Genomic DNA, 72,089 nt, shown 5'->3' on the forward strand with positions numbered 1-72,089 from the left:
TATCGCCCTCCATTCTGAGCCACAGATCATGAGTTATTAATTGTAAACAAATTTTCTGTCAATTTCATGTGTTTCCATGCGAATGCACCTTTTTTAATTCAAAATCTCGATCTGCTGATAAAACCCTGACATACACCTTCCCTTTGACATTTTTCCTTTTTATTGCCCATCATTTTGATGTTTGATTTGCCAGTTATTAATTTTTTCATCCTTTCAAGAATTCTCATGTGTTTTTGGCCTTTTTCCATGTGAACTTGTCTTAAACATCTCGAAACTCAATTATGATTAGATAGCCTTGTCCGACTTACTCTCTTGCACAATTTTTATTTTTCCTTCATCCTATTCTGGCCCATGGATTTTATTTATTAAAATTTTCATGTGTTTTTGTGCTCAATTTTCTTATTTTTCCCATGTAAAAGCCCCCTAATGCCCTAGAACTTAGTTTCCCCTAGCATTTTTCCTTTTTGTTGCACTCCATTTTTTATGCATAAATTTTCTTGAACTCATTTCCGACTCCGTTTCATTGGTATTTTTTCCATTTTTCCCATGCAAATGGGTCTTATCCCTATCAAAATCGCATTTTGAGGTGATCGGCCAATCCATCACGTTGTTTTGGATATTTTTCCTTTTGATTCCCCTTTGTTTTGGCTGAGGGATTTACCAATTTTAATTTTCGTGTGTGTTTTTTGGCTTGATTTTTACATTTTTTCCATGTGAACACCCTTATTTATCCCCAGACCTCCCGTTCCATTTTTCTGACCTCTTCGTCTTGTCCGCCACAATCTTTTTCCTTTTTGTTGTTTGTTTATCTGATACTCGATTTAATTGTTATTACATTTTTTGTAATTTGCGTTTTTTCATGTTTCGTGTTTCCTCGCGAATGCCTATGTTTTGCGGATTTTCATGCATGACTACATTTGTGTCGATGTCCTTTTCTTGCATGTCCCCTCCGGTTGCTATGATGCCTCCGGAGTTGTAAAATTTTTCTTACCCCCTATAAGTATAAACAAAACTTGAAAAACATACCTCCCTATAAGTATAAGTATAAATAAATAAATAAATAAATATATATATATATATCCTTTCTTAACACAAAAAAAGAAACCAAAACCAAAACGACACCCACCTACTCATAATTCACACAATAAAATTTGCTATCCCCACCTTTTGTTTCCGGCCCCCACCATGTATCTTTTCGTCTTTCCGCGAGTGACCGTCCTTCCCACTGTCTCGTGCATGTGTGTCCCCCTCCTTAGGTCTATTAGTGTGTGGGGTTTTGGCCCTCGATACACATGTTTGTGATTGTGGTCGTTCATGCGCAAGGACATGCGTGCTGTTTTTTCCATGGGGTGATGCGCTAGCTGATATTCACACACAGTTGATACGCAACCCGTTCTCGGGTACATTTTTTTGAATTTTTTAATCTTTTAAAATTGAAAAACACTAAAAAAACACATTAAAACTTATAAAACCTGTAAACAACCATAAAAATACAATAAAAATTCCAAATAAATATGAAAATATTCAAAAACAAAATTGCTAAAATAACTTGATATTTTTTGAAAAATTTCAAGAAGATTTTTTAGTTGAAAATGCCAACACAAAATTAAAAAACAATTAAAAACCTTCAATTTCATGAAAATTTACACAAAAATTGTTTAAAATATCAAAAAATTTCCCAAAAAATATCTAGAAAATCATAATAGCTTTCCTTTACATTTTTGGATCATTCACATATGCTGAAATCATCAACATTAATTGGGAATCAATTAATTCAATAATAAACTCTTATTAAATATGTAATTGGAAAATTTTGAAAAATCTATTGGACCTTTATGTTTAGCTTTCAACCTACCTTTTGCTGAATGAACAAAAGAAAAAAAAATATTAATCACACATCCATATGAAAATCGATTTAAGAAGAAAAAAAAAACCAAAAGTAAAAATCCAAAATTGATAAACATAAAAACAAAAACAAAATAGAAGAGAATCAGAACCTTACATGTACTTATAAAAAAAATAAAATCAAACTTCAAGTATATACACACAAATCTATGAAGAACAAACAACATATTAAACACGAAAACAAAAACAAAACATAAACCCTAACACATAATTACCTAAATGCCAAACCCTCTTTTGTCCTCGTTCTTTTTATATTAGTATTTGGTTTTTCGTAACTTCTATGAGGCTGACTGTCCCTTGGTCGCCTTGTTGGTTGTGTACGTGGAATTTTCTATTTCTTTTGGATTGTTTGCAAGTGGGATTTTGTACGATAGACATTGCGACTGTCTAGATGCTGCCAGGTTTTTCTCTTTTCCTCCTTCACATGCACCGTCACACATGAGTAATTGTAATAAAAATCAACTGACAGTTGCACTCCCACAAAATTAACATAATGCACATCTTAAATTTTTAAATAAAACGAATCGATGGTTACATTATAAAATGAACCCCGCCATTGCATGAGCACATAGCACCATAACTCACTTAATTTGGTAACTTGAAATTCCTTCACAAGTGCACCCACATACGTGCTATACACACAATTAATTTGTAATTAATAATGAACCCCCCAAAGTCACACATGCATACGCTTGGCGTCAAAGATCATATAATTTCTTAAAACTGAATTGCATTTGTAAAGAGCCCTAGTCTAGTCAAGTCAATATAAGTTGGGGTTAGGCTACGCAAACGACTCACCATGCATTAACATATTAATTTAATAATAAACCATGTTTAATTGATCATTTAATAAAATGAGTCATGTAGTTTTCACTCACCCACTTCATTGCACCCTAGATATACACCTTATGGTTACGAGGATTAGGATTTTTCTTCGTCCGAGATAAAGATCTTGTTTGTCTATATTTATTGATGGTGGGAGTATATGGTGGTTTAGTCTTGATTTGTGTATTGTGTTTGGGATACGTAATGCGTGGAATTTTATTTCCTTTCGAATTCCTAATACAAGGTTTATGGGTGCCTGAATGTATGCATTGCATGAAGCTTTCGGTTGCATATGTGCGTAGGTCATGTTGAATTTTTTGTAGGATGTGAAATGCTTGGGGAGGTCTTGTCTAGTCTAGTCAATGTGTTGTTATTGCTATTTTTGTTTCCTCTCTTATCTATCTTAGTGGTGTTATGTGTGCGTTTTGTAGGAATCCTTTCTCATTTTTCTAGTTTTGTGTGTGTATGGATACTCTAGTGTGGTCTAAATGGCATCTTCTTCCATCCCCCCACTTGTTATCTAGCATGTGCAGTTACCGGTTCATGAAATATTCTCTTCTCTTGGATGCTGAGTGTATTCGCAAGGTTGGCCTTCATCTTTCTGTGGCCTTGAAGTTCCCTCCATTGGATGCAAAGGAGACTTACAAGAAGCAATCAATCTTGGTTTATGGCCGTATCAATGAGGCCTTGTTCCTGCCTTTTGTAGCTTTCTCTATGGCCTAGTGGTAATCAATTATTATCCACTATGGAGGTCCTTACCTTGTTGTAGAAGAAAACCTCTACTCCTTTGGTAGCACATAAAGTTATCACTAGTTTAGGAGTATCTGTGGCCTATATTACCTCTCCTTTATGGAAGCAATTACGTCAATTCCTCCACGATAGATTCATGTCAGTCAAGCCTACTTCAAATGTCGTCTAGAGGACTCTTCATGCCCTTTGCTAGGATCTTGGAAGGGGTTAAGATTAATTGGACAACCTTTCTGTTGACCAAGATGGATCAACATTTTCAGCAAGTCACGAAAGGTCAACGCAGTAATGTGCCCTATGGAGTTTTTTTTATAGAAAATCATTCAGTTGACACCTCCCCCCAGGTTGCATTCTAGTGCTTGATCCTGTTCCCCTTCCACAGTATTGCCCTTCACTTGTTCCTTCTCCTCCTATGGAAGTTAATTCCGATCTAGCATATGAACCCCCTACCAAATTCATTCGAAAGAAGTGCCGCACACAAGGTCCTTTTGATTCTCTACATGTTCCAACCCCTATGGTACTACAGATTCCGATCCCTAAGGTGTCTGGTAGCTCCCTTCCCTCGTTCTTGTCTTATACATATCTTTTTGTTGCACAAAGGGAAGGACAACTGGATCCATTAAAGATTCCTTCTTCACATTACAAATAGTCCTGTTTGGATCTACGCTGTCATAGCTAGTTTTGGGTGTTCAGAATGCTTTGGAGACTTCCATGACTTCATGTCTTTAGACCATTTATACGGGAGTGTATACTTCATTGCAAGACAAGGTGGATTCTTTGACTAGTCAGCTTAGTAAAGCTCTTGTGGATTTTTCTTCTAAAAAGACTACTTTAAGTGATATCCATACCAAATGACTGTAGCTACGGCTTTGATGGATTCATAGCAGGCCATGATTAAAGAGTTAGAAGCTAAGGTTGCTACTTTAGAGAAATTGAATGTGTCCTTAACCAAAGAGAAGGCTGCCACCCTTGAGGAAATGATTGAATCAGCTCGCAAGCTTGGTGTTTGTGAAGGACAATTGCAGCAATCTCAAGAGACTGTAGAGTCGCAAAAGAAGTTTATTGATGAACTTAATCAGACAGTTTCCACTCTTTCTATTCCTCCTCAAGCTCCCATGATGTCTTCTTTGTCGTCTAAGGAAGAACTAGATCATTTGCAACAAAAGGCTAAACTCTATGATGGATTTTTTGCAAAGGTAGAACACCTTTAATATCGCATGAATTCTGTAAAGGAGGATTTTTTCCACTATGCTAAATTAGTGTCACCTCCATCTTTTTGGATTCAGTATCAGCATTAGTGCTTTGTGTTGTATATCTCCTTGAGTAATGTGGATTTAGAACCTTTAGAGGATGGGTGGCAGAATATGTGGTCAGCTGATTTACTCAAAGTAGTATTTGATAGATTTGTTGATGACATGATCTCTCATGAAACTCAACTCTTATCTTTTATGTATCTTTGAGGAGATTTGCACATCCCTGGATGAGGAGGATATGAACTTTTATGTAGGAGATGCGATTTTTCAGATAGTCGTGTATGTCCATTCAACTGAAATGAATTTGATTGATGACCTGAAGAATTATCATTAGCAGACATTGTGGTGTAAAGGCTATGCTTGGAATCCTCCTTTGGAGGATGATGTTCTGGAGCCTTGTCATTGACATAGTGTATTTCACACGTCAGATATTCAGCCCTTGAGATCCCAACTGTTAAACCATATTGCTAACAATTCTTTATTCAATAAAGATTTCTTCTCAAATTTTGATTTCTGTTGTTCCATCTATCCTTATGATCCTCATGATATCCTATGGTATTCCTCAATCTCCTATCGATTACCATTGTATATTGCTATCTCCAATCTAGTCTAGATAGTATCCCTCTTTTATCTTTTACCCTTGTTGTTTCCCCTCATATTCCAGTTTTTACTACATGCCCCTTTATTAATGATCCTATATCCTCACCTACTCCTATTGAAACTACTTCTATTGTTCCACCTATTCCTTCTATTTTTCTAGCAGAATCTTTTCAAAAGTTTCTACTTTCTTTCCCTTCTTTCCCACCTTCATTATCTCTTCAGATATCTTCGTTCTATGAATTATCTTACACCCCTCTTCACTGTTATGCTATTATCCCTTTACCATCTCCTTCAAATTATATTAATCTTCGTCCCCAATGAGTTACGGATACTCCTAGGTATAACAATGATATCCTTTGTTGATGGCACTAGACATTGAATGATTCTTTGACAGGACCAATGTTTAATTGGCCTATCATTCCTGGTTTCTTGGGACACTTAAGCGCAATGTTCCACTTCTTATCTACAATTTGCTAAAGCATATGCTTCTTCCGAGGATACTTCGGTATGATTGGCATCCCATTTTTGTTGGTATCTTACTTTTATGCATCAATAGTCTCACCACCTGAATACTAGGAAGAGTATTCCGAACTTGATGATTAATCCAAATGAGGATGTGACTGTTGCTTAGATGGATGTTCTATATTATTTTGCACAAGCTTTTCCTACTTGGCTCATTATCCTATTGGAAAGGATGTGTTGGTTACAATTTCTTCAAAATGTGCCTTTACATTTTGTGGATGAGAACAAGAGTCGAGAACGTCTCAAGCTGAGTATGAAGTTCAAGAAAAAATATCTTCATCATACATAGCTTGTGGACACTCTCTTGGATGTATTGATCATTTTTAATGAAAATATTTTTCCTTTCTCTTCAATTTTTGGGAGCATGTGCCATTTAGAGACTACATTGTCTTGTGTCCATGTGAGTTGTGTATATGTTCTATGGTGTATATGTGGTGTTTTATCCCTCTTGCGTGGAGTTGAAGATAAATATGAAGTTGATTGAGAAGACGACTAATGGTGGTTTGAGATTTTATCTACGGGATGGATGTTTATGGTAGAAGAAAAAAAACCTCTTATATCCTTCAAAAGTTTTTATGCTTTTATATTTCAAAGTTGAGATAACGGATAAAGTTGTTTTCCTTATGTCACAATTCTTTATTAGATACAAGTTATGAGTTGGGGTCGTATTTGGATGGTGTTATTGAAGATACTGAAGAAGATTGAGTTGAGCCATTATTTTGAACTTATATTCTCTTTTTCCTAGGTCACCGACGAGGATGCTCCTTGATTAAGTGTGGGGATATGTTGAGGGTTGAGATGATATGCTTTTTTTGGTTAAATTTTGTTGTTTTTATGGACTAAATGATTAATTTTTTATGGATTTTGAATGATGTTCAGTTGTTTTGGGAGTGTTTGAGAGTGTTTTGGATGAGGTTGATTATGTTTTTGGAAGCTCATGATGTTTTATAGTGAAAATATGATATTCTCACATGTTCTGTTGATGTCTTGTTAGTATTTGATTATGCCTGTTTGAGTATGTTGACCTTCTGTTTTGTTCTATTTTCTTTCTATATGAGGGGTTGGAGTAATGATTGATGAAGTTTGAGAGTGTTTGGAAGCTTATTGATTGATTCTTGATGGTTTTGAATGATTTAAGTGAGCTCAAGGCTTTATGTATGGTTATGTAAACCCTCTGCTGAGCTTTTGTAAAGCTTATGTTTCTGTTTTGTTCTGTTCCGTATGCCTTTGTAAGTGTGATATGGGATAAATGTGTATCTTGGGAAAGTTTTTCAACTTTAGAAATAGATGAATATAAGCTCAAATAGTCTCGAAGAAGTAGCTGCCAAAGATTGGAAGTAAAGACTAAAGTGATGGTAACAGTAGTGAGCTCTCACAAGGAACACTGTAGTGGTCTTGGTGACCTTTCATACTAGACATACATCCTGGGAGGGGCATCCAAGACCTAAGAGGGGTTATGAATGATTATTAATGAGTATCTCATTGTACTATAGAGAGAGAGCATGTATGAGAGAGAGAGAGAGAGAGAGAGAGTGAGAGCGGAGTTTTCAGCCCGGGATGTGCCTAAAATTTACTAAAAAATCCAAAATTTAGGGAAAAAATATTCGACATCGAAGGCGGCGGCTGCAACTAGGACGATTTTAAGCACCAAGTGAAAGACAGCTTTTAAAAGGTGCCCGAGCGACACTTGTAGATTTTTGATAATTTTTCCGACTACTGTGCGGGATGCCGGGAGCTGCCAGTCAGTGCGGGATGCCGAAACAGACGCGCAGGATTTTTCAGAGGCTGAAACAGAGCCCAGACGCGAAAGAGGCAAAAAATTGGCCAAGATTTGAAAGGGTGGACAAAATTTAAGACAAAGGGGGGGTGCCCTTTGGGACCTTGACCCCCCTCCCTCATTTTTCATGAGATATGGCGGCATCTTCAAGTTGTGATTAGGGCGCCAATTTTTTTGCCATCCCCCCCTAACTCGAATTCGGGGCTGTGAGCAAGCCATACAACCGACATTGCCCGGCAACTTCTCCTTCTTCCTTGATTCTATCGCCGGTCTTTGCGCGAGATATGGATGTCTGGATGAAGAGATCTGAATCTAGTCTTTCTCTCTCCTCCCTCTCTCTCTTCTCTATGGGCTGTTCATGTGCACTCTCTTGAAGAAGGAACGGGGAGGGAGATTGAAGGAAACGGTGATGGAGATTGATGGAGATGCTGAAGATTGATGTGCAGCATTGGATTGAGAGCAATGGAGGCTCGGTCTGCTGGTTATGCAGTCATTTAATACGTCTCGGGTTACGTAAAAATACGGTATGACCATTTTTATAAAGAAAAATGAAGTTTTTTGATAGTTTATGATAGTAATGATGTTCTTATTGGATGAAAATTTATTTGAGTGCTAGTTGTGCCATGATTAATTGCTGTTTATAATTTTTTTTTATTTTGCAATGATTTACATGCTCTATTTGATTCTCGTAAACCCGAAATGCGGTTTTTAAGCGATAAAATGGTAGTTTTTCCGTTTCGGGTGGGTGAGATGTGTTGCCATGGGGAAAAAATGGAAGATAAATTGTTGTTAGCATGCTGAAGTGATTGGAACAAGAAAAATCAGAAAATAGCATATTTTATTGACAAATAATCAAGAAAATGGAAAAAATAAGGGAAAAAATAGAAAAACGCCTCACAAAAATAGAGAAAAATATAATGATTGTTTGTGGATGTATGGTAGTGGCAAAGCATGAGGTTTAGCTTCAGTTTGCCCTATCTCCTTGTCAAAGTTGGTGATTTATCGCTTTTTATACATCAAAACATGACAAAATGAACCTCTACACCTATGCAATGAAAGCAATACCTAAACGTAGGGGGTTGGGATGTTTGAATGGTGCAATTTGCGTACTGATTGTTGCTGATTTTTTGATGCATATCATGACATAGATTTTGGTGTATTTTAATTAAGAGGATAGTAGCACGAGTGTTGCCTCGGTGCTATCCTTACATCACTGCAACGAGTTAGTAAATGCATTGTAAAGCCTAGTTGTGCACCACATGTTTCTGATTGAAAATTATGTTTGAGCACTCTAGGATCATTCACTTTTGCATGTGCATGCTAACCATGGTATTAGAATAAAAGAACTGGATGCATAGCACTTGTTTTCGATGACGATGACCCACGCTTGAGTGTGGAAAGGCAACCTAAGCTGTAGGATAGTGGTTCATTTCTTTGGGGGATTATTTGGAAAGGACACATGGCATCTCCTAGAATACTTTTAAAATAAAAGAGTGGAGTTTGTTCGTTTGTTCTATATGTTGAGCAGCGCATCAAGGGGATAGTCCCTGCGATGTAGGGGAGCTGCAGTGGGGCCGCGGTGATTCCACCGAGAGGTTTCCTCCCATGTATGTGATTATCATGGCATTCATTGCCAATGTGTAAGGGTTCTTCCTTTGTGGAGTTTATAGAAAGGAAAACGTTGGACTACAAAACTATAAACGCATAGATTAGGCTTTAGGGCAATTCGTCCTTTAGCAATAGATAGACGCTCCTGGCCCACGAGGCCATAAGGGTGTGTTTGTCTGTTATGAGCATGAGGTCCGGCTAGTGCCATAGTCAATGCCAGCCCATTTGAGGTCCCATGAGAGAGAGAGAGAGAGAGAGAGAGAGAGAGAGAGAGAGAGAGAGAGAGAGAGAGAGAGAGAGAGAGAGAGAGAGAGAGAGAACCAAAATTATGAAAAACAATGTATTTATGAGTGAGAGATTGTGAGAGAAAGGTATGAAAACTTTTGAAGAAGAATACAATGTGATGATTTCCATTCAAAATGGTGTATTCTCTTGTATCTTTGTGGTTTCTTGATGAATTCTATGAAGAATATGAAGAGCATAATCAAATTGCTTCAAGTTAAAGTCATGGGAGAAATGTTTCTATGAAGCTGCGTGAAGATTTCTTGTTCTTCATGGTGTTCTTTTTCTTATTGTGGATAAATCAAATATGAAAAAGATGTTTGTTGATGATACAAGATAGATTTTCTTGCAGTAGATTTTCCATTTTCTTGGTGTTTCTTTTGGGGCTCCATGATTTTTGCATGTCACTCTATTCTAGAAATTTTCTATACCGTTTTAAGATATTTACAAGAAATAGTATCCAAAATATCAAAAATAGACTAAACTTGTTCAAAAATCCTGTATTTTGGAACTATCCATAATACGGGCACTAACACTAATGACTAATATGACATTGACTCTCTAGATTAATAAGAAAGCTGGATGATGATGCACTCCACATAATAGTGGCATGACATTCACCCCCTCTAAATTTGCACATCCTCTGGTATGTGCCAAAGTCCTACTTGTTACCATATTCTGAGTCCTCCTCATCCTCTGCAACCATATTCTTTGCTTCTTCATCTTTCATATCTTCCTAGCCACAACCCTTGTATCATGGCCACTATGTTCTTCTAGTTCTGGCAACTCATAGGTAGTAGATTCTCACCTCTTAAATAATTTGATTCTTTTCCCCACTATCGAAAGTTTTATGGCTGTCCCATCTAGCTCATTTAATGCATAAGTAGCATTATCAAACACATGTCTTACCACATAGGGTCTAAACCATCATTTGGAGACTTTACACATGGCCATATGCTGGTTGTCTAAATTGAACCAACACCCAATCCCCATCTTGTATGGTTCTTGGCCTCAATCTATGTCTTTTTTCAAACTGTTTCTTGTTTTGTATCCTTGCTATCCTTAACTTTGCAATTGCTACTTCTATGTTTTTTGACTTTCTTTCCAATTGTTTAATACGTAAGGCCAACAACTCCTCTCGATTCAACTCCTATTCCCAAGTAGCACACTCCATGTGATTGTCATGTCTTCTATCGGTATGATAGGTTTTTGATCGGGTACATCAATTCAACATGCATATATTGGTAACAGTACTATGAGTTATTTTTGTCAGCCCACAAAGCATAAGGGAGAAGTCATGGCCACTCTTTTACCCTCTCTTCACATGCTTTTGCCAATGCCTTCGCAATAGGTGGGTGACCTCTTTCACTTTCTTCATTTTCTTTAGGGTTATAAGCTAAAGTTAAAGCAAGTTTGATCCCCAATTTTACAAAGAAATCATGGGCTTCATTTGCATCCAATTCACTCCTATTTGCAGTAACTTTTTTCACATAGCCATACCGATAAAAGATCTCTTTTAAGAGAAAAGTACACACTACATTTGTTGTCTTTGTACATAAAGCTCTCCCTTCCACTTGATTAGCTAATTCTTCATGTGCAAGTACAAGATATCTCATTTGCCAAAGACCTATCGACATCGTGACTAAATCCACCACCCACTTAAAATGAAGAGACAAGGTATATATGGGCTATAATCCATCCTGATGTCTCACTTATGAATACATTTGACATGTCATACATGTTTTCATAAAGTGAGAAACATCCTTATACATGTCTTGCCACCAATATCTTTCTTTGATGTTTGCAAAAGTACCCCAAACACCTCTATGGTGGCTAGCCTATTAGCTTTCATGAAATTCTTGCATAATGTTTACTTGTGAAGCTCTATCGCACCTAGAACTCGCAATGGCATACCTTGTTTCTTCTTAGCATGTTTCCACAAGTACCCATCTTTTAAGAAAAACCCATAGGTTTTCCTCTTGATCTTCTTAAACTCCTCATCCAACCACTCGTCTCTCTTTGTTGATGTGCTGAGGTATTGACCAATTCTCAGTCACTCTCCTGCATATTTCTCTTTTAGTAACACTTCTACACAAGTTATAAAACATCTAAAGTGTTTTCTCTTTGCTGTCCAAGCTTATGTTAATGTTGTAGAAACTCCTTGCATTACTAAATTCACTCTTACACAACACTTGCACTTTATAAACCAATTAATGTATTTATTACATTTAATGTTGTCCTTGCATTTGTGAGAGCTATATTTGTAGTTACAGGGGCTGCCAATTTAGTTTCACTAATTAAAATATCATTTTTAGCTGCAAGAAAGTCATCATCTTCCTCCTCATTCATGATCCTATCATTCTCATAGCGTACCTGAGATAACATGTCTACCATTGGGTTATCTCTTCCTGCAATATGCTGAAATTTAGGGTTTAAAGATTTGATGTATGAAATCCATCGGAGCATAGCAATGCCTGGGGTAGCACAACTAGTAATTATACCCAATATTGGCAAAAAATTAGCCTCAATGACTACACGAGCACACATAAAATACTCATCACATTTAAGGGCTGCTACAATTTTCCATAATTCTCTTTTTACATGTGGATACCTTCTTTGTCGTTTGGTCAATACTTTAGCACTAAACTGAATTGCATATCTTTACCCTAACTCTTCATCTTGCCCAATTGCCCATCCAATCTTGATTGGGCTCATATCAACAATACTCTTTCCATGTGAATAATTAGTCTTTCTCAATGTAGGAGTAGATTTCAAGAGCCACTTCAATTTCTTCATTGCTTTCTGATGCTTCCTTTCCTAGTGAAACCTCTAACCTTTCCTCAAGAACCGATATAGAGCATTAGCTACATGTGTAAAGTGAGGGATCCATATCAAATAGAGCACATATGCACCCAAGAATCTACGCACCTCAGAAACATTTGTGCATACATCTTGCAATCTATCGTTCTCATCTATTTTCACTACTAATGATGGTCTTTGCCTATAAGGCCCACATATATGCCTTACAATCAAAACCTCTTCAACTCCAAAGACAGACTTTTTTTCAAAAAGAGTTAAATTCACCTCTTCTAGATGTGTCAAAATCCTTTCACAATCCACAATATGGTTTGCAACAAACTGTTTGCACCCATGAGCATCCATCTCTTCATTCTTCTCATCCACTGCACACCCTTTGATTGGAACATCATCCAAGAAGGGCATTATCAATTGTGGTATAAAATCCTTGAGTACTCTATTCATAGAATTTTTCATGTGTGCCATTGTGTTTGTTGCACCCTGCGGCAGAGTACATTGTTAGATATGCTCAATGCCCCACCCTCATAAGGTCCCACCAATGATCCATGGTGCTCAAAGTTGTAAGGCCCCCATTATGAGGAGAAGCCAAATGTGAGATGTTGAGAGTGGAAAAATATTAACATTTTGACCGATTTTTATTGTTTTTGAGATATGAATGATTGATTTTTGATGGATTTAGAGTGATGTATGGTTGTTAATGGAAGTGTTTGAGAGTGTTTTGGATGATATTGATTATGTTTTGGAAGTTCATGATGATTCTTAGTGGAAATATGAAGCTCTGTGAAGTTCTGATAGGTTTTGTTGAGGTTCTAATTGGTTCTAATACATTTTGTATAGCTTGTGTTTTGTTCTGATTTTCTTCTGTATGAAGCCTGGATTAATGATTGATGGAGGTTGAAATATTTTGAAAGCTTATTGAATAGTTTTTGATAGTTTGAAATGGTTTTAGTATGAGTTATGAGGATTTTATGTTCTCTGATCACCTTCTGTAACCCTATGTAAACCTTCTGTAGAGCCTCTGTATCTGCTCTGTCTTTGTTTTGTATCTGCTCTGTCTCTGTTTTGTATCTACTCTGTCTCTGTTTTGTTCTGTTTTGTAGATCTTCTGTAAGTGTTCTATAGAATCTGTGTGACTTTGAAAAAGTTTTCTAACTTTTGGAAAGGATGAATCTAAGTTCAAAAGAGCTAAAACAAATGGAAGAAGCAGCTGCTGAAGACTGAAGAGAAGATTGGAGTGACAATGACAGTAGTGAGCTATGAAGAGACATTGTAGTGGCTCTGGTACCTCTTCGACACAGCCATACCTCTTGGGAGGTGTATCCACAACCTAAGAAGGATTATTGAGAGTCATTTTTGAGTATTGTAGTGAGGAGATTATGTACTATTGAGAGAGAGAGAGAGAGAGAGAGAGAGAGAGAGAGAGAGAGAGAGAGAGAGAGAGAGAGAGAGAGAGAGAGAGAGAGAGAGAGAGAGAGAGAGAGAGAGAGTCAATTCTATCAAAATAGTGTAACTATATAAGAGAGTGTGAGAGAGAAAACTATGAAGACATTGAAGATGAATACTATGTGATTGATTTCCATTCAAAAATGGTGTATTCTTTTATGTTCCTTGTTTTATTGATGGATTTTATGAAAATGTGGAAGATTATGGTTGATTCTATCAAATCTGTGGGAGATATTTACTATGATGCTACGTGAAGAATTGCTGTTTTATTTGTTTTGGTCATCAAAAGAATGAAATAAAAGCTTGTTGATGTTACAAGATATATTTTCTTCTAGTAGAATCCCCTTTTCCTTGTTGGTGTTCTTCTTGGGGCTCCATGTTTTTGGTGCGCAGCCGGGGAAGTTTGCTATCAACAAGTATCAAAAGAGGCTGAAAATGAAGGAAATGGCATTGCCAAGAAGAGAAGAATTCAATGGATGCTTGTAAAGTTCCTTCTTCCAATGAAGAGTTGGAGATTCTCATTATCAAAGACACTTTCCACAAGAAGTTCATCTCACAATGGCGGAAACATATTACCATCATGATGCATGCTCTATGTAGTGGACAATTTCCTCTTCCTGTTGAGGCAGCATAAACTTGCATCTTGGTGGCAAGTTGTTTGGGAATAAACTGAAGGACAGAAGCAGAGAAAATGACTATCCATGGAAGATTTGGTATTCATTGAGGAGTTTCCAGACATCATCAAGTGGGAGATCTTGAAGAAGCTTCAGGAGTCATGGTCTGTGGAGGTTTACGAAAACAAGAAGGATAAGAGTTGGGATTTGTTTGTGGATGCTCAATAGCAAGATACGTGGGATGCTTGGTGCATTGACAATCTTTTGTTTGTCCAATTAGCAACCCATTGGAAGTTGGTAGACAGAGTGTTTTTCACAACATACACTGTTGAAACCCTCAAAATCTGGCATTATTATAATGATGGCACAACAACGATCCTAAGAAGAATGAGTTTTGATACTTTCAGAGAACAAAATATCTCCCCCTCTATAGTGGTTTGAAAGTCGGATTCAGAGATGTTGAAAAGAAGGAAGTAGAAGAGATGTTGACTAGAGAATCTCCCCAAGACTGAAGACCTCTCTGATTCTATTCTATTGAGTACTAAACAATTGGTTGGAGCCAAGCCCCTGATGAATGACACAATCAAGAGGCAAGCGTTAGAATGAGTCCAGAGGTACATGAGAAGAGAGAATGCAAGAATCAAGGCTGAGAATGAGCTCGTAGCAGAAGCCTCCTTTGATGCCCTAATAGCACTCTTTACAAAAGTCCCCATGGCAACTCAAGGTCCCCTTCCTAGTCAGATTCGTCCCAGAAATATTAATGACATGCTAGCAAATGTAGTCCCATTTCCAATTTTTAAGGGAGAGTACAATGAAGACCATGATCTTCATGTAGCAGAATTTATGGTAGCATGTGTGGCTAACAATGCAAGAACCCCTGAGCATTGGTTAGCGATATTCCTTGCCACTTTCAAGGGCGCAGCATTTTAATGGGATGAGAGACAAGCAGCAGGAACTTTTGGCACATGGGACGTTGGCCTTCCTCACTAAATTCAAGCGTGAAGGTTTTGAAGAGTGGATGCGAGAGGAGTTCATGAACCTAAGTTAGTCCTCTGGAGAAAGAGTAGAAGCTTATGTCTCACGAATGGAATCCATCTTGAAGAGATGGAATAACCATCATTTGGACGAAGGTATCCAGAAAGAAGTGTTTCTCACAGGCATACAACCAAAAATTCACAAGTTCGTGGAATTGAGAAGACCAGTCAATCTGCAAGCTACAGTGGAAGGTGCAAGATTGTATGACGAAGTTGAAGCAAGGTTGTCAATGACTCCAGGAAGAGGAGTCTTACCTCCTCCCATGCTAGGAATGGTATACCCACCAAATGCAGTCCCAGGGATAGTTCCCTATCCCTATCCCTAGATGCGAATAGTGCCGTAGTATAATGCACCTAATCCACTGTGGTCACCACAAATGACAGTGCCTCAAATGATGGTTCAACCACAACAACAGTGGTCTCAAACAATTCCTCCAATGGTAACTCAACAATAGTGGAACCCTACCAACTGGAATCAACAACCCCAAGTCTCAGCAGGAGCTCTGAATCAGAACTAGAACAGAGGACCCTTTGGATCGACCCAACCAGTGTATGCAATAATTACAGAAGCTTCCCAAAACCCTACTACAAGTACTTCAGGAGGTGAAAATCTGAAGGACTACTTATCCAACTTAGTTTTACAAGTATCAAGAAAGAGCTTATGGATGTGATTACAGAGCAGCTACAGACGCTGAAGGTAAATACCACCAATATATCCACCCCTACAGGACCTGGAAGATATGTGATGCGCTCTAATACATGGTGCGGAAAGTGTCATTAAGCGGGACATTTAGCCACTGAATGTACCGGAAAACCAACCATTCCTAGAGCCTTATGTTCCTAATGTTTGCGGAAGAACCATACAGAGGATATTTGTTCTTTGAAAGAGATCCACGAACGAAGACAGAAGGATGAAAATGCAAGATTCAACTTGCTAGATTCCAAAATGATAACACAGGATATTTGACCAACTCCTAGGGAATTTGGTCCTAATTTCGGTCCAAGGAGGTTTCCCTCTCAAAGCTACAGAGGACGATAGTCTAGCGGTGGTCAGAGATTAGAGGTGGAATGTTATTAGTGTGGAGAAAAGGGTCATATCTCACCAAATTGTCCAAACCTTAGACAATTTGTGGATTATAGGCCCTTATGCAGCCGATGCAAAGGAGAAGGCCACACTACAAAGGACTGTCCAAGTCCAGCCTCGGTAAAGGCCAATGCCACTGATAGCCAACATAAGATACAAGAGCCTGCCTCCAATTTGGTAGAGTTGGAAGTTGCCGCTGTCACGCGTGCCAAGAAGAAGGAACCAGTTGTTCAGAACGAAAATAATTCTCCTGCTAAGATTGTGAAGTTCAACTTGCCAACAGAGGGACAGAGCAGTACAGGATAGAACAGTGCAGTACAGAGCACTGTAGTACCACAAAGAGTCACAGAGACCATCCCAAAAACAGGAAGAGGTCCTGGAGATAGACGATGCAGAAGCACTTTTAGAAACACAAGAAATGTCGACTTCTCCTATAGAGCCTCTACAGAAGCAGAGACAGAGCCTCTAGAGGAAGAGGATGAAAATGATAAGGAAGAAAATGAAGCAGGTTATGAAAGTGTAGTTTTAGAAGATCCTCAAATAGTGGATGATCTTGTCGAGGTCCCTACGGAGACCTCAGAAGCCGAAGATCTCAGGGTGTTGGATGAAATGACCATGGTTCCATTTGGGTTGGCCAATGGACCACAAAGTATGCAGAATTTGCATAAGCAATGGATCAAAGGCATAAAAATTAAGTTCACCAGTAGCTCCTGTCGCCCTGACCATTCATTCCAGAGAAAAGATGAGGATGATGCCCCTTGTCAACAGAAGCCAAAACCCTCAGAGCCACGGCCTCTAGAAAGTCCGTGCTATGTGACATTCCTAGACACATCCTCTGAATATGAATCCCTAAGTCCAAAAGAAATCACCACTCATACAAAATCAAATAAAGCTCTGATACCCTTCTAGCAACCTCAACAAACAAATGAGTCATCTGTTCAGAAGGAGGACACTAGTTCTAATGGAACGTCAGACGATGACACTACTCCCATGAAAGAGTCAGACCTCTATCCAGAAGCAATTCATGGGACATTCATCTGCGAAGTGGAAGGTGAAAGAGAAGTAACATTCCTGGATATTGATGGTACTGAATGTCACCTGAAAGTGGGTCTCAATCTTCCAGAAGAAGAACTAGTGGTCCTGCAAGATCTATTAAAGGAGAACTTAGACGTATTTGCTTGGTCATATAAAGATCTAAAGGGGATTGATCCCACAGTATGCCAACATCACATTGACCTAGAGCCTGATGCCAAACCTGTAAGGCAAAGACAAAGTCGTATGAATCCTAATTATTCTACGCTAGTGAAGGCTAAATTATTGAAACTTCTTGAAGCGGAGTTCATTTATCCCATGGCTAATAGTGAATGGGTTTCACCCATTGTGGTACTACCCAAGAAGAACAGAAAACTTCGAATATGTGTGGACTTTAGGAAGCTGAACTCGAAGATGAAGAAGGATCATTTTCCTATCCCTTTTACAGACCAACTGTTGGATACAGTGGCATGCCATGAACTTTATTCCCTCTTGGATGGATTCAGCGGATATAACCAAGTCCAAATTTCAGAAGAGGACCAATCCAAAACAACCTTCACCACAGAATGGAGGACCTATGCCTATAGAGTGATGCCATTTGGGCTCTATAATGTTCCTGCCAACTTCCAACGAGTAATGATGGCTGCCTTCTAGAATCATTTGCATGATTTCATTGAGGTGTATCTTGATGACTTCTGTGTCTATAGTTTGATCTGTGAGCATTGGGGACACTTAGAGTAATGTTTTGATAGATGTCGAGAGTATTCAATTTCTCTCAACCCCGGAAAATGTGTCTTTGGTGTCTCATTAGGAGTTCTTTTGGGCCATATTGTCTTTGCACAAGGGATTGCAACAAACCCAGTGAAGATTGAGAAGATTTTTGCCTTGACAGCACCAACAAACCTCAAGCAATTGAGAGGATTTCTTGGCCATGTGGGCTACTACAGAAGATTTATTGCACATTTTGCAACCAAGGAAGCCCCTCTTCACAAGCTCCTAAGGAAAGATGCAAATTTTCTTTGGACTGATGTGATTGTGAAGAAGCCTTTAATACCCTAAAACAGTGCCTTACCCAAGCACCTATCTTACAGCCTCCTGATTTGATGAAGGAGTTTCATGTGCACACAGATGCATTAATTGAAGGGGTAGGTGTTGTCCTATGTCAAAAGGGCCCCTCTAAATTAGATCAAACAATATATTATGCAAGCTGGAAGGTTGCTGATAGGGAACGGAACTATACAGTGACAGAGCTTGAGTGCTTGGCAATGGTGTTTGCACTGGAGAAGTTTCGACACTATTTATTGTCAACACATTTCACGTTCTACATGGATCATGAAGCCCTGTCCTTCTTGATAAACAAAGCAGATGTTAAAGGACGACTGATGAGATGGTTGCTCCTATTCCAAGAGTTCGACTTTGAAGTGGTCACTAAGCCTGGCCATTCCCATGTCCTAGCCGATCATCTCTCACGGATCCCTCAAACTGCAAAAGAGGCACATTATGATTCAGATCTTCCTAATGCTTTCTTGTTTCTAGTTGAAATAGTTACTCCATGGTATGCAGCCATAGCCAACCTCCTGGCAACTCAACAGTATCCTCCTGGCATCTCAATCCGTGAGAAGAAGAAGCTTCTGTTAGAATCAGCCTCCTACACCTTGCTAGGCGGTGCACTGTACAAGAGAGACAAAGATGAAGTGGTACGAAGATGTATTGCAAGGGATGAAATTGGCATAGTATTGAATGCATGCCATGACAAACCATGTGGTGGACACTTTGCAGGAGAAGCGACAGCCAGGAAGGCTCTGTTAGCAGGATATTGGTGGCCGACCCTCCACAAGGATGCAAATGACTACTGTAAGAGATGTGATGCTTGTTAGCGAATGGGAAAACCCACCAAAACAAGTGCCATGCCATTACAACCTATTCTTCCCCTAAAGCCATTCGAGAAGTGGGGGATTGATTTTGTGGATCCCATTGATCCACCCAAGCAAAACAGATACATCTTAGTATGTACGGATTATGTCACAAAGTGGTGTGAAGCTAAAGCCCTAAAGTGGGACGATGGTAACATCGTAGCCTTGCTCATGTATGAGAATATTATCACCCGTTGTGGCAGTCCCCTCGAGCTGGTAAGTGACAGAGATACTCATTTCCTTAACAAAATCATGGAGGAGCTGACGAAGCTGTATAAGATCCGCCATCGCAAGTCTACTCCTTACTACCCCTAAGCCAACGGCCAAGTTGAAGTCACCAATTGCATCCTTTGCTCAATCCTGATATGAATGATTGCTGCACATCGTCATGACTGGGATGATCGACTTACAGAGGCCCTTTGGGCATACAAAACCTCCCATAAGGCAGCTACAGGATAGAACCCTTTCCAACTGGTGTATGGTACAGAAGCCATCTTCCTTGTTGAACTGGAATTACCCTCTTTGCGAGGGGCAGTTAAAGAACACTTGGGAGATGATGAGTCACTGCAATGCCACCTCCTATACTTGGAATGCTTGGATGAGATACGATGGATGGCTCTACAGTGCATGGAAACCACTCAAGCACGATGCAAGGCCTATCATGATAGTTTCACCAAGCACAAGGAGTTCAAAGAAGATGATCTTGTTCTAGCCTATGATTTGAGATTTGGCAAGTTTCCTGGCAAGCTTCAACAACGGTGGATGGGCCCATATAAGGTACTTGCTGTCAATCCTAAAATGACTCTATAGACCATTGATGCCTCTGATGATACTTTCCTGATCAATGGCTATCATCTGAAGAAGTACTTCCCTCCCTGGGGATCTTGATAATCACAGTCGACCTACCCTCTCCCTTTTGGGCGTCACACCATCCTTCTCTTCATGCTTCTGATAGCCCTTATGATTTTCCTCATGAGGTGGTCTCGTTCTGCTAGCCTCTCACAGATACATCTCAACCCGACCTTGTTCTCTTCTCGTCTGATCCAACAACGGTCGCGAGGTTGGTCCTCCTGACACATAGTATTTCTACCATTCTCTTTATTAACGAAAAAAAAGAGAGAGAAAAAAAACCAAAAACAAAAACAAAACAAACAAAAATGTTATCGGAGAAAATGAAGAAATTCCATATCATAACAGGCCTCATTCCAAGAAAAGGTGGAAACACCCTTGGGCGGGAAGCTGACTGTGGAAAAGGTGGTAACACCCCGCAGTTCAGGATAGCTGACTCACCAGCAGAACCTTTCCAACAAGTAATTTGAAGCCACCTCCCTTGGTGCGCTGTCTCTATAATATCAATCTGTCTGTCCTTCTTAACAGACGACCTTTCTTACAAATCATTGAAGTACCAGACTTGTGGGCTGCCTCCGTGGGTACGCCTCATCTTCAATATCCTGATGACAATAACCATTGACATGATCTTCATCACCAACCCCTTGAGTGATGTGAGTTTTCATCCTAACAGGATGGGGATGCGAGTATGAGTTGCTCTGTGTATCTATCAGAGTGTGAGACAGAGGGTGGGGTGAGTGACCAGTTTTTCCCTTCAAATTAAGTGAGAGGTGAGATGTGTGAATGGAGTGTTGCATGCAGGGATGGGCCTTTCAATGCACAATGCACGATTTGTTCCTGTACATTGCACCATAAGGCTCCCTGGCCTTCCTTCTTGCACTGTATGCCGGCAAAGGGCGGGATGCACTGTTGCACCATCAAATGCACACAAGGCATACAACCTCTGCACAAGTGACCGTGAGGATTAAATTACAGGGTTTCAGGAATGGGTTACCCTCTGTATCTTTCAATAGAGTGTGAGATAGAGGGTGGGCTGAGTGTGACTGGTATTTCTTCAATCAATTATCGAGAGGTGAGGATTGAAGGATATTGTGACCATTGGAGTCAGGTACGTTTCTGTTTCCCTCTGCACCCATGGGATGGGTCTTTGCCATCAGCATATGACATGTCACTTTGTTCTGAACACTGTACTGCAAGGCTCCCTGGCCTTCCTGCTTGCATCTATGCCAGATGGGTTGGATACACTAATGCACCATCAATTGTGCACCTTGGCATACTCCCTCTGCACCATTCCCTTGTCGATTCCTAAACCGGATGTGAGCTCTGGGTTTCATCATTGTTCACTCGAGTGATGTTAGTAATGGGGCAAGTGACTGTTCTTTCATTCCATTTGAGTGATCATGAGTTGAGTGCAATATCCCTCGTCATCGACAAATTTCCTGCGATTCCTTCAATCAGCTATCTCCCTGGGTGTTGCTGTGTGGTCCCTGTCACGAAGGATGTGTGCTGTGAAGACACCTGGGTACCTCTTGCAGTCGACAACGACACAAGTCGCAACCTCGTTAGTCGACATTACTCCTCGGCAATAGGGGCCAAGTTTTTCTAACCCTACACCTTCTATTTCTTAGGGGTGACGGTCATGTTTTAAGTGTGGGAACGTTTGTGGTTGGTTTGATGTGTGGTACTAGGTCCTTGTTGCTCGGTTTACCCTTCCTCTTAAGGTCTTGAGTGTGGGGACACGTCCCTGCGCATTAGTTCTATATCTCATCATGGAAATACATCTATCCACCTCCAAATGTAGAAATTCATTTTATATGCTCTGATGGGGTCCCTTTCCCACTCATCCGTTCTATTTCACCCTGTCCTTGGGGATGTTCCTTGTCCATCTGCCCATTTTTCCTTTTTACCAACCCCTGTTTCGACCACTGGTTCTTGAGTTATTAATTTTTGAAGCAATTCCCGTAAATTGGACGGTTTTCCATGTGAACGTGCTTTTATTGCTTCGGAACACTGATTTGATGTGCTAACCTTGCCCTACCATTTCCCCTGATATTTTTCCTTTTTACACCCTATCCTTTCGATGCACAATTGATTCGCTATTAATTTTTGCATATTTTTGAGACCTTTTCATGCGTATTTTTCTTATTTTTCCCATGTGAACCCCTCCTAATTCCCCCCAAACAGATTTTTCATGCACTAGCCCTGTGAATCCCTTTCCCTCAAACGTTTTTCTTGTTTATTGCACTTCATTCTGGCAATTGGTTCTTTCTATATTAATTTCCATTTCTATTTTCAGGTCCGTTTTAGGGGTTTTTCCCCATGTGAACACATCCTGTTTCAATCGAAACTATGTTTTGCCGTGATAGCGTTGTTGGACACATTATTATGCACATTTTTCCTTCTTTCAGTACTGCGTTTCGGTAGGCGGATTTTTCCCTATTAATCCTCAAATGTATTTTTAGAGCCATTTTTCGTGTTTTTTCCATGTGAACACCTTGATTTTGCCCCGAAACCCGTGTTGCATTTTTCTATCATCTTTCCCTCATCTCCTGACACATTTTTCCTTTTTACGATTTTTTGGTCTGATGTCCGGTTTCTATTTTATTAATTTTTCTTTCCATTCACGTGTGTCACGTCCCACGCCTCACGCGTGACCGCGCGCATTTTCGGGTTTAAGCGCCTTGCGTCACCCCATGGCATATGCAACTCACGTGTCGCCATCCCTGCCATGTCTGATTCTTTCGATGCAAATTTTTTTAAAAAACTCCCGCCCCGTGTATGCACGCGGGACGGGGGTGCGCTCCCTTTTAATAAACAAACCCAATTTAAATATTAAAACAAAAAAAAACACAAAAAAAACAACAAGAAAAAAAAACCACCATCCCACACACACATTTAAACAAATTTAAAAAAAACCAAAAACAAAAACACCAACCCTAATAAAAAATTACTTATACAAAGAATAAAACCCTACAAAACCAAAAAACAAAAAAAACCCCAATAACCAATTAATTGAAAAAAAAGAAAAAAAAACACTATTCAAAATAATAATAATAATAATAATGACTTACTTATTCGTTGTCCCGCGGTGTCCTCCTCCTCGTCAACGGCTTCCCCTCGTTCTCCTTCACGCACACGCTCCCCTCATTCTCCTCCTCGTCAACTGCACTTCCCCTCGTCCTCCTTCACGCCAGTGCAGCGCCCCCGCCTTTTCCTCCGCCCGCCGCCTCTCTAACATGGATGGCTCCCACGTCCCTTTTGTGGTCACGAACTCGCTCACTCCCGTGCCTCGCCGCTGACGACACATTCATCCCCCTTCCCTGTCTCATCGCCACCACGACCTCCTCCTCTCCCTCACCTCGTCACCTCTCCCTTCTCTCCCGCGGCCTTGCCTCCCACGCCATCCCTTCTCCCCCATGGCCTCGCCTCCCATGCCACCCCTCTCCTCACTGGCCGCCTGGTCGCGCGCCTGTCCCCTCCTTGCTGGTCGTACACCTGCCCGTCCACCTCCTTGGGCACCCTCCTTGGGCCCACCCGCCCGACACCTTCTTGCCCCCCCCACCCTTCTTGGACACCCGCCCGTCCACCTCCTTGGGCACTACCCCCCCACCTTCATTCACTATCCCCCCCCCCCCCCCCCCCAACCTTCTTTTACCCCCCCAAATTTCACCCACCACTGCCACTTTTACCCCCCCCTCCACCACTTTACCCTACCCCCACATTTCACCCCCCCTCCCTCTATTTACCCCACCCCCTTTACCCCGTGTTCACGAGCTCGTGTATTTGCGTGTGTGTATGTTCGCATGGCGTCACGCGGGAGACCCTCTCATGTTGTGTGTTTGGTTCGTGCACGAGTTTGTGGGCATTTTCCAGCGGGTGTTTACATGCGAGGATGCGCGTTTGGTCTTCTCCATGCGGTGGAGCATGCCGTCCTCGAGCCCACATAGCTGTTCATACGTAGCTCGGGTATCTCTTTTGATTTTCCAAAAACTCGAGAAAAACAATTAAAAATACCTAAAAACACTTTAAAAATTTAAAAAATTCATAAAAATTTCTTGCTAAATTGGGTAATTTTTTGGTTGATCTTGCTGATTATACTATAAAGAGTTAATTGCATTTGCAAAAAAAAAAAAAAATCCTTGTCAAATTCACTAAAAATTGAGAAAAATTAATTAATAATTCCTAAAAAGCAGAATTAAATTCAAATAAATCACCAAAAATTCCATTAATGCATTTGACTGCTTTTGGAATATATTTAAAAAAATAAAAAATAAAATACAAAATCAAAACACACCTAAATTAAAATTAAAATAATAATAATAATAATAACAATTTCTCCCAAACACTAATTAACATTACCTAAACCAAATGTTTATTTTTTCCAATCATTGCTTTTTTGCTTTTTTGTTGGATTCCTTGCATTTGGGACTACTTAGTGTGCCCTCAGTCTCTTGCATACAAACCCCTACCAGGTATCTATTTTTCGTGCTTTATTGATTTTGGTCATCCCTTAAACACAATTAATTGTTAAAATGAAATTTATTCACCCACTTTTTCACGCACGCTCGCGCTTAACACACATTTTTCTAATAATTTAAAATCAACCCGATGTTCACTTTGTACGTGCTACGTGCGCTTTAGAGGCACTTTAATTTTAAATAAAAACAAACCAGCCGTCACATAAATATACGCACTGAAAAAGAAGAATGCTTCAGACACATTAAATTTTTAATCAATGAATATGCATTTAGAGACCTGAGTCTGGGGATCACAGTTCGGGTTTCGTTAAAAGCACCGTTCCACATTAATAAATTATACCTAATTTAAAAATGAACTGCCATTTTTTTATTAAGGTTTATAACCTAATAAATTTTCAACCATTGTTAATAATTTTTTAAAATGAACCCTTCACTAAAATCATTCTCTCCTGCACTTTTTTTCATTTTTAATAAATACGATTCGTGGGATGGACACGTATAGTCCTTTAAGTTGATATTGTTTATCAAAGTTCTGGTTATGTCCTGATTAGGTTTTTGAGGTATTATGGTTTGATTGTGTAATACGATTACAGGTGCGGTCTGTAGTTTTCTTTTTTGCCTGATACGGGGTCATGGGTGCCTATTTATTGCTGAAATTTTTCTAGAATGTGGGTTGTTTGGAGTGGTCAATTAGTTAGTTACGTCTCTGTGTGTGCTTATTTTGATCGATTTCTTTTTGATAGCTATTTGGTTGTTTTGCAGGCATTCTCCGTGATTGTCTGTATTTGTGGTGTGTGCGTATATTCCATCTAAATGGCACCTCAAGCTCCTCCTCCTGTTCAGTATGTCCCATTGATCAACAGGGATTATTCTTTCCTATTGACTTTTTAGCCTATCGCGAAAGCATGCATTGCAACTTTCGTGGTTGCTTCACTCCCTTTGATTCCAGACAATCCAGCCCTATGTGATGAGTTTCTTGCGTCATACAGTAAGAAATCAAGCTTGGTTCGTGGTACTTCCATGGTCTTGACACCTAGAGGATTAGGGAAGGCTTTGTCTCTTCCCTACAAAGGAGAGCCCTTTGTTATAGCCAGACAATTATTCTCAAATGACGAGATTATCAAGCTGTTATAGAAGCAGATCAAAGAGGTCCTTGATGTCAAGAAGGTGATTAACACTTCAGGAGTGTCTTTTTCAATGATCACTAATCCTCTTTGGAAGCTAGTCTGCAAATTTCTCCAAGGCAGGTTCATGCATGCCAAGACACCATCTCACTATTTGTCCAAGGAGCTCTTCACAGTGGAGCCCCAAGAGGAACACCAAGGAAAAGGGAATTCTCTTGCAAGAAAATCTATCTTGTAATATCAACAAGCTTTTTTATTAGGGTTTATACGATCACAATGAAGAAAAGAACACCAGGCACAACAAATCTTCATGCAGCATCATGTAGATCTCCCACGGATTTGATAGAATCAACTATATTCTTCAATATCTTCACAAAATCCATCAATAGAACAAAGAAAACAAAGGAATAAACCATCTTTGAATGGAAATACATCACATAGTATTCATCTTCAATATCTTCATAGTCTTCTCTCTCAATCTCTCATATACAATCACTCTGTTTTAGTAGAATTTGCTATCTCTGACTCTCTCTCTCTCTCTCTCCATCAATAGTACATCATATCCTCACTAAAATCTCTCATAATCACTCTCAATAATCCTTCTTAGGTCTTGGATACCCCTCCCAAGAGTTATGTCTGATATGAAGAGTCACTAGAGCCACTACAATGTCCTTTCATAGCTCACCACTGTCACTTCACTCCAATCTTTACTTGAGTCTTCAGCAGCTACTTCTTTCACTTCTTTTAGCTCTTTTGCACTTGTATTCACCTCTTTACAAGGCTAGAAAACTTTTCCAAGCTACACTCTCATCCATCAGAACACATACAGAATGTCTACAGAACAGTCACAGTACAGTACCAGAACAGCTACAGTACAGTTACGGTACAGAGACAGAAGCTCTACAGAAGATCTACAGAAGGTTACAGAAGGTCATCAAAACCTCATAACTCATACTCAAACCATTCCAAACTCTCAAAAAATATTCAATAAGCTTTCACAAGATCTCAATATTCATCAATCATCAATCCATGCTTCATACAGAAGACAATTAGAACAAAACAGAATCTATACAGAAGGTATGCAGAACCAATAAGAACCTATCAGAACATCATATCTCCACTAATAAACATCATGAGCTTCCAAAACATAATCAATATCATCCAAAACACTCTCAAACCACTTCCAAACCAATCAATCATCTCATAAAATCAACCATTCAGCTCTCAAAAACAACAAAAATCAACCAAAAAACAGGTCATTTCAACACTCAACACACAGCTTCTAGGATGGTGTTAAAAGGGGTTGCCATTGATTGGAGTACTTACCTTTTTAGGAAGATGGACCAACATTTTATCAAAGTGACCATAGGGAATGTTACCAATGTAGCCTATGGTTCATATTTATATGCTTTCTTGAGATATTTAGGCCTTAAGAAGGGTGTGCTACCCCCTCCTCCATCTGATTAAGTTCCTCCCCCTCCACCTTTAGAAGATTTAGAACCCATTGACATAGAGGATCTTGATTCTCCTCCTCCATTGGTCATTCAGGGGAAGCGCTTGAAGCGTGTAACAGAGAAAGTTCCACCAATCATTCCTTCAGTAACAGTTCTTGCTACCTCTAGAAGTGACCTCCTTGCCTACCTCACATGCAACAACTTATTCAGGGCACATCGAGAGGGTTCTTTGGAAATATCAGTACCTTTGTTGAACAGTCTAGTGTAAGGGGATGCCATTCCTTTCCTTTGTAATGACATCCAGAGTTCTATTGAACTCTCAGCTTGTGTTCAACAATTATATGCTTCTTTCTATGAAGAATTGATGCAATACAAAGACCAGTTGCATAAGGCAACCACTGAGTTAGCCTCTGCTAAAGACACTCTTGCTGATCTGTTTAAGCAGATGAAGAAACATATACAAATGATTGAGACCTTGAGAGAAGAAATATCTTCTTTGAAGATTCAGTTAGCAGAGGCTCAGTCGAGGTCACTAGAGTTTCGAAAGAGAAAGAGAAAATGTCCAAAGAAGCTCAAGAGTTTAAGACTCTTTTAGTTACGAAACTCTCAGCTTTGCAGACTACTCACAATACATTGGAATCCCAAGCTTCCCAGATTAAGCAGTTGTAAGACCAACTGGCATAGTCACGGTCCATTCCTCCAAACCCTAGTGTTCCTATGATTCCTTCTATATCTCAGTAGGACTTGGCAGTTCTCCAGAGATAGGCCACATTATGTTCATTGTTTCAAGATAAAGTGGAAAGATTGCAGTCCAGGATGGATTTGTTACGGTCTACATTCGAGCACTTTCAGGAGTATGTTACTCCTGACCATTCATTTTTTGTCCACTATCAGCTACAGAAGTTGGCCTTCTATATTAAGCTTTCAACAATGGATCTCCCTCTTCTAGAGGATGGTTGGAGTGGGGCCTGATCTTCTGATTTGCTGACATAAGTTGTTCGTATGGTCTTTGAAGATTCTGTGACGACGGATACCATGTTACTGTCTTATATGTATCTACGAGGTGATCTGTTAATTTCAGATGATGTAGATCTGGCTTGGTATGTGGGGGATGTGGTCTTACAAGTTGCCTTATATGTCAACTAATTGGAGTTGAGGATAGATTACATGTTCTAGTGCTATTCTTCTAAAGTGGCTACTTGCCCTAACACTTCATGGCATTGAATGATTGATTCTGTAGTCCGAAACTAACGTCAGAATACAGCATCTACTTATGTGCAGAGCACTAATCAACTGAGGGTGGATCTCCTATCTTATCTTTCCAAGAACCATCCATTTGATTTATCCTTTGTTGACGCCTACCATCGACGATCTGTTTTAGGTCCCTCTGTTCTTAGCTTATTGTACTACCAACAAATGGCCCATCGCTATGATGCTTATTTTTCCCTTTATCAATCCAACTTAATAGCTATCTTACCTCTCCTTTTCCAACCTCAGGGTTTTCCTCAAATTCCAATCTTTACCTATTGTTCTTTCATTGAAGATCGAGTCTTTTCCCCTTCTCCACCATGCCCTTCTCCATCTATCCATATACCTTCTACTTTTCCTGCTTATAAATTGACACCTTTCCTAACTAATTCACTTAAATTTTCAGCCACTCCTTCTTTAGCTTATTCCTCATTTTATGATTTTGCCTATCCATCTCTTCATCCTCTTTTACTTGTTCCACTTCCATCTCCTGCCACTTCTATTTCTCAACCCCCTCAATTGGTTAGTGGGTACGAAGGATTTGATCAGCAGATTCTGAGAAGAAGAGGATGGAGCTCAATCGATTCTCTCACGGGACCACATATTAAATGGCCATTAATTTTAGGGGATTGGAAAACTACTAGTCAAGCATATCAAAATTACCTCCATTTTTCTCACCAATATTCACAATCTCTAGATCCTTCAATGAGATTGACAGCCCATTTTGCTTGGTACTTAGCATATATGCATAGGCATTCCCATAATGATCAAAAGGCCATTCCAAATATTTGTATGAATGTTAATGTGAACATTGATTTCCAACAATTGGATGCCCTATATTTTCATGCCCTTTGTCTACCTAGCAGATACCTTGTTTTGCTAGAACGGATGTGTTGCCTTCAATTCTTTCAGAATCCTCTAAAATCTTTTGTAGATGAGTCTTTATCCCTAGATCGCTTTCGAAATCATCAAGCCTTCAAGAGGGATCATCTTCATTAATACCCCTGGATGTATCTTCTGTGCTTCTTAATGAGACATTTTTTGAAGGTGTCACTTAGATAGTTGTGTTTGTGTGTGTGTTGTAATAATTTGTATGTGATGAGTTTGTACTAGTTGAATAATTTGTTTGAGAGCTCTCTTTTCAACTATTGATGGTGATGGTGGATGGAAAGCCTACGATGGAAAGCTGAAGAACCTCTTATATCCTTTACAAATTTGTTATGACTTTTTATTATTTATCAGATATGCTAATGAATAACAAAGTTTTCCTTTAGTAGTATTCTTTTCTAGAGATATAGGTGATAAGTGTGGGGATATGTTGAGAGTGGAAAAATACTAAAATTTTAACTGATTTTTGTTGTTTTTTAGGTCTGAATGATTGATTTTTGAGGATTTAGAGTGATGTATGGTTGTTAATGGAAGTTTTTGAGAGTGTTTTGGATGATATTGATTATGTTTTGAAAGTTCATGATGATTCTTAGTGGAAATATGAAGCTCTGTGAAGTTCTTATAGGTTCTGTTGAGGTTCTAATTGGTTCTGATACCTTCTGTATAGCTTATGTTTTGTTATGATTTTCTTCCGTATGAAGCTTGGATTAATGATTGATGGAGGTTGAAATATTTTGGAAGCTTATTGAATAGTTTTTGATAGTTTGAAATCGTTTTAGTATGAGTTATGAGGATTTGATATTCTTTGATGACCTTCTGTAACCCTGCGTAAAGCTTCTGTAGAGTCTCTATATCTACTCTGTCTCTGTTCAGTATTTGCTCTGTCTCTGTTCTGTTCTGTTTTGTAGATCTTATGTAAGTGTTCTATACAATGTATGTGTGACTTTGGAAAAGTTTTTAAACTTTTGGAAAGGATGAATCTAAGTTCAAAAGAGCTAAAAAAAATGGAAGAAGCAGCTACTGAAGACTGAAGAGAAGACTGGAGTGACAGTGACAATAGTGAGCTATGAAGAGACACTGTAGTGGCTTTGGTGCCTCTTCGACACAGACATACCTCTTGGGAGGTGTATCCACAACCTAAGAAGGATTACTGAGACTCATTATTGAGTATTGTGGTGAGGAGATGATGTACTATTGAGAGAGAGAGAGAGAGAGAGAGAGAGAGAGAGAGAGAGAGAGAGAGAGAGAGAGAGAGAGAGAGAGAGAGAGAGAGAGAGAGAGATAGTCAATTCTATCAAAATAGTGTAATTGTATATGAGAGATTGAGAGAGAAAACTATGAAGACATTGAAGATGAATACTATATGATTGATTTTCATTCAAAAATGGTGTATTCTTTTACGTTCCTTGTTCTATTAATGGATTTTATGAAGATGTGGAAGATTATGGTTGATTCTATCAAATCTATGGGAGATATTTACTATGATGCTGCTTGAAGAATTGTTGTTTTATTTGTTTTGGTCATCAAAAGAATGAAATAAAAGCTTTTTGATGTTACAAGATAGATTTTATTGTAGTAGAATCCCCTTTTCCTTGGTGTTCCTCTTGGGGCTCCATGAGCCGGAACATTGGTTGAGTCCTGACTTGTATATCAGATGAGGTCTATGTAACCGAATGGCAAAAAGGTAACCATTGTGGGTCTAATCTTTGCGTTGGACTAAGTAAATAAGCTGGTAGCAACTCGAGGCACATTGCATCAAGTTGCAAGGTAAGGGAGTTAAAAGGGGCCCCTATTTTGGGGTCCGAGGGCAACGTCTCCAGCTTGACGGTAAAGAAAATATTCCTTGGAATATTCTCTGGCCAACTAGTGGAGGCTCATATGGTAGGTTGGTCATGCCGACCTAACTGCCTTCACATGCTATAAAAGCTAAACCCCTTCACAGCCATTGATCATCTATCTTTCACCCAATCAGAGTTGTTCCAGCTAGCCTTAAGCTCTTCACCTATCTTCTATCTAGATCGCCATCTAAGCTTCACTGTGGAAGCGCACGGGTGGATAGAGCCATCTTTGTATCAGTTGTTTGGATCTAAAGAAAATTTCTAATTCTCCTCTTATCTATTGTGTACTCTCTATCTCTATCTCTTTCTTAGATTCTGTTTGCTGCGCCATGTAATTTTTACATGGTATCAGAGCCCAGGGGGCTCTAGGGATTGAAGAGTACGCAAGAGGCAAAGCATTCAATAGCAAAGAGGAACAATGTTGTCTTTCGGAAGCGGTTCTGGCACATCATGAAGCAGTGCAAGAGGTGGTGCTGCTGTACCAGCTATTCAAACACTGAGGATTCATCCACCAACCTTCAGCGAAGGAAAGTTAGATGGTACAAACTATACCTTATGGAAGTTCAAAATTACAACTATCCTTGATTCTTATGAGCTTTTGGAGATTGTGCTGGGGGCTGATGTAGAACCACAGCCTATCCCTGACCCATCAAATCCTAGTGTGATGATTCCTCCGAATGCAGATCTTCTACGAGCTTGAAAACGAAGGAATGCAGATGCATTGTGTGCCTTAGTTACAAGCTGTTCTAACAGTGTTTTGACTTTGATTCAGCATACAACCAAAGCATCAGAGGCTTGGAATGTATTGAGGAGTCAGTATGAAACACAAAACCAAACAAGGATTCAAAACTTGGAGAATCAACTAGCAACGGAGAAGTTTGCTGAAGGAGAGACAGTTGAAGCATTCATCACTCGGATGAAGAATTCGTGCAACTAGATGACTAGTGTTGGGATACAAAAGACTAGCGAGGAGCTAGCTCGGAAGTGTCTTTGGATTTGTCCACAAAATTTTGATGGACTAGTAACTGCCCTTAATACTCAGGTGAGACCTTAAGATTTGAGTTTTGAGGAGTTTTGTGCATTATTGCTAGAGGAGGAGTTGAGGCTGAAAGCTCGAGAAGGAAGCAACCATGGAGATGCTGCATTCTCTGCCAATGCAAAAGGCAAAGGTGGTTTCTCCACCAAAAATGATGGTGACAAAAAGAAGAAGGGTTGTAAGAAGAAGTTTCAAGGAGAGTTCTTCTACTGCAAGAAAAAAGGACATGCAATCGCAGATTGTTGTGTCAAGAAGGCAGATGAAAAGAATGATACCCTTAAAAGTAAAGGGAAAGAGACAACGAATATGACTGAAGCATAGTTGGAGTTATTCATGGCGACCATTGAGGAGGTGTGCTCCTCAGCGCAAGAAGAATGTACCACTGACTCATGGGTGTTGGATAGTGGGGCCTCCTGTCACATGACCAACAAGAAATGTCTATATAGTTCTATGCAGCCTCTATAAGAATCCATCACTATGACGGTTGGAAATGATGCAAAATGCTCTGTTGCAGGCACATGTACTATTTTATTTGTTGCTGCAAATGGCGATGTCAAAAAGATTTCAAATGTGTTGTATGTTCTTGAAATTAGGAGAAATTTGTTATCAATTGTTGCCATAACTGATCTTGGTCATGAAGTGAGGCTTAAGAAGACAAGTGCAAAAATTATTGACAGTGATGGCAAAGTTGTTGGCAAAGGAGAAAGAAGGAATGAGCTATATGAGCTAAGTGCTCTTACAGCCACTGTTGGAGTGGGCACAAGTAAGCTTTGGCACAAAAGGTTTGGACACATCAGATTTGCAGTGTTCAAGGAGATGCACAAGCAAAGTATGGTTTCTCACCTACCTACAATTACTGAATTGAAGGAATCATGTGAGGCTTGTATGATGGGCAAGCAACAGAGAAAGGAATTTCTGAAAGAAAGCAAGAATAGAGCACATGCTTCTCTAGAGTTGGTGCATGCTGACTTGTGTGAAAAGTTACTTACACGGGCCTTGGGGGGATCTTCTTATTTTATCTTGATTGTCGACGGCTATAGTAGGAAGATGTGGGTGTACTTCCTTTGTGATAAGGCTCAATTTTTTGATAAGTTTAAAGAATGGCTAACACTTGTTAAGAACAAAATAGGGAAAGTGTGAAGAAATTTAGAACAAATGGTGGTGGTGAGTTCAACTCAAAGGAGTTTGAAGACTTTTGCAAGAGAAAAGGGACCAAGCATCAATTGATGATGCCTCACACACCTCAGCAGAACAGTGTTGTGGAACACAAGAATCGCACTATTGTGGAGATGGCAAGATGCATGCGAAAGGGCAAGGGATTGCCTAACCATTTTTGAGCTGAAGCTGTTAATACTGCAGTCTACATTTTAAATCGAAGCTACACAAAGGCTCTCAAGGGAAAAACACCTCATGAGGCTTACACTGGTAAGAAACCATCTGTCTCACACTTCAGAATATTTGGATGTGAAAGTTATGCACATATTCCAGATGAGAAGAGAAACAAGTTACAACCAAAAAGCATAAAATATATCTTCTTGGGTTATAGTGATGAGCAGAAGGCTTACAAATTATATGACCAAGAGGTAAAGAAGATCATTGCGAGCTGTGATGTGGTGTTTAAGGAGCAGCTACATAAAGTGGAGGAGGAGAAGGCGATTTCTTCCACTTTACCATCAAGCGAAGAAGTAGTCCACTATGAACCTGTCTTGAGAGCTGTCCCTATCCTTAAGGAGGAGGAAGCATCATCTTTAGATGATAAGGAAAAAGTTCACCAACCTGACATCACCCCACCACCGAAAAATCCATTGCTGCATTGGGTGAAGCAGCTCTATGACCACAATAATCCTATGCCCACACCTGTTAAGGAGAAGGCAGATGGACCAAGGAGGTCTCAGAGAATAGAGGAGAAAAGGAGGGCTTCTGCTCACATAGTTAATATGGCCTTGATGGCTGAGATTATGAGAGAAGTAAAGGAGCCAATTGACTTAGAAGAAGCACTTGTAGATCTAGCATGGAAGGCATCTATGCAAGCTGAGTATGACAGCATAATGAAGAATGACACTTGGGAGCTAGTGGATCGGCCAGCAAAGTGGAAGATTATCGGCACTAAGTGTCTCTGGAAGGTAAAGTACAAGGCTGATGGTACCTTAGAAAAGTACAAAGCTATACTAGTTGCACAAGGATTTTCATAGGTTGAAGGGTTTGATTTTCAAGAGTCATTTGCCCCAACTGCTAGAATGACCACTATTCGCACAATACTTGTAGTGGCCGCCCACAAGCAATGGTCAGTTTACCAAATGGATATTAAGTCAGTGTTCTTAAATGGTGACCTCAAGGAGGAGGTGTATGTGGTAGCCACCAGGGTTTGAGGCCCCCCATTCTAAGAACAAAGTGTGTAAGAAGCTGAAGAAGGCATTGTATGGGCTGAAACAAGCCCCCAGAGCATGGTACCAGTGGATAGATAAGTTCTTTTTAAGCTTAAACTTCAAAAGATGTGCCTCAGATGCTAACTTGTATGTTTACAGGGATGGTGAAAAGTTTGTAGTGATTGTCCTATATGTGGACAACCTTCCTATTATAGGTGACTATGAAGATATGATCAACCAAACTCGAAAGGCTTTGAGTTTTGAGTTTGGAATGATAGACCTGGGATTGCTACACTATTGTTTGGGAATTGAAGTCTGGCAAGAGCCAAGAAAGATCTTCATCTCTCAGAAGAAGTATGCATGGGAGATCTTGAAGGCATTTGGCATGATCGAGTGCAAGGAGATAGCTATATCTATGGAGGTGAATGCAAACTTATCCATTGAGGATACATCAACACTGGCAAACATTGGGAGGTATAGGAGGATGGTTGGTAGTTTGATCTACTTGTGTAATACCATACCAAATATTAGTTTTGCTATTGGTGTTTTGAGTAGGTTCTCAAACAAACCTCATGAGATTCATTGGAAGGCTGGGATGCGGGTGCTCAAGTACTTAAAGGAAACTCTTGACTATGGTATCACATACAGTTCCGAAACTTCTATTGTGGGGGAATTGTGACTCAGATTGGGCATGAGATAGTGATTCTAGGAAGTTAGTTTTTGGTTATTGTTTCTCTTTGGGTTCAAGAATTTTCTCTTGGATTAGTAAGAAGCAGCCAATAGTGGCATTGTCTTCTACCGAAGCAGAGTACAAGGCAGCTTGTTTTGCTGCATATGAAGCAATATGGTTGAGAAGGATCCTATGATGGCATATGGGAGTGCAGGATGAAGAACCAAATGTGTTGAGATGTGACAATCAAAGTTGCATTGCCATTGCCAAAAATCAAGTGTTTCATGCACGCACCAAACATATAGAGATCCAGTATCACTATGTGCATGATTTGATGGAGGATGGGATAGTGGAACTGGTCTACTGTCCAACAAAGGAGAATGGAGTGGATATCTTCACCAAAGCACTTACAAAGGATATGCTTCAAGTTCATCTTCAGAGACTCGGCATTGGGTTGAGGAGATAGTTCACCTATGGGTGGACATTGAGGGGGGGTGTTAGATATGCTCAATGCCCCACCCTCATAAGGTGCCACCAATGATCCATGGTGCTCAAAGTTGTAAGGCCCCCATTATGAGGAGAAGCCAAATGTGAGCTCGGACATTGGTTGTGTAATGAAGGAGACCTACGAGAGAGGAGAGAAGGAAGAGAATGCAGGAGGAGAGATAAAGGGGAAGAAGAGAGAGAAAGACTAGCAGAAGAGAGAGAAAGATAGGAAAAGAGAGGGAAAGAGAAGGGAAACCATGAAAGCTGGAAGGAAGGGTAAAAGAGACTTGATTATTCATAAAATGATGCCCTAATTGGGTCTCTCAACACCTTATATACCCCATCAGTATAACTGGGTATTCCCATGCTAACCCTTGTCCTACCCGTCTATCCCCACTCTTGTACATTCCATCCCGACCTCGAAGGTTTTGCCCTTAAAAAAAAAGAGGACTTATGGCTCACAGCAAAAGGGGGGTTGCAGAGTACTACTCTGTTCAATAGTACAAAGGATAATATAGATATGGGGAAGTATAATCTCATGTGGAATTGGGGCATACAAATGTGTATATGATGTATACGACATGTGCATGTTGATATCTTATGAGTTTGGCCACCAATTCTTGACAATTAGGGACTGACGAACAGTGGACATCACGCTGTCCAAAACAGGCATACTGGAGAAAACTAGTCATAACTTCTTATGGGCAGCTTTGATTGAGGTGTGGGACATGTCAAAACAAAGCTCATGAAGTGTACTTTTAGCCCATATAGGTGACACTTGACTGTCATTAATGCAAGGTAAAAAATGTTTTAAAATAGTGTGTTGTCTACAAGTTGTCCGTAGTGCAAACTAGGGCAAATTTAGCTACTCCTTAGTCAAAATTGCACCCTTGAAGTAAGGGGACGGATGCATTGGTGAAATGCTGATCGAGATAGGGCTTTTTTAAACCCATTCCTTCCTGGAGATCAAATGGATAACCTACATGAGAAGCATCAAGAGCATAAGGGTCATCCATACAAGCATGGGTCACCATACTACCACCAGGGTCAAAAGGATAATTGTGATCCAATGCATCCGTTGTATCATAGAAGTAATTCATGGTGTCATCTTCAATCACTGATGGTGGCACAAGATCCTTACTGACCCATATGGTAGCATGCATTGACTTGTCCATAAACTCATTGGGAACCACTGTGCCATGTAGAACTAGAGCAAATGAGGCAGCAATCACTGCATCAACCCCTAGGCATTTCAGGTCCATGAGTCCCACATGCGTGGCTACTACTGGGCATTCAAATTTAAGGGCCTTGGGCTGATGGGGCACCTACTCATGAAGCTACAATGTGATGCTCTCATCATGGCATCATTCGTGAGAAGCATCATGTTGCTCACAAGGATGGACATGCTGCTCATAGTAGTGATCAAGTGGCTGATGATATCGATCACTCCATTGCTGATAATGTTGTTGCTCCCCATGTACATGCTCATATACATTTGCATGATGTTACCCATATACATAAGGCTGTCTAGATGGTTGTCCATGTATGTGACTAGAATGTAGCTCATAAGAACATACATAGTCATCAGATGCATGCTATTGCTCAAAATATGCACAATCATCATATACATGCTGACCATAAGTAGGCACATGATGCTGCCTTTGCACATCCCAACCATGCCAGTGGTCAAGGTACCCATAATGTCCATGAGAATGCCCATGTGGCTGCTCATAATCATGCTAATCCATCCTTTTAATTGTAGCCATTTGAGCAACTTCAGTCGTAAGGGCTGCAAGTTTGTCATTGATTGCCATGGTTTGCATGTTGGTGACTGAGATGGTTGAGATCACTCGATCCAACTTAGACATGAACTGATTGTGTTGTTCAATCAAAAGGTTGTGGCTCATAGCTCGGAGAGCTTTTTGTCGTTGTAGAGCAGCATTCAATGCATTCATTTGGGGATGCCAAGAGTGAGAAAAGGAACTGGAACTATGAGCCAGGATTGATTGGTTTTTGCAGATACTATTGTCTCTTTGTTGGTGCATTTTCTCCATCAAGTCCTCCACTTCCAGCCTATGGGCAGCAATTAAGTCCTCTTCTTCCTCAAGTATAGCAATTATATGACCGTCATATCCATTTTGAGAAACCACTATGTCTAGAGTATCCATGGACCTGGAATTGGTTTGAACAATGTCCTCCTTGTTTGAAGCTTTGTCTTGCTACTACACTGTTTTTATCAATTTTGCTTTCATCAGTCAAAATCCATGCACGATTTTTTTTTGTCTTTTCATCCCTTATAGTTTTGCGTCCAGGAGGAGAAACTCTCTCTTGGTCAACTCTGTCAGTCGAAGAAGCACGTTGGTAATTGAAGTTGTTAGACATGCCATCCCTCAAAATGACTAGATCTTTATCATTAGAGGACGATGCTGTTCTATTGTCTTTCCTAGTTATAGGACCCCGAGTAGATGCTAGTGTAGACCAACCATCAAAATCTCCTTGCTAGTTTGCTTGATCAATAGGTCTCTTACTAGTCTCAGCAACCTTGCTATCCATGATCTGATCAGGACTTTCAGGTGATAGCAATGGAGGAGAACTGGTTGCCAGCTCCCTTTGACTTTGCACAACTGTATTTGGGCTGGGATCCCTCTTTGAAGTGCTGTTCTTAGATAAACCCTTCACCCTGTTTGCATATCTAAGTGTGTTAAGAGTGTGCTCCTCACAAGAGCCAATATTTGGAGAAATGCATGAGATCATGATAGTTCGAGAGTCACCAACGAAAGAATAATGTAAAACTTCTGTCAATTTACTTTCCTTGAAAGGAATATGACCTTGCTCATGGTCCTTTGCCCGAATGCACTCTTTAAGAGCAAGTAAACTCTTGTGAATTTCAACACCCTCAATCCTTGTTTGGTGATCATTATCAGTTGTATCAGCCCCACATTCACTACCAGCCAAGTCAATAAAAGAGAACTTTCCAACCAGCTTTCCTCCCCTTTCTTCCTTCTTGTTGGAATGCTTTTTTATCACCAACTGCAGAATAGCATGTGATCTTGAAGACTCTTCATTGGCACCAATTGATCCTATACTCCTTGATGCATTACCTCTTTCAATATAATCTTTTACAAGATCAACATCTGAGACAGGGAATTCCTTCAAGCCCACAATACAAACTTGTTGGTGACCATCTTCCCTCATGCAAAGCTTTCTTCATTCATTTAAAAGATCATACAGCTTCCCTCCATAGATCTCAAAAGAACTAAGCCATAATTGCAGTCCTTGATGCTTGTAAGTTGGGTGCTGCATTAAATCCACGATGCCTTGGCAAGCCCTTCGAGGTAGAGGCTACATGGTGAAAGTCTTCCCACTGCCTGTCTACCCATAAACAAAGCATGTTGCCTTTGTACATTGGAATATGGTTGGAATAATTGGCTCCACAGTTACTCGATAGACCTCATCATTAGAAACTTGATCATCCAACACAGCATCGAACATAAAATCATGTTTTTCTACATAGGCTGTAAGGTCCACCTTCAACTTGGGCTCATGAACAGTAAGTGAACATCCACTCCCATCAATTATCACAAGGTCCTCTTCTTTCTGAGCTCTCTCTTTTTTGTTGAATGGTCATTTTCACACCACAATTTTGATCCTTGCAAGGTTGTTTGTGCTGCCAGAAATGTCCTTCTCCAAGATGGCCGCTCTCATAGGACTACTTTCACCATTATTTCTTAGCTTGCTGATTGGTGGCCTACTGGTGGACCATAGTATTTCATTTCCATAGCCTTTCTCTGAAATGGTAGAAATTCGAGAAGCCTCAAAAGGTTCATGAACAACATTCTCAAATAGAAGCTCTATGCCATTGATGGAGTGCGGGTCCAATATCCCTGTGCTAATCTCCCCATGCAATTCAGGTGATGATAAGCTATCAACAACATTCTGTTCTTCGAAACCCCGAGGAGGTGAAGCGAACAATTCGGCAGAATGTTTCCCTCCATTGCTCCTAGAATTTATAAGCCTGTACAACTTCTGTCTGACCATCTTCCAAGCCATGCACACCGTGCCTTGCGTAATCCAGCATCAGATCTACCATGCATGAGGAAGAAGAGGCAGACTGCCATGCCTGAGTGATTTGACTAGTGGCAGGAACAGAGAGCTTCAGATTTGTAGCCATTTCAGGTGAGGAGAAGGAAGAAAAAAAGCTGGCTCCTTGCTGTTGTTGATGATGGTTATGAAGATGATGAAGGGGATCCATCACTTGCTGCTACTGAGAAGGGAGAGAAGAGAGCTCATGAAGTCTTCCTCCTACTCTATATACATCCTATCACCTCCCCTCCTGTTGGGTCATCTGAAGATTGCACAACTGCAGAGTTCTTGAAAACCCATTGCCCATCCCCTACATAAGGCTCATCACAATTCTTTGTCCACATTTGTGCCTTGAGGTAATCCTCACTCAACAAGTTTGGGAGGAGGCGAGGATCCAATACAGGGGATGCGGTGGGAGATGCCAAATGCTATAGGCCAGTAGATTGCAACCATCTTGACATGTCAACATCAGTGGCATCTCCATTCTGCGGCCCACCAGTGAAGAAATGGCTGCCATGGAGGTTCTCGTAATAAGGCTCAATGCCCGAATGAATTTGAAAGAAAAAGTTTACACAGCAACTACAAACTGATGTGTCCCATCGGCACACAAGAAGACACCAAAACACAGCAAGAAAAGAGCTAGAAATTCTGGAGATGACGGGTGTTGTTCAGAATAGTGCCACTTCTCTGTAGTCACAACATGATACTATAAAGCTTGAGGGAAGTTACAAAAATGAGCATCTCCCTCTTTACCTCTTTCTTTGCATATTCGAATTGGTGGCCTAGAGCTGATGTTCATGAGTCATGTGGAACTTAAGAACTCGTAGATGCAGACTTGACACCTGCCTTTTGATTTTGAAGGTTCATTCTCCCTGCTCTTAACTGCCCAAACTTGCTGAATTCCACCTCCAGTTCAGAAACTCGAATGGTATTGATAGCTGCTCCAGTCATTTGGTATGCTCCCATCTCTAACTCTTTACAGTTTCTTCATCAAGTATGTGGGCTGATAAAACATTCCCGAATGTGGAACAACAAATTGAGATAGCTATTTGGGCTTCTGAGCCTTCTGAGACAGCAAACTATCTAAATGCTGATAAGTTCTCAACAAATAGAACCTCTTTGATGACAGAGTGTCATGATGAGATTGTAGGAGTAGGAAATAAGTTAGCTCAAATGTCAGAGGAAAAGTTGGCTTCTCCATTTTGAGATGGTAGTGTGTCAATGGCTGTGGAGTCTACTTCATTAGAAGCAATACCAGGTGTTGGGACCAGCTTGATGGAAAGTCCTACCAAGCCTCACAACAATGCTAGTCCATAAAGGAGGTCAGATGAAACTACGAATGGTCACCTGACTCCTGGAGACTCGCGAGGACAAAGGAGGTGCAACACCTTCCAAGAGGCAAGAAGATGATGATGCAAGTTTACTACAACAAAAAATTCAGAAAAGGCTTCTAGCTATTCCCCTTCTGACACATACTCCTCTTTCTTGTCGCGTTGCTTGCTTCACACCTTCCTTTCTAGTGTGTTGCACAATACTGAAATTGTTGTTGCGGATGCCCTTATTGCTCGTCAGGATGCATTGGCATCAGCATCGTGTAGTAGTAGTAGTAACATACCACATCAATCATGCCAATATCATGGCCCTCAAATGGATAACTTCGGGGGTTTTAATGATGGCCTATCGGCGTGGTGGTGGGGCACAGGGGTTGTGGGAAGAACAATAGGAACATGATGAGAAAGAACGACAATATTGTGCATGCTGGGGTAATAGAGAACACAATCCTATCCTTCAACACACTAGCTGCTCAGGGAACCCTTTTGTATAGTTTGATGCCTAGGCTTACCTACTAGCCACAATGAGCAATCTTGAATCACATGTAGCGAGACGAGTACAACACAAAGTGACTCTCTTGGACTGAAACCCGAGGAAGCCACCCAGGAAAGATCACGACATGAGTATCTTGTAGCTACCAGCTATATTGGAGCTAACCTTGCAAGTTAGAGGCAAGAAAAACCAGTATGAATCTCTCTGAAGATGTCTCCCACATGGTTGAATTGATCCACCTCAAGAGGGTGCGTGAATGATAGAGCAAAGCACAAGGATGCTTTCCCTTATGATGTTGTAGATCTTTTGGAGCAAGGAATGAGATACATAATCAAAAGAGAGACCATGGTAGCCTGAAGCAAGCTTGAGGGAAGGAGAGAAAGGTCTTTCTTGAAAAGTAGTAGTAGTTTTACTCTTCTCTAACTCCTGTGAGCCAACTTCAACCAGTAATCATTAAATTTTTACCTCAAAATTTGTGATGAGCTACTAAGTTTGACTTGAGTGCCTCCAACTTGGCCATAGCTTTGCATTATCTCCAAGAAAGGCTACGAGCACCATGTGGTACTCCATCACTGCTTCTTACAGCTCATGTCCCTATTGTTGTACCTGTGTGACTAGTTTTTTTTTTGTAAAATATAATTGCATATGAGGAAAGAGAAAGAAGAAGGGACCAAATACCTAAGCTCTGATACCAGCTATAATGAAGGAGACCTAGGAGAGAGGAGAGAAGGAAGGGAATGCATAGAGGAGAGAGAAAGGGGAAGAAGAGAGAGAAATACTAGCAGAAGAGAGAGAAATACATGAAAAGAGAGGGAAAGAGAAGGAAAGCCATGAAAGCTAGAAGGAAGGATAAAAGAGACTTGATTATTCATAAAATGATGCCCTAATTGGGTCTCTCAACACCTTATATACCCCGTTAGTATAACTGGGTATTTCCATGCTAACCCGTGTCCTACCCATCTATCCCCACTCTTGTACAGCTTGAGTCCTAACTTGTATATTAGATGAGGTCTATGTGATCAAATAGCAAAAAGGTGTCCATTGTAGGTCTAATCTTTGGGTTGGACTGAGTAGTTAAGCTGGTAGCAACTCGAGGCATATTGCATCGAGTTGCAGGGTAAGGGAGTTAAAAGGGGCCCCTATTTTGGGGTTCGGGGGCAGCACCCTTGGCTCGACGGTTAAGGGAATATTCCTTGGCCAACTAGTAGAGGCTCATATGGTAGGTCGGTCATGCCGACCTAATTGCCTTCATGGGCTATAAAAGCTAAACCCCTTCACTGCCATTGATCATCTATCTTTCACCCGGTCAGAGTTGTTCTAGCTAGCCTTAAGCTCTTCACCTATCTTCTGTCTAGATCACCATCTAAGCTTCACTGTGGAAGTGCACGGGTGGACAGAGCCATCTCTGTATCAGTTGTTTGAAGCTAAAGAAATTTTCTAATTCTCCTCTTATCTATTGTGTACTCTATATCTCTATCTCTTTCTCAGATTCTGTTCGTTGCACCGTGTAAATTTTAAATACATATTCGTAGTACTAACCCCAAGGGAGTCTTCACGACTTACAAGTTGAAACTGATTATACCTTGAGTAAAGATCACCCAAATAATAGATTGCTCTGCCTACAAAAGCCTTTGCAGATTCATCACAACCATAGGACTTGCATCCACTTTCTTATGGTCACGTTATTGATCGGTTGTATATCTTGAATAAATCTCAAAGGCCCATTCTTTTTTGGCATAGCAAACTAATGATTTGAGTACAGGGCTGAAGAGGGATCCAAGAACTTCATGTGAATCTTTTCATTTAGCAAATCCATTAGCTTTGGCAAGTAAGCTTTAGACACTAGAATAGGCCTCAAGCCCCATGGTACATGTGGCACAATAAATATTACCATAGGAGAGACAATATTTGGATCCACACAACCTATTTTAGCTGGCTGATGCAGATGCTTTTCCATGCCTAGCCAACATCTGCATAAAATAATCTCTTTCAACAAGCAAAAGAAACCCTTCTACACCAACTTTCAATTCCTGTAATGTTTTAGATGTGTCAACTGATTACCTATATCTTTAAGATCCAATAAACTTGGTTGTCTTGACACTTTCTCATACAAAAACCCATTGTCTGGTGGAAGTAGCAAAGCAATTGGTTTCACCTTTTTGTTAACCGTCTTATACTTTGTCTCCACAACTACTTCGGCCCATGTTGTAATCCTTCTTGTTGATCAAACAATGCTATAACACCATATATGTCCAAAGAACATATTGTCAACACTCTATTTTTTGCCTCATTTTATACATGTATAGTATCAGTAATATTCAACCCATAAAAGAGGCATCAAATGTCTTCATTTTCAGCTAACAATCCCGATGCTCTCAATTTCTTAGTAGCCCATTTTATAGATATGTGTTCAGCCTTGCACATAGCTTCCATAGGCTTAAACCAAAATGAATTGTTTACTGTAAACTAAGAATAATCAGTAGTAAATACATGCTTCATTCCATCAAGAGATGAGTATATCCTATGAACAATACTACTGTAGCTCCGCATTATAGCAGTGCTAAATGAAAATTCATGTATTTGAATTCCCTTGCATTTGGAGGCAAAGGAGACTCTTGAAGCATATCCCGATTCCTAGGATGATTAACACAAATGGTAGAAATTGGATGGCTTTCCTTCCATCCTTGCTTCTAACTCTTGCATAAGTAGAACGATCATCAAGCACCTTTGTTTCCATACACACTCCTATAATATAGGGCTATCCCAAAATCACTGCGTATGAGGAACTATCTTGCACAAAGAAGTGCTGCTCTTCTTGTGCATCACCAATCATCACTTTTACATTAGGATATGCAGCATAGAGGTCCCTCAAAGAATTATGTGCAACCCTCATACGCCAACATGATAAGTGTCCATAGGCTATGCAACATTATCATACAATCCATGCTCAAGGACATTAATCTCAGACCCGTGGTCAAGCAAAGAAACACAAGGAGTTTCACACTCCCCTATTTTCACTACCATTTAAGTGGTAGCCCTTGCCTAGTGATTTCTTCGATAATGACTCCGAGGAATAAATCCTAGAGTCTCTTCCCCATATTGTTCCATCTGCCTTACTCCACCATGCATAGTGCTACAAGAGAATGCATTTTCAACCACTTTCTTCTCTTTTCCACATGCTGTCCATTAATTAGGAGCATCCTGCATAGATATACCATCACTTACATCATGCTCATATTCAGGCCGAATGCCCAACAAACTAGGTTCCTCTTCAAATTGTAGCAATATACTAGTGGTATCACCAAGAAACTAACGCTTCCTCTTAATTATGTCAATGCTTTTGTTATGAAATCCCCACTTGGCGACACCAAGCACCTCTCCCAAGGTGAATTCCACACAACTATTTAAAATCCGTTTTTCAAGTACCTTCTTAAGATTCATGGTTGTCTTAATATCAGACTACAGCTTATATCCCGGTTGCTTTCCCTTCTTTTTATCCTCTTGTTTGCTATCCTATTTTTGCTCGTGCTCCAACCTCTTCCATAACATGCTTGGGATGTAATTGATTTATAGCTTTAGGCTGATCCACATTTCTTTTTTCACTCTCTCAGATGTCCCTGTATGATCTTCATCTCTCTTTTGTTTCTCTTCCACAAGTACATACGTGTTTTGCCAATGCCGGAAGGGTTTTAGTTAAAAGGTCATATCCAATGGGAATCAGAGAGAAAAGAAAGCAGATAATAGGAGATAGAAGAGAAGAAAAGGAATAGGCAAGGGATTCGAATATGCCAAAGCCTTTACACAATATAAATACAAATTTCAATGATTCAAAGTACTAGTATTGATAAAACCTGAGAAAATAGACAAAATCCTTGTCTATGACTACTCAGAAGCAATCTTCAAGCATTACATCTCCTAGAGATCTTTGATAGACCAAAAAACGTGCACCAAACACTAGCTTCTTCTTTGCTGCTTAGACGACAAGTATAATGGTTCTGTTTGCTTCAAAAGGGGAAGAAAACCTTAGGACACCTAGTCAGGATTCTCTCAGATCACTCCTTCTTCTTCCCCCCATTTCGGAGTGTTGTTTGTTGCATGAAAACTGCAATTGCACATTGCATTCAGAAGCCTCTCTTTCTGAATGAGATATTCCAAAATTGGCTAAAAAGCCATTTGCTTTTTTACACGTCACCACCTTTTTAGGATATTTATTAAAAGAATCTAAACTTATCCAAAAATCTCATATTTTGAAACTATCTATACTATGGACACTAACATTAATGACTCATATGACATTAACTCTCTAGATTAATAAGAAAGTCAGATTATAATGCACTCTAGGATTTTTCACACTATGTTTGCATAGTGACACGACAATGTGCTAAGTGTAGACCTAAATGAAGGGAGTGAGCTCTGAAGTGGAAGCATGGAGTGGAAGCAAGAGCTATGGTGAAAGGAGCAAGAGTAAGAGAGAGAGAGCCATAAGATGTAGAAACTCCAATAGTCACAATGTGTGGCCGACCTTCTCTTTATTCAAATATCAGTCAAAGAATAAAGAATGAAGTGACAGTGATGGGTGTTTGCCACCTACTTGTAGTGTATAGGTGTGTGGGTATGCAGGTATTGTCAGTGTAACTAATACACGTGTGGCTAGGTACAGGTGCCTTTATTGCCAGCAACATCTCACTTAAAGGCAAATGTGTCCCTAGTGAGGAGAGAAAAAGAAAAAAGTGACAAAGTACAAATATACATAAGTAGAATAAGATAAGAAAAGATGCTATCTCATCCAGCGCCCATCAACTTCTTAAGGAAGGCAAAACACTTTTCTAAGAGACTTTTACTAAGTAGATCTATAGGATTTTGGTAAGTTGAGATCTTGACAAGCTTAATGGACTTGTCCTCAACGACCTCTCAAATAAAGTGGCAACACATCTCAATGTGCTTCATCTTCACATGGAAGACTTGATTCTTAGACAACTAAATAACACTCATTGAATTCGAATGCAATATAAGAACCACATCAGTAATGCCAATATATGTCACCAGATGGCCTAACTAGAGAGCCTCCTTGCAAGCCTCAGTGGATGTAACATACTCTTTCTCTATAGTAGATAGGGCCGTGCATTTCCACACCATAGATATCCAAGAAACAACCTTAGTGGACTGTAACATACTCTACCTCTGTAGTAGATAGGGCTATGTGTTTTTTCACCTTGAACATCCAAGAAACAACATCTCTAGCAATGGTAAAGACATAGTCAGAGATGGACTTCCTATTGTCTACATGTCATACATAATCAAAGTCAGTGTATCCCATGATTCCTGTATCTTGGCCACCATAACAGATGCACATAGTTGATGTGCCCTTCAAGTACCTCATGATACCCTTGACGGTATTCTAATGCTATTGGCTAGATGTAGCCATATAGCAATCCACAACTCCCATTGGAAATGCTATGTTAGGACGAGTGGCTATCATGGCATACATCAAACTGCACACTGCAGCTGCATAAGGGAACTTGGCCATCTCGGTCTTCTATTTATCAGATTGTGGAAAATTGGCCTGACTAACCTTCACATGAGAAGGTAAAGGATAGCCAATATGGTTAACATCATGTAGATGAAACTGCTCAAGGACCTTATGGATGTACTCCTTTTGTGACAAGTAGAGGAGTCCCTTAGAGTGATCGTCCATAATGCACATCCCAAGAATATGTGAGGCATGTCCCATGTCCTTCATCTCAAAGCTCTTCTTGAGCTGACCTTTTAAGGCATCCAACTCATCATGAGTATTTCTAGAAATTAATATATCATCCACATAAAGGATAAAAATCATAAGATTGCCATCGTGAGCATTTTTCATGTAAACCACATATTCAAGAATTTGGAAATTATCATAAAGTTTGAAAATTCCTAATGTGATTAATATTTGGACACATGGTCAAATCTTATACCCTTACTTGAAGGTGAAATTTTTCCTAGATACTATATAAACAATCTCCCCAAGTTCCACTCTCAAATATGGGGTTAAGATTTAGTCACTTGGTCAAATCGTTACTCTTTATTTAGAAGTGAACTTGGGAGATTTTCAAATTCTCTAATATGGTATTTGTATAAACACAGATCTATAGCACTGTGGGAATATACCTGTTGTGAATGCATAAAGACATCAAACTTTTGGTACCATTCCCTGGGTGCTTGTTTAAGGCCATAAAGACTCTTTCTAAATTTGCACACTTGCAACTTGATAGTCAAGAGTAGTACATGATGATCAATTTTCTAGACTATACCTCCTTTGCAACCTGATAGTCAAGAGTAGTAAATGGGGATTCATTTATCAAGTATATAGCAATAGTAATTGTCTTTGCCCAAAAATGCAGTGGTAAGCTTGCCTAGCTAAGCATATTGTGAACTTGCTCTTGAATTGTCCTATTCATGCGCTCAACCACCATACCATTCTGGGATGGGATATATGGGGTGGTCAGCTGGCGCTTAATACCCCTCTCATCACAAAATTGCTCAAAGGATTTAGAGACATACTCACCCCATTTATCTAACCTTAGGCATTTTAGCCTATGTCTAGACTGGTTCTCAACCAAAGTAAGCCAATGCTGAAATGTAGCCAAGATTTCAAATTTCTGCTTTATGAAAAATTCTTAATGAATTTAATAAAATACTTCACACCACCTAATGACTTGGAGGGCATGGGACCACATACATTCGAATGAACAAGAGACAATCACTCATCCATGTATGTCATACTAGACTTTTTATGCATATTAGGTGTCCGCCTGCCATATAAAGAATGATCACAAGACTCAAAGCACTTATAGTTTAGGGGTGGAATATATTCCAAATGAGTAAACATTTTCATTCCTTTCAAGGACATGTGCCCAAGGTGAAGATGCCAAAGAGATACATGTGGAACTGCATCCATTACCAAAATATGGTTAACTGACAGATATAAGTAAGGAGTAGAGAGTATTGGACTTAGCACTACATGCAAATGATAATATTCCCATTGGTAATTTTCCATAAGGAATCACCAAAATAAATCATGAAGAGTAAACATGTAACATGCACCAACTGCAGTTGGACATCACCAATACACCAACTATTTTCAATCCCAAGTCATTACCCAAACAAACAAATCTAGTCATTCTATGTTAGGAGTGAAACCACTCTCTATGAGGGGTCACATGAAAGGAAGCCCATGAATTTATAAGCCAACAGTGACTCTACCTTGACAAAGCATCAGTTAGCTATGAAGTATCAAGTTAAGAAGTTGCAAGTATGAAATCATCATCAAAATTAGCTTGCACAATATTAATCTCTTCAATCTTAACATTGGACTTGCTAGGGACAATGGTGTGATCATCAATTTTGTCATGTACTTTACCCTTGCTCTTTTATTTATGCTTGTCCTTGTGCATCTTATGGCATTGTGGCTGAATATGCTCTACTTTTCCATAGTAACAACAAGTCAATGAGGACTTATGACCACATGACTTTCTACATGTGGGAGCTTTTGCTCCGACCGCAAAGACCCATGGATCACTTATTGCACAAGTGTTTCAAGCCTAATGCTAACCTCTCACATAACCATGTGCACTCTCAAGTCTACGAGTGTAGCGAGCTTACCTCAATGCCCGATGTACCCTGCTCTCTCAAGCACACCGGTAGCTCCATGATTCAAGATGTGAGCTCAAGCAACCTCAATCCTCAACCTTCAAGCTCCATGCTCCATGGCCGCACACGTGAGGCAAGAGAAGAGAAGTGAAGAGAAGAAGAGAGGAGAGCTTCTCTACCATGGTCCATCACCCTCACACACACACTCCCTCATACTCTCATACTCCCTCTCTCAAGCACAAGCACAAGCAAGTCAAAAGAAGAAGAGAAAAAGAAGACCCACTTTTGCCACACATCAAGAATGAGCTTCTCTATTCATTTTTTGGCTTTTATACATACCCTTATCCCTTTGGGCATCCATTCCCTTTTTTGTATGACCGGCCATCTTGTCAAGGTCCTCTTTTTCTATTCCCTTCTATTTACATTATGTCTTTGCCTATTCCCTTTTACTCTTTACAACTTGCATAGGAGGGAGCTTGGCGCTCTTTTACAAAAAATTGGGGATGCTTTTACATTTTAAAATGCACCTTTGCCTTTTCCTCGACTTTTAAGGTTGCCGTTGCGCACGTTTGGAATTTTCTCCTCTTATCTTTCTATCGGGCCATCTTTTTTCACTTTGCTATGCATTATTAAATTTTCTTGAATTTTATTTTTCTTTCTTTTTCTCTGTCTTGACATTACCCCCCTCCTAGTTGGAGTGCTACTCCCATGGCACTTGCAGGACTTTGTTGATGAGGGCTCAGGTGAAAGGTGGTCATGTGAGTCAATGATGGGGCTTTTTTGGGGATTGGGCATGGGAGAGAAGCGTGCCAAAATGACTGAGGTTGTGGAGACCAAGGGTATATTGAATGGGTGATGGGGGCCTCCAAAGTCGGTGGTTAGGCATAGGTTGTTGGATTCACCTGAGAAAGAAAAGAGAGTGCACTACCTTGATGGGTGTGCCTACCTCACCGTGTAGTGCATTGTGTTTGTGCCAGTGGCATTGGGAGTTGGATCAAAACCTAGGGTGTTGTCCTACACTTGAGGATCTAGTTTGTGCATAGGGAATGTAGGATGGGTGTAGCTTAGGGAGACAGGTCGAGTCTAGCCTCCCTAGGTATGTCTGCCCTTAATGTGTCCTAAGAATGAAGTGGAGAGCAAAAGGGCGAGGGGGTTAGTGATGGAGCAGGCCAACCAAGCCCACCAAACACGACTAACGCCTAGGTGCAATGATTTTGGAACTCATCAAGTGAGGTGTGTTTTCTTGCTTTCTACTTGATTTTCTTTTCTTTCTTTGCTCTTGTCTTTTCCTTTTTTCTCTTTTCTTTTTCTTTTCTTTCTCTTGTTTCTTTTTGCTTTTCTTTTTCTCTCTTTTTTTTTGAATGTACACGAAGAACTAGTCCTCGCATTCATGGTCGTGAGAGGAAGAGGCTAGGGGATTAAGGGACTCATTGAGGAAGCTCTTATTGTGCATATAGCCCTTTAGGTTCATGCACATATTTAGAGAGGTTATTAAAAAATGGATGATTACATCTAGTAAATCAACTGTCATTCATATCCACTAGTAGGGCCATGAAAAAGTATGAAAGGAGGGTGGCTCTCATCATGAGTCTAGCCATTGCGCAACTATCTATGCCAACATTCAAATAAAAAAATAGAGGTAGTATAGGTGGTATTCATGAGAGATAGAATCTTTCTTAAGTAAAAATCTAAGTAGCCTAAGGTAGTTAAGGTTGTAATGAAAGTTGGATTGGGCGGCCAAGAAGAGAATTCACCAAGGAAATGGGAGATGGAGGGCACTAGGTCATCTTTGTGGAATGTAAGGGCTTCTCTTGCTTAGTAGCATTTACATGATATATCTTAGGAAAATCATAAAATGACCACATTTGTCAAAGTTAAAGTCTAGTCCTACCATTCTTGGATACACGACATGTATATTGGGTCATTTCACTCATGGTAGGGTGTTACAAAATGACATCCATGCATCCATGTTCCCATCCCAAATTCTTATTCTCCACTTTGGCTGTGACTCACACCCCTTCATGGACTTGGGAACCTCCATAACTTTATCTTCCCAATAGTCCTATGCTTCCACTCCCCACAATGTTGGATTCTTCTCTCTTTCTCCATTCCATTGATCTCCAAGCCTTTTGCCCATGCTTATCACCTCCTCCATCACTTTAGGGGATAGCACTCGGCTCAATGTGGATGGGTATCAGAAGGTAAAGTCGAATTGTTGGCATTTATTATCTCTTGATTTTCACACTGCAAGCTCTGTGTTCCAATTCACATGTAAACAATCCTCTCTCTAAGGGATGGGCACTTTCTGGGCCACTAGTGTTTATGCTCTCAGTGTTCTCCGTGCTTGTTCCAACATCTTCTTCCTTTTTTTTGACTTTTTCTTTTCTTTCCATAGTTGTATCCTCTAGTGGCACTTCTTGCTGAGCTTTTGATCTTGGAGAGGGTGGTTGTGGGACTTGTTCTTTGTCTTGTTGCCCCACCTTGAAGTCTTGCTCTACTTCAAGAAGTGGTATTTGATGTTCTTCTCCTCTTATTGGCTCCTGTGGTTCCTGTTTGTCCTTATACCCCAGCAAATCCACCTCTTGAATTGTTAGTCCTGCCCCCTTAGTAGGTACTCCCTTTGCTCTTGCTCGCTTAGGTTGGTTTCTGCTTCTTGCACCTGGACACACAAGCCATGTCTTATAGCTCTGTGGGTAATCTCTAGGTTCTTCTTTAAGGTTTCAATGGCCTCCTCCTCTTTTGGTTGTGTGACATCTAAAATGATGTCGAGGAATGCATGTTACTAGGCTTCCATTCTTGTCTTTATGGCATCTGGCCTTGATCTATGCTAGCACTTTGTTGCCTTCAGCATGAGCTAGATGGCTTGCCAAGTCTTTCACTCTTCCCTTGCTCTTGGCTAACCATTCCTTTGCTTTTTGCTTCATTTCCTCTAGGCTTTCATTTTGCCTTTGTGCTAAGGCCACCATCCTTGGCTCTTGCTCTTTCCACCTTTGGATTGCTTCTTCTTTCTCCTTTTCCAAGTGCTCAATTTCCCTTTCTAGCCTTTCTTGCTCTTAAAGCTTTGTTAACAGATTATGCTCCATTTCCTCCATTTCTCTTTGATGCTCTTCCCCTTTCTGAGCTTTTTCTGTGTCATTTGCTTCAAGTTTTTCCATTGCCTCTTCCATCCTTCTCAACTACTCTCTTAATTCTTCATGTTATATGAGAATGAGCTTGTACTCCATTTGTAAGCCTATTAGCTCCTATCTTTCTTCCTCGAGCCTTTTCGGCAAATTGTCTTCTTCCTTTTCCTTGGCCTTGAGCTCTTCCTTCAGCTCGTAGATTTCATTTTGATACCCTGCTACTTGGTGAGTCCTCTCCAACTGGAAGGCTACAAATGCTTCTCTTTCAGCCTCCAATTCAACCATAGAAGTCTTCTTTTCCTCCTTCGCTCTTTCCAGTTGTGCGAGAAGCTCCTTGACGTACTCATCATAGCCCATAGATGGAAGCACTACTGTAGGTATAGACATTATCGATGCCTCTATCTTTTGCGTCTTAGGATCTTGCTTTGATTCAGCATCTGTAACAGTTGTCGAAAGTCTCTTTGTTTGAGCCGTTGGAGCTCCTCCACTCAAGTCTGGGGCTATTTCTTGGACTCTTTTACCTAGATATTGCACCCAAGCCATGAGATTGCTTGTATTCACTGTGTTAGTGATGCCTTGGGTGGTTGTGATAGTTATGGTTTGGGGCACGAGAATAGGTGGGATTGGGTGCAATAGGACCTTGCCTTTTCCTTCTGTCACTAGTGGTGGTTCAATCCCTGGTACTTTGGTGCTGGTACTTGGGCCTTCCTCCCTTAATGGACTCATATAGTGACTAACTCCTCCTCCTTGAAAGGCTGTTCCACTCACATACTAATGACTTGAGCCACGTCTTCATCTTCCTAAATGTGCAACTTTTCTACTTCTGCTTCTGCTTTCCTCCTCTCTTCTTCAAACCTCCTTGACTCCTCCTGCACTACAACTCGGCCCTTTTTTCCTTAGTCATTCTCTTCTCGATTTCTTGTTGTTGCTTTTGAGGAGTCTTCTTCTTTGGATTCCTAGGCCCTCCATGGCCAAATGGTGTCTCTGGTTATCCACCCTCACTCAATATCCTTTAACTTGACTGCTCTTGCTCATGGGGTGGTGATCTTTAAGGTGTCTCCCCCACTTCCTCTTCACCTTCCACCTCTCCCACAGCCTCTTGGATGATAGCAATTAACACCCCGCCAAACCCTATAATTGATGCTTTGGATGATGATTTCTTCCTTGCCGTCCCCATTGTGGAAGCCGGAGACTCCCCATGCCTGATGGTCTTGTACCTATGGCTAGTGCCTTTGCTAAAGCTTTAATGGTTTTTCACACATAGCCATTCCAATTCATTTCATCCAAGGACTTGGCTACAAGGCTCTCTAGCAAGGGCACTCCAATCCTACTTATTAAAGCATTGTATCTTTGACTAGAGAATAGAGCATGGATCATATTTGCTTGCAACTTGACCTCAGGGTCTTGAATATTAGCTAGGATGATGCCGTCATTGGTGTGGACTAGAGCGTTGTCCATTCCCATCATACCGTAGACATCCCTTTTAGGCCACCTCTCGACCTTGTTGACTAAGCCCAATGATCTTTCCATCATTTTTGGGCGCTCAATTTAACCTCGACCCTGTAGGTTTCTTCTCCTTGTCTCACTGTTACAGTGCCACGGTTCCTATTAGCATCGAAGGTCCATAGGAACTCTGTGCACTTGTTGTAGTCAATAGCATGTGCAACCTTCTCCACGTACTTTTCGAGATTGCATCAGTCAACAAGCTGCTTTACAGCATGTTCTTCCTCCATGGCCATGGTTTCTAGGTTCAGGATGTTCCTGAACTTAAACTAGTTGAAGGTCTTGATTTCCGCTCTTGAATTGCCCTTGATTACAAGCACATGCATACAAAAATTGGATCCTGAATGCTTGCATTTGAGCTACTCTAGTTGTGGATGAGAAATTTCTTAGATCTGTTGTAATTTCTCAGATTTTGAATAAATTTCTTGTTACATGATTGATATTTGATGGCATGCTTCTAAAGACAGTTGACAAACCCTAATTTCTATAGAAATTCAAAGATAGGACTGAGAAAATTCAGATTTGTGGAAGGAGAAGAGAGGAGTAGCAAATTAAAGAAAATTCTAAGACTTTCCTAGGAGAGAAATACTTGTCTAGCAAAGCTCACTCGATAGTCAAGGTTATGTTTGCAAGGTTGACACAAAATGGCTCCAACGGCAAACTTTGACGTATCAATATGCACATGGAATGTTATGCTCCAGTTTGGGACTCGTAAAATTGGTGTGGTAGTGAGAGCCTTTTTCAATTCTTCATAAGCACATTGGCACTCTATGGTCCACTCAAATACAATTAGTAACTTGTAGAGTGGTCTAGCAATCAATGCATAGTTTAGAACAACAAAGCATCGATAGTACCCTATATGTCCTAGGAAGCACTAAACTCCTTTATAGTTGGTTGGTGGTAGTAACTTGACAATAACCCTGATCTTAGAGAAGCTAGTGGAAATGCCATTCTTGGACACCACGTGCCCTAAGATACATCAATGTTTCACATAGAATTAGCACTTTAGGGGGTTCAAAGAGAGATTATAGAGTCTATATCATTCAAAGACTACACAAAGCTTATCAATGTGTCCTTTCTAGCTAGAGTGCACACATAGATCATCAACAAATACTTCTAGCTCTTGCCTAAGTATGTCTTTGAAGATGGCACACATTAGACATGCTGAAAGGTAGCAGGTGCATTCATCAGCCCAAATGGTATGACTATGTACACAAATACACCCCACTTCGTGGGCGAACATTGTCTTATGCTTGTCATCAGGGTGTACTTGAACCTGAGAAGCCATCCAAGAAATTGTAGGCCTCTTTTCCTCCTATTCTCTCAAGCATGTGCTCCATATAAGGAAATGGATAATTATCTCTCTTAGTTGTTGCGTTGACCTTCTTGTAGTTCATGCACACTTGAATTTTTCCATTCTTCTTCAAGACAATCACAATGGGTGATACCCAATCTGTGTGCTCAATCTCGTAGATGATTCTTGCCTTCAATAGCTTATCGATCTCTTCCTTCACGACGTGACATGCTTTGGATTCATTGGGTAAGGTCCCTTCTTTACTGGAGTTGTGTTAGGAGTCATTGGGATGTTATGCGTTATGACCCTTGGATCAACTCTTTTGAGTTCGTCTATCTAAGGACCAGGGGAACACATTTATGTACTCTCACAAGAGAGCAGTAAGATCAGCCTCTTCTTGGTTGGTTAGGTCATTAGCTATAGACACGGGTCAATGCCTCTCCCTTTCCCCTACTAAGTTGACTTCCTTGACTTTGGTAGGTCCTTCTATCAATTCACTTATTTGTCCTTGTCTCTTTGTGCCCAACAAGATCACTACCATGTCCCCTTTCTTGAATTTAGTGAAGCTCTTTAGTAGGTCTTGTGGTTTCTTTGCTATTCCGCTTTCGACCCTTTTTGTTATCCTCTCTTTTCCTCCTTCAACCATCTATACCTTAGGTGGACCGGAAAATCCCCTTTGGTACATCTAGTTTTAGGTAGTTGGGGTATCTTTGGATTGCTCTCAGAGCTTACTTTTGATTTTGAGTTGAACTCACAACCCTTGCTAGAGGAGTGGTCATTGTAGCTTTGAAGTTGACTCTGTCATCCTAAAGAGAGGTGTGATACTTGGATGGACTAGCACTAGCTCTTAGTCTATCACACTTAAGTGATCTAGCCAAGTGCAATTGTATTCAATTCTGAAGTCTCCTCTTTCAATTCTAAATGCATTGGCTCTCCACAACTTGGAGTCTACTTTTATTTTGTTTGATCACTCGATCATCAGTGTCATACTCAAATCGTCTCGAGCTCTTCTTTACTACTTTTGTTCGAGGTATAACAGTCCTTGTACTCGTCATCTGAATTTCTACATTCTGACTATTCGTGTTGTCATCTAGGTCTCTATTCTCAACTCTCTTTTCATCCATGATCAGTGCCCAATATTGTACATAAGGTTTAGGTCATGCACTTTAGTCCATTGCCATTTTGGTTCATCCATGAATCTTGGAGCAACTTGATATTAGTAGTTGGGTGACCAACCAGCTCCCTTATTAGATACTCAAGAATCCCTTGGAGCTTAAGTTTGTTAGATGGGATATGGAATGGGGTGGGTATTTGTTGTTTGCTAGGGTTTTTGGCCATCATACAAAGTGGTAATGATGGTAAGGTTTCACTCCTTGGAATTTAGGTGCGGTGACTTTATGGGACTCATCGACTATTCTTGTTGCAGCCTACTTATAATCTTCTTCCTCATCTGAAAATGGCAAGTCGATGGTGGCTATCACGTGCATCCAATCCTCCTCATCTTCAAGGAAGGGAATATACTTTGTTAATGGTCCATATGAATTCTTAGCTTCTTGGATGTCTCCTTTCAAGATAGATGAGATGGTATCTAAGTCAACTGACATGGTCTTCTAGGTATCCATCTCAACTCTTAGTGCCTCCAATCTCTTACATAGGAATATGAGGTTGTTACCCCAGTCTTTAGTTACTCGTGCATTCCTCATCCATGGTCAGTCTAACAAGATATTATAGTCTACTCCCTTCATAATGATGCTCACCGAGAACTGTACACTTGCTATCTTCAAGGGCCAGTCCTTCAATAATTTGAATGGCTTAACTTTCATGCCATTAGCTAGTGTGACATTAAACCTTGTGGTATCCATTGACCTACCCTAAGCTTGTATAACTATATGGCTAAGTATATTGACTCCCACTCCTGTGTCTACAATCCCCTTTCTTGTAACATCTCCTAGCCACTGGTAGGACTGCACACATCTCCATGCCTTTCCAGAAAGCATTCACATGCAATGACTTAGACATTGAGTTCAATGTGAGGATATGTATCTATGCATCATGGTCATGTAAGTTGGCTACTCTTGGCTCGTTCGATCCCTCTATCCACTTCTTCAATTTTCGCCATAATGAAGGGTCTCACCTAAGTAGATCCCCCATTGGCAACATTAGAGGAACCGATAACAATGATGTAAGTAGGCCATTATCCACTTGCCTTTTGCCTTACCTACACTCTTTTGCCATTGGTCTTGGGCAGCTTGCCTATCGATGGTGTCTAAGCCTTGTATTTGTGGTTTTGCATGAGGTGCGGATGCATCTCTTGAGTTTATGCATGTCAGTGAGACAAACATGATTACACTGGAGAACTCATTGATCTCATCTTCTAGGATGGGCTCGACATCCTTTAGATGCTCTTGGGCTTCTCTCACCCACTTCTCCTTAACATTGTTAAGTATTTCCAATTGGCACTTTGGATCAAGATATTCCCTAACCTTGGCACTCCCCTTCTCTGTTGTTTTAGGTGCTGAAGTCTCAACCTTTGCATCTACCACTTGCTTCCCTCTTGTTAGTGTGGTCACACTATCTATTTTTAGTGTCACTTTGGCATCAACCCTCTTTTTCTTCCCTTCAGCAAGTCTTCTTTCCTATTGAGGCTGCATTTAGATTGCTAGGTCCTGGCAATGAAATACTGGCCTACTTCATTTGTGCTCTAGTCATGACGTTTAACAGATGGAAGTGGCCTCACCATCAAGTGTTTTGACTCCAAACAACCCCAAAGGTACATAAGGTATGATGGCTGAGCTAGTAGATGGTTTTTGCTTGGGACATTTGGCATGTAAGTAAGTGATTCCACACTTGGGGCATCTCAAGTTGCCCTTTTCTTGGTTAGCTTATTCTCGTTCGGGGCAACGAGATGAGGTATGCCCTAGGTTGCTGCAAGTCTAGCATGAGATTGGGTCTTGGCTTCGCCCTCCTAGGCCTCTACCCCTTCCCCGACCTAATGCCATCACTGGTATTGATCTAAAGTCCATTAAGATGGGATTTTCCTCATCATCTTACGAGACATAAGGGTTTACGTATGCCTCATCCTCATTTTGCTCCTCTACATAATGTATTGGAGCGGCACATGGTGGATGGGTCATGAAGGGTCCAGGTGGTCTAGGTATACATGTAGGGTTGATGTGCATTTTGGGGACAACTAGCTTGGTACCATTAGGCACTGGGAGAGCTAATGGAGCTCCCCTTCCAAATTGTGGTGATCTATTCTCCAAGTAGTATGGATGGTTGTAAATCTATGGATATGGTAATTGCCTCGGCAATCGGCAATGCATAGTGTCGTGATCAAACCTACCACAGTTGGCATAAGGTCTAGATCTAGGATCCATGCACTTGTGAGGTTATGTAGGTCTTCTAATCAATTCCTTGAGCTTGACTAGCTCTAGCTTTACGTCTGCCAATTCTTAGCTCGAGTCAACACTCTTCCCTTTCTATTGGTTACTCTAACTAGATCTCTCGCTAGCGGTGGTAGCTCTCTCTGAGGCTCTAAAGGCTACACTATCTTGGCTTGTGGCTCTTGAGCTTCTCTCCTTGAGCAAGTCATCTATACGTATGGCTTCTTTAAAGATCCTAGCTAGCATGACCCTTTGTAGGTTCAACTTGTCTACCAAGGCCTTGTAGAGCTCTTCACTCCTAATTCTGCTTATAAATACGGTAGAGACCACTTGCTCACTAGGTCCCTCTATGGTTGGGATTCTCTTAAAGAGGCTCCGCACATGGGTGATGTAATCTCTAATGTCCCTTTTCTTTTGACAAACATTCATTAGTCAAACAATAAGGCTATCTGAGAACCCTGCCTCAAAGAATCTCTTGATGAGAGACTAAGTTGTTGCATTTGATGTTATCTAGATTGGTGTACCACGTCTGTCCTTTATCTTCGGGACAAAGACCAAAATCTTGTGCATGTTGAGCAGGGTCTATTGGGTTGTCTGCCTTGCACACCTATTTGAACTACTCTATGAAACTAAATGGGCTATTTTCAAGCTGGTACTTGTCTAGTTACTTCCAACTATGAGTATCTTCATTTGGATCTTTGAATTTGGAGTGATTCCTAGTCCTGCTAGCAAACAAAGTTGCTAGGGTTACTCCACTCTGCTCTGTAGAGCCATGTTGTCTAATGAGGCACTTCTTGAGAAGCTCGCTTCGGATTTTAGCATCTTTCCTTCTCTGCATTGGGTCCTATCCAATTCTGATTGGCAAGCACTAAAACTCATTGGACCTCTTACATTTCTATTTCCTACCTTTGCCTTTGAGCTCACTGTCCCTGGTTGTAAGTAGCTATGCCCTATAGTGTCTTCTTGGCCAAATCTATGCTCTTTCTCAAGGTTAGCTATGATATTCTCAGCCGACCTACCATGATGCTCGGTCTTGGTTTGTAAATCATATTGATTGATCATCTGCTAGATATTGACTAGAAAATCTCCCAAGTTGAGTTGGTCATTTTCATGATTGGAGCTTGGTCCTACCATCTTGTCGGCCTCTTGGTCTAGTAGATTTAAATTGATCCAACTCAGGCAAGGTTGAGTTCCTAACAATGTCGGTCTTCTCTTGCTTTTGATACTTGGTATCCTTGGCAGCCCGTTTGAGATTTGAGGATCTTCTCCTATTAGTGGGTTCATTCATGTTGCTTATCTTGTATGTGAGTTCCTTGTTACTTCAGCCAGTCCTCAAATTTAAATGCGCTCAGGTGTTCGTGGGGTGCTTCTTTTTGTGTGCACAATGCAAAATTAGGCTTTCTGCTTTCTCAGTGCACTTCAAGTGATTATTCATACGGTGTGTGACTGTGAAGAAAATAATGTGATGTAGCACACTTTTCTAGTCCACTCCCTTAGGTAATGCTCATCCCAACAGGTTTGTTTGGGTTCTTTAAGACATTTCGAATGGGTTGTCTAAGAGGCTTTGTTCGAGGTCGCTTCCTAGGCGGCTGAGTTGTGATCTTTGAAGTCTAGAGGCTATATGAGCTGTTCGATGTGTCTGGATGCCTATAGGGGTGTTTCTTTGCTTTGGTTTGAGATCTACCTAGCTTGGGATGTGTTGGATTGATCAATTTCCAAGTTCTAGTTAGTGTGTTTGATTATTAGATATCTGATTCCTAGAATTGGATTGTCTGATTTTGGGTTAGTCTGAGTGAGCAAATTGGATGGTCCAAGTCCAAGTGAGCAAATCAGACTGTCAAAGTCCAAGTCTTGTGTTTGAGTTGATTGTCTAAATCGGATGGTCCGAGTTGGTGGACAATTGTCCCGATCGGGTGGGATCTAAGTCTAGCTATCTAATTTTGAGTTTGTTTGACTCGGGCTGGCTAGAGATGTCCGATTGGATGAGAAATTGTAGGTGTCAGAGTGGGCCAAATTAGTCTGTCCAAGTCCGAGTAGCTTGATTTTTGGGAATCAAACTCTGTGACGTGTGTTTGATTCTGGCAGCAAAAACAAATCACAAGGCAAAATCTTGATTTGTTTGATCTCTGTAGCTGATGCTAAGCCGTGGGACATCTAGACTTAATGATGAAGTGCTAAAGAAGGTTTATGTGTACTTGGGGTAGTCGAAAACCTCTGAATTGGTGCGCTTGATCTTGTCTTTGCCCTAGAGCTCTAGCTCTTTCTCTCTCTCTCTCTCTCTCTCTCTCTCTCTCTCTCTCTCTCTCTCTCTCTCTCTCTCTCTAACCTTGAAACTAAAAAGAGCTCTCTTTCCCCTTTCTCAAGGTTTTAGATCCCCTCTCCAACACTCCTTGGATGCTTTTTTTCTCTTCTTTCCTAGATTTCAACCCCATTTTCCTTCTATTTAGGCCCGCTGTTACACAAAACCCTATTGTGGTTTTTATTCTCTTTCCCTATTTTTTCCTACCTAAATGCCTACAAATCACAATCAAATGCTAATGCTAATCAAACTAGCTTATCCAAACTTCAAAATCCAATACACTCACTTGCAATGAAGATCAAATGCCCTTTCTTCCCACCTATTTACCTCAAGCACCAATTTGGGGAAAATCCTCCAATGCTCAATTCAGAGCATGCAAGCACTCAAGGCTCAAGTCCATTGGTCTTGGCAATGGAACCAAAATGTGGGAGCTTTCACTCGACTGCCAAGATCCATGGACCACTTATTGCTTAAGTGTTTCAAGCTAAATGCCAATGGTTATCTCTCATATAGCCGTACACGCTCTCAAGCCTACGAGTGTAGTGAGCTTACCTCAATGCCCGATTGAGTACCCTTCTCTCTCAAGCACATTGGTAGCTACATGATCCGAGGTGCAAGCTTAGGCAACCTCAATCCTCCACCTTCAAGCTCCATGCTCCATAGCCACGCACATGAGACAAGAGAAGAGAAGAGAAGAAGAGAGAAGAAGATGGAGAGCTTCTCCACCATGGTCCCTGGCCCTCACACACTCACTCCCTCACACTTTGACACTTCCTCTCTCAAGCACAAGCACAAGCACAAGCAAGCAAGAAGAAGAAGAGAAGAAGTGTTGAGAAGTAAGCATGGAAACTCTCCTTACACTGGAGAGGATAAGGATAGCTAGATGTAAATGGATTGGAGGACAGGGGAGAAAGGGAAAACCCTAACCCTAACTTCTCTAGAGGCTATATAAATAGCCCAAAGTACACACTCACAATTGAGGAGAGTGTACTAGTTGTACCTTGAACAACTGACTAGACAAGATATTGTTCTTGTACTTGAGCTCTCTCTCTCTCCCTCTTGTGCACACTCTCTCATGCTTACAACTCTCATTTTCAACATGGTATCAGAGCCATCTTTGATCCTTCATTCTCTCAGCTTCCCTACATCATTAAGTGCACATGAGCCTTCATTTTCTACCTCTTAGCTCTTGACCACCATATCCACAACTAGACCCACCTCTGATGGAGGACTTGGGGAGAAAAAAAGGAGGAGGTTTCAGTTCAAGGTCTCTTCTAAAGAACTCTTCTCCAACTCAAGGCACAGCAGCCTAGCACCTCAAGCCCCCACATTGGCCACGTAGAAGGATGACATTGCATCAAACACAAATTCGGCGTAGTTTCTGACAATGACCTACCATGAGATGAATCTCCTCCTGTAGAAGGCACAATCATGGGGGCCACCATAGGGCTTTCAAAGCCCCCCCAGTGGGCTATCTCCCTCTAAGAGGGGTTGGAGAAATTCCTCTTGTGGTGGTTGCAATCAGTCAAACCCTAACTATGGGTTTCTAGTAGCCATAGCCAAGGAGCTTCATGCTCACTCATTTTCATTTTTTCTCAACCATGGCATTATCAATAGTGATTTTAATCACTAAAAAACACTTGTCAAGATTTTTTCCTGCCCTGTGGAGCTTAAATACACAGTACTGCTCATTCCATGGACAATATTAAGCGTGTAAACATCAACCTACATTATGAGTACTAGAATGGATATTGGTAAGAGTTCTTCTTAGCACTACTAATGCATTTAGCTGATGCTCCTTACTAGTTGCTACTGGTAAATCAAAGAAATGAGTGTTATTGTGCTCTCCTCTGATTCATCCCACAGCATAGAGTTGAAACCTAGAAAAATAGTAAAGCTTAAATCAAGGGTTGTTCGAAGAACAAGATCTCCAAAATCATATCTTGAGATATTACATATGTATGATTTCCAACCTTTTTCATCTCTATAGCTTTAAAGTTGGTTATCATTTTTAGGGCTATTAGTTATGCTATTTGGTTTGTACTTGGCCACTGTGAAGGACTAGACACTACCATTTCTCAAGGCAATAGGTAAGACCTTCCTATAATGGCCATGACCTATGTAGATGAAAGGCCTCAAATTCGCAAGTTTAATGGAAAAGATTTCCATCCTTGGAAAGTCCTAGTAAAATATAAATTGATGGAACGAGGCTACTAACCCTTCATAAAAGGGACCAAAGTTATTAACCCATCTAGTTCTCTTGATGTAGAAGACGATGAAAGGGCTCATGCCATCATCATGCTTCATTTGGATGAATCTTTCATTCATCATATTGACTAACTATCCACTGCTACAAGGAGAAGTGGGATGAGCTTGAAATGCTCATCCCACTTCATCATGCTTCATTTGGATGAATCTTTCATTCATCATATTGACTAACTATCCACTGCTACAAGGAGAAGTGGGATGAGCTTGAAATGCTCTATGGGGCTACAGGGAAGAACTCCAAGATCTTTCTAAAGATTGAGTTTTTTAGCTTGGAGTACAAACATGGAGAAGATCTAAGCAAGTTTATTTCACATACGAAAGGGCTCATGGTACAACTGGCCTCCATTCAAGCACCAATTCATGATGAAGATGCCATTGCCATCCTTTTGAAGTCCGTGAAGAAGGTCTTTTTGACTCTTGTGACTACCCTAACTAATATCTCGAACCCAACCTTAGCAAGTACCATCAAGTCTTGCCTAGATGAAGAAAAGAGAAACCATACTGAAGGGACTTTAGCATTTACTTCCCATGATCAAATGTTAGTTCATATAGCTTCTACTAGGTGCTCCTTCTGTTTAAAAAAAAGGGCATATTGTAAGCAATTGCTGAAAGAAATATCTTGACAAAATGAAGTGCAATAAATACAAAAAGACCGGGCATATCACCAGTGTGTCCTAGTGTTTTAGAAGTACCTAAGGAATGGGAGGCCAACTTTGCCTCCCAATCCACAGATGACTGACTCTTTTGAGTCTTGTAACACTCTCTAAGTATAACCTTCTTTTGTAGCCTGATTTATAAAGGCATCTCATTGTGGATTAAGGAGGGGCATCATATCATGTTTTATCCAATGCGACCTGTCATTGAGGGGGGGTGTTGAGAAGTAAGCATGGGAACTCTCCTTACACTGGAGAGGATAAGGGTAGCTAGATGTAAATGGAATGGAGGATAGGTAAGCAAGGGGAAACCCTAACCCTAACTTCTCCAGAGGCTATATAAACAGCCCAAAGTACACACTCACAGTTGAGGAGAGTGTACTAGTTGTACCTTGAACAACTGACTAAACAAGATCTTGTTCTTGTACTTGAGTTCTCTGTTCCCCTCTTGTGCATACTCTCTCATGCTTCCAACTTTGAAAGCAAACAAGAAGAAGAGCCACTTTTGCCACACACCAACAAGAATGAGCTTCTCTATTCACTTTTTGGCTTTTATACATGACCTTATCGTTTTGGGCACCCATCCCCTTTTTTGCATGACTGGCCATCTTGCCAAGGTTCTCTTTTCCTATTCCCTTCTATTTACATTATGCCTTTACCTATGCCCATCTACTCTTTACAACTTGCACAGAGGAGAGAGGCTGGCTCTCTTTTACAAAAAATTAGGGGCACTTTTACATTTTAAAATGTGCATTTGCCTTTTCCTTGACTTTTAAGGTTGCCCTTGTGCTTTTGGCCTTTTCTCCTCTTATCCTTCTGTTGACGGGCTACCTTTTTCCACTTTGTTCCACATTTTTGAATTTTCTTGAATTTTCTTTTGCCTTCTTTTTCTCTACCTTGCACTTTGCTTCCTTTTTCTCTGTCTTGCACTAGGGTTAACACTACAAGACTGTCCACATGACTGAGAGTGAGACTACTGAGAGTCCCTCCCATGGTAGTCATTACCATTCCTATTAGTATTGCCTTTGACTATCAAAGAATGAGAGGTGCGGGAAGCATCGACATTATTTTTGTTAACCTCTTCAGTCAAGAGTACACCCTCTACATCTTGTAATTGTAACCCATCAATAGGTATATTGGCATTCATGCGACGTAACTAAGAGGAACAAGGAAATAAGTGTGCCCTTGAATTCAATCCCCTCTGTGAAGATAAATGACTGATAATGGAATGAAACTCATTTAAATGAGTTGATATAGAAATGCCCTCCTTCATGCAAAGGTCCATGAGTTGCTTCAGTCAATACATTTGAGAAGCGGGTGCTTATCATAGACATTGCGAATCTTTTTCCATAATTTCCATGCAGACTGCCCATTAGAGACAACATTATATAATACCTACTTAGAGAGGGATAATATGGTGGTGGACTTACATAGCTCCTCTAATTTATTCCAATCCTTTGCATCCATAATTTCGGGCTTGATACCCTTATGTTTCAAAGGCCTAACTTGCACTTTTTGCACTAAAACTTGCTAGATTTGGGCCTTCTAGTAGCTATAGTTGGTGCCGTCTAACTTGTCAATATTAAAGATAGCACTACCACTCAAGCTACTAGTCATAATGAAGGCAAACAATTGCACAATTTGTCAAAAAAGGCTACTCTAATTACTGCAAACAACCCTAAAACCATTGGTAAATCAGGTCGGAAACAAGGAGTACTAACCAAGTAATGAACTATCCACAAACTCAATGCAAAGAAGTGTCAAATGAAGGTAATTGCTTGCATAAATAGTGCAATAAACTACAATTATAACATGTTGAAGATGAAGTACATTATTAAGAAATCAATGCAAAAGAGGGGCAATCATTGATATAAGAGACAAATTGCAACTACTAGGGAATAGCTCCAACTAGTGGTGAATGAATATGAAATTGGCATTGAGAATTGTCAAATGATCAATGTGTCAGGCTAAGATACATCCCATAGGCATAACCATCATGCATAGAGTGGGTATCACATGGATAATAGAAGAGACCAACCAAAGGCACAATATGGACTGAGCAATGTAACAAAAGCTTAGTACATAACCAACCATGATGCATACATCACTAATAACATTATGATAGAGATAGATGCCAACCCAAGAGGAATGTCAAATCAGCCCACTTATAAACTATGTACATAAAGCATGACAAGAGCATGTACACATCACCAAGTCCCACAGTCTCACTGTAAGACCCTCAAGCTCAATTGTGTAACCAAATTCTCAATGTAATATCCAAGTGTCAACTAGTGAATCCCACACTAGAACAAAATTCAAATGCTAGATGAGCAAACAAATCTCCAAAAATCATGTGGAAGGTATCCATACATCCAAGATCCAAGTAGCATATATCTAGGAGCATCCAACCCGAGTAACTTGCAAAGCTCTTACTAGAGTATCAAATAGCCATACATAATAGTGACTAACAACCAATGTCAAGATTCAAAGCTCCAATATTAGATCGAAAGCAAGCCAGAAACATGAAAAAGCATGTAGTAGAAACCATAAGCATCGGTATATCAACCCAAGTAGTTGGTAAGCACCCCAGAAGAAATGGGCATGTATTTCATTGACCAAATGAGCTTCAACCCTGCTTATTACAACAATGAAAGACCTTTGTAAAAATAAGAAAAAGAGTGCTCAAATTAGTCCCATAGCATTCTAATACATTGGTATAACATACATTGGCATAACATCCCAACATGATCAGCTGTAATAACCCCCTTTTTCTGTGACCCATAGGACCCCCCGCTAAATCATTTAAATTAATTGAAATTTTTTTACTTCCCCCCTATTGACAGTGCAAGTTGGTAGGAGGGAGGGAAGTAGTAGATGATGAAGATGACGACGAAGATGAAGACGATGATGACGTTGATGGGGAGGAGGGGCACATGTGTGCCACCTCTCTCCCCCCCACTATCTCTTTCCCCCCCAATGTAGACTGCATGGTGGCAGGCCACCAATCTAGTCACCTAGGTGGAGGAGAGGGCCTCCATCACAACCCCTACATAATAACCCTTCTCTCCCCTATAAACCCCCCCTCCCCCCCGTGCGGAAAAAGACGATCAATACCACCTCTCCCCCCTTGCCAAAAACTATGCTGAGATAGAGAGAGATAGAGATAGAGAGAGAGAGAGAGAGAGAGAGAGAGAGAGAGAGAGAGAGAAAGAGAGAGAGTCTAAGAGAGAGAGAGAGAGAGAGTTTTCCAATCTCCCTCCTTAGGAGGGGTTCCCACGTAATATTTTCTCTCATTAAGGAGAAAATCATCTTCCAAGGACGCATCGCAAGGAGCGGATTCAACCTACCCGGGTTGGAGATTATTCGAGTCTTCAGATGGCCTCCAAGCAAAAATTGCCTCACGTTGGTGGAAATCCCACAAACCTTAATGGAGTTACTAGACAAGGCAGTATGACAAACAATAACTCAGGTTTCGGGTGTGGACAATACATCCTTGAATAATAGGTGCTATCGATAATTTTTCCTACGTAGAAAATAATAGATAAAGGAAATAGTTTCGACTTAAAAAAGATCATATTTCCTTGCATTGAAATGGTCAATTGAAATGATCATGTTTTATTACATAAAATTGAACAAATTGATACATGAAATTAGAGTTAATTTTGTAGAGAGCTACTTGTAAGTCATGGGTCATTCTCACTCTTAAAAATCACACAACTAGCAACACTTGCATTAATCCGCCACGAAGAGTATATGTATGTGTTGAAAATCTTCATCTTTGACTCGTAAAGTTGTACTCTTATGTGTATGCGCCAATATCTCTTTGGTTATAAGATGCATCTTTAGAATTCTAAAATTGAATAATTGTAAGGAATGGTATCTCAAGGCATGCTTAGAAGAAATAGCTTGCATAAGCATGAAGAAATGTGCATTACATGGAAAGCATTGCTCTCAGGGGTGTTAAAAACTTGCATCCTGATTTTTCTCAATATCGTAGATATAACTTTGATTGTACTATGCCTAGGACATGGTCTTCATCGTAATTTGTACTAAAGTTGGCTTGTAGAAGGAAAATTTGCAAGGTCATTCTTTTGATGGTAATAACCAAGAACTCAATCACAAGGTAGATTGAAAAATGATACAAAGCTGAGATAGTTTTAATAGAACAACATTAGCGAGAGGATCAAACCCAGTCATTAGCCATTACTAGATTCAAGAATCCCTCTAGATAAACTTTCTGGGCATGATACCACTTAAATTGACGCATCTAATGTCAAGGGAAGGACCCTCTCCACTAGTCTAATATCATACCTAAAGCTTGCAATTGGACAAGAGCTAACTAAAATGAACTAAGTTATCCTTACCCTCGCAAGAGGATTGAGCAAAAGATTTCCATCATGGAACCCTAAAGGAGAGAAACTCTTAACGGAATTTGGAGTAGAATCAAAAATTCGTAATAGAATCTCAAGAGGATGGAGCCACCCTCAAATGGACCTTGGGGATCCTAGATTGGATTATCTAAAATCATGCCAAAAACCCAACCCATGAGCTATAGAAACTATGGAAAATTTACCAATAAAAAATAAAGGGGTGTGTTGATTGGATGTAAGACCAATTCTGTAAATTCTCATTCTTATCGCATAAGAATGAGGGACAAAACAAGGGTATTCCCTACCCCCACAGAGGGCCATTGTAGTTGACACCAAGGCAAGAAAAAATCCGAAGGCTGAATGCTAAGTGTTCAAAAAGGAACTCCACCTTAGCAAGTGTTCTGAGCACTCGCCCACATTACTATTTGTGCTTGTAATTTTAGGAGCACAGTCTGTGGAAGGATTGTTTGACCCAAGCTCTCATAAGAAAGTGGTATAATGAATCAAGTTAAATTCATGGAGGGCGCGCCAAACTGCCCCTAGCTGGACACCAACCCTATCCAAGGGGGTTCTAAATAACCGTGATGAGAATTTGGACCGAACCCACCACGAGAGGTCTCTCCATGGATTAGTTTGATGATAGGAGGATGCTTGGATAACAGGGGGGCTCTAGCTGTAAATTCCTCGCCTCTGGGTCCTACTCAAACAATCTACATGACTCGAGATGGATTCTCGAGGCCATGTTACTAGCGCAAGGGCGGGAACTTGGAGGAAAATAAGATGTATCCTTACAGATTGCATGAATCATCCTATAGACAGAATTTGTATCTCAGATTGAAATTTTGATATTAATTTTACATTTCAAGGAATTTGTGTGAATTGTTTTTGTGTCAGTGCATAAATTATGTGGCTAACGGGGTAATTAAGGAAGCTGCTTGTATGTGTTACTACTAATGTGCCCTTAGGTAAGTATAAAACTAAAGCTATCAAGGGCAGCAGGTGGGCGGAACCCCTGACAGGTTCGTCCTATGACAGGGTGGTCCTAGAGAACTGGGAGGCTTCTCAACATTCAAGTCGCGATGACATATTGATCTTAGATAATGTAGGGTAGAACCCTGGCTCGTATTGTTTTAGGGGACCGGAATGGGACTTTACCCTACAGGTAGAGAGGTTGAGTGATGCATCTGTCTCATTTCCCATTCTCTTTGAACTAAGTGCGATATGAGTTTGCCTCAGTTTAGATGCTCTGTGCAAAGTAGATCTGATGCTAGAAGGCTGTAGCATGACTTGACTACTAGAAACACAGAAAGATTCAAGTCGATCCTAACAGGGTTGGCCGATACACTTCGTTGTGAAGTAGACTCGGGATTTTCTATCCGACAAACCCTGTGACATTTTGTTGGAGTGCCAAGCAACGTCTTTTAAATCAAACTCTCGATGGACTACTAAAACGTGTCAAGGGGGCACGTTACATCTAGCATCAAATAGACATCTCGTGAAGCATAAGTGACCTCTAGCAATGAGTGAAGGACTATCTAGAACTATAATATAGCAAACTATCATAAACTATGAGTTAATGGCTAAACCCACGAACCCCAATTCATGTCCAAACTCATGCCAAAGATATTGGGTACAATGCCAAGTGATTATCCAAAGGTCGGGAGCAATGCTAGGAGCCAGAGATGAGGCAGGATGAAGCAAATTAGTAGATTAATTAGGGAAGAGGGGCAAAAAATAGGTGCGATTCATGTCAAATTGTTGGTTACTTCTACTACCTCTTTTGGGTGGAATGGGGCACTGAGGAAGCTCAGTAGGTCCTAGGAAAGCCTTGGGACAAAGCCTCAGGTAACAGGAAGAAGTCGATGAGAAAGTAGAGCTCGATGCATACCTCAGGGTGAAGAATCCATGGCCACCATTGAAATTGTGAGCTGAAGCTTTTCTCCACAAGCTGAAGCAATGTTGGGTTGATTCCCTAATGTCAGTGCAATGCTCTAATACTAGTGTTGAAGGGAGTGATCCCTGAAGTGGAAGCACGGAGCATAAGAAAGAGCTATGGTGGAAGGAGCAAGAGCAAGAGAGAGAGAGAGACAAGATGTGGAAACTCCAATAACACAATGTGTGAATGGCCTTCCCTTTATTCAAATGTCACTGGAAGAATAAAGAATGAAGTGACAATGATGGGAGCCGGTCACACCTGTAGTGTATAGGTGTGCGGGTATGTGGGTACTGGTAGTGTAACTAATACACGGGTGGCTTGGCACATGTGCCTTTATCCCAGACACTAAAGAACCATCTAACCAAGTAGTCCATTGTAAATGTTTGCATGTGTTGAGCTTGCCATCTGAACACTATCTTCATGAAAAGAAATGAGCTAATACTGATTGGCCCCAAGACCTTGGTAGCCCTTCTTGTAGTTCCTTTTATTTCATCCTAAGATTTGATGTATTGCAATGAAGAAATACTAAAGCTTTGTCAAAGTAGAAAACTAGATTGAGAGCTCAAAATCCTTTCAAGTTTCATTAAGTAAAGCCCTGTTCTATTCTAATAACTGTGCACTATTTCACGTAAGAGCATTGCCCTTTTATTTTGCAACACAGAGAGAGAGAGAGAGAGAGAGAGAGAGAGAGAGAGAGAGAGAGAGAGAGAGAGAGAGAGAGAGAGAGAGAGAGAGAGAGAGAGAGAGAGAGAGAGAGAGAGAGAGAGAGAGAGAGAGAGAGAGAGACAGAGATTTCTTTTTTTAAATTTTCTTAAATAAACTCTTCTTTCTCAAAAAGTAAGATATCCACACTTTCAAGGCTAAGTGGACTACTTAATTGAAGCAAAAATGGGCAAATTTTTTGGGATTGCACCATATCGTTAGTGCACAATTGTATAAACAAATGCCCTAAAAGGCTATCTTAACAAATCAAGATTCAAACTATGGAGAAAAATTGAGTCTTCTCCTATTGCATGCACTTTAGCTCTTTTAGAGACCATTAGATACCTTCCATCAGTTGTCCATTGATTGAATTTACATTAATCACCTTCATGCATAGTCAAAACATGCATGCATGCATCCCAAGCCCATCCATGTTCCTAAATCTTATTCATTATAGAATTGGGATTAAATGTTAGCACTTTAAAGTCTAAGATGAAGCTTCAAATATACATTTTCTCCACCAAATTGGTCATGCATCAAGCATGTGGGTGAGATAAGCAATAATAGAGAAATATTTTATCTTTTAGGCCTTGAACATTGTGTGGTAGTAGATGCCCCAAATGGATAACCAATAGTAGTTGCTTGCCCATAATGATTCCCCAAATCATGCCAATAGCTACATAGAGTAGGGATAAGCTATTGTTGAAAATTCCAAATGATGGAAGCCATTTGTCAATTTCTCCAAATCAGTGTTGCTCAACTGCTTTCTCCAACCTTTGAATTGCACTTGCCCTCCACAACCTTTCCAACTTTGCAACATGGGATTCATGGATCGCAGTCCCATTTGGTAAATTACAAACAACGTTGAATTTTCCCCAACAACTTTAATGCATGCAACGTAATGCCATGCCTTCTTTGAATGCTTATAGTTTTGATATGATCCACATGATATTTTAGGCCACACATGCGAAGGTATTTTCTATGCATGCAACCTTAACATTATCCTCTATGTAATTATTTACATGATCTATAACCTTCTTAAATGATCTAACTTTATGTGATTATTGTATGAGCCTAGCTGCACTTTAATCTTTTTAGCAGATTATTACATGTACCTTAGAATCCGTCTT

The 72,089-nt window shown here is 40.4% G+C and overlaps 1 pseudogene; it reads right to left on the reverse strand.

Annotated features, from left to right (window-relative positions):
* Nucleotides 1-37,632: 37,632 nt before the first annotated feature.
* LOC148019286 (kinesin-like protein KIN-13A pseudogene) lies at nt 37,633-40,942 on the reverse strand (annotated as a pseudogene).
* Between the last annotated feature and the right edge of the window lie 31,147 nt (nt 40,943-72,089).

Source organism: Lygodium microphyllum, chromosome 20 (assembly GCF_053477565.2).
Source record: "Lygodium microphyllum isolate KBCC chromosome 20, Lygodium_microphyllum_v1.1.10, whole genome shotgun sequence".
Lineage (NCBI taxonomy): Eukaryota > Viridiplantae > Streptophyta > Polypodiopsida > Schizaeales > Lygodiaceae > Lygodium > Lygodium microphyllum.